This window comes from Sparus aurata, chromosome 5 (assembly GCF_900880675.1).
Source record: "Sparus aurata chromosome 5, fSpaAur1.1, whole genome shotgun sequence".
NCBI lineage: Eukaryota > Metazoa > Chordata > Actinopteri > Spariformes > Sparidae > Sparus > Sparus aurata.
The window spans coordinates 16,870,754-16,935,254 of NC_044191.1; the positions used below are offsets into that span (position 1 = coordinate 16,870,754).

The 64,501-nt window shown below is 40.8% G+C and overlaps 3 protein-coding genes, 1 long non-coding RNA gene and 1 other non-coding gene across 9 annotated transcripts; 3 read left to right on the plus strand and 2 right to left on the minus strand.

The window, feature by feature from the left end:
- The first annotated feature begins 3,619 nt into the window (after positions 1 to 3,619).
- Positions 3,620 to 9,704, plus strand: lox (lysyl oxidase). Its single transcript, XM_030415996.1, has 7 exons — positions 3,620 to 4,254; positions 5,944 to 6,052; positions 6,657 to 6,788; positions 6,870 to 7,026; positions 7,137 to 7,232; positions 7,379 to 7,494; positions 7,985 to 9,704. The coding sequence occupies exons 1-7, from the start codon at positions 3,732 to 3,734 to the stop codon at positions 7,989 to 7,991; spliced, it is 1,140 nt and encodes a 379-aa protein (XP_030271856.1). The 5' UTR covers positions 3,620 to 3,731; the 3' UTR covers positions 7,992 to 9,704.
- Positions 9,705 to 11,579: 1,875 nt separating this feature from the next.
- LOC115581749 (scavenger receptor cysteine-rich type 1 protein M160-like) lies at positions 11,580 to 38,215 on the plus strand. Its single transcript, XM_030417075.1, has 12 exons — positions 11,580 to 11,625; positions 12,937 to 12,969; positions 22,048 to 22,332; positions 22,757 to 23,071; positions 23,827 to 24,111; positions 25,848 to 26,162; positions 26,238 to 26,522; positions 29,149 to 29,463; positions 29,561 to 29,845; positions 36,744 to 37,067; positions 37,477 to 37,562; positions 37,691 to 38,215. Exons 1-12 carry the CDS (start codon positions 11,583 to 11,585, stop codon positions 37,856 to 37,858), a joined length of 2,739 nt encoding a protein of 912 aa, XP_030272935.1. The 5' UTR covers positions 11,580 to 11,582; the 3' UTR covers positions 37,859 to 38,215.
- On the minus strand, positions 15,113 to 17,344 carry LOC115581750 (uncharacterized). Of its 5 annotated transcripts, XR_003984061.1 has the most exons (7): positions 17,237 to 17,344; positions 16,400 to 16,468; positions 16,223 to 16,315; positions 16,027 to 16,122; positions 15,698 to 15,877; positions 15,450 to 15,538; positions 15,113 to 15,325 (listed from the first exon to the last, which is right to left on the minus strand). It is a non-coding gene; the product is annotated as an uncharacterized LOC115581750 (long non-coding RNA). The 5 variants fall into 5 exon arrangements; XR_003984062.1 differs by having other exon boundaries at positions 15,113 to 15,491; XR_003984060.1 differs by having other exon boundaries at positions 15,113 to 15,538.
- Positions 38,216 to 39,046: 831 nt separating the features above from the next.
- Positions 39,047 to 39,118, minus strand: trnaa-ugc (transfer RNA alanine (anticodon UGC)). Its single transcript has one exon. It is a non-coding gene; the product is annotated as a tRNA-Ala (tRNA).
- Positions 39,119 to 40,804: 1,686 nt separating this feature from the next.
- Positions 40,805 to 60,396, plus strand: sncaip (synuclein, alpha interacting protein). The gene is made up of 12 exons (XM_030417074.1): positions 40,805 to 40,933; positions 47,247 to 47,333; positions 48,114 to 48,186; positions 48,427 to 48,986; positions 49,330 to 49,498; positions 49,591 to 49,868; positions 50,052 to 50,231; positions 51,067 to 51,180; positions 51,866 to 51,991; positions 52,909 to 53,078; positions 53,258 to 53,347; positions 55,117 to 60,396. Exons 2-12 carry the CDS (start codon positions 47,277 to 47,279, stop codon positions 56,117 to 56,119), a joined length of 2,820 nt encoding a protein of 939 aa, XP_030272934.1. The 5' UTR covers positions 40,805 to 40,933; positions 47,247 to 47,276; the 3' UTR covers positions 56,120 to 60,396.
- Positions 60,397 to 64,501: the final 4,105 nt, after the last annotated feature.

The following is a 64,501-nucleotide window of genomic DNA, read 5'->3' on the forward strand; positions in this document are numbered from 1 at the left end:
TGCATCAAGTCTTTAACACCTTTTTATAGGCCGGCCTACGGAGGTTTTTTCTATGGTATACTCAACAAACACTTAACATACATTCATTCATACTGCCTACACATATGTAGTGGATGTATTGTGAAGTATGTGATCTGGTGACATTTTCACAAATCTCCTTCATCCTCCATTGTCATCTACACACACACACTAAAAGTGATGATGATGTTGGTGATGATGAAGGCCAGTAGTATTGTGTCTGGTGTTTCCATGGCTCTTTATGTGTCCTGTGTGTAGGAGGCCCCTCCAGGAGGCCAGCCCTAATTATGAAACGGCTCAGATCAGGCCGACACCTGCTTCTCATTGGAAACAGCAGCTGCCTTGTACTCCTGAAAGGGAAGTGCAGAGCGCTGCGATAAAGTCAGCTTGCCTTTGATCTTTACACAAATGTCATAAAAAAGGAGCTTTTGTTCAGCCTGATCACTTTTTCCTAACATCAAGCAATTGGTTCAACTACGTACATGTGTTGCTGCAAGCTAGCTGAGTGGCTACCTCCTGCCAACTTGAGGAAATAATGGAGCGTCACCTTTTCTGTTGCTACACAACCCAGGTACAACCAGGTGAAATACCAGACTACATTCAGCTCGAGTGGAAATTAGGATTTAAGAGTTAGTCTTACTCTCCCTATGGCAGCCACAAAACACACGAAAAACACAGACGGCCCTCTCCAGGTTTGGTTTGGGCTCCTGTGGAAAGATGGCAGACTCACTGGAAGAGGACCAGCTGTCTTTGTAAAGACAAAGGGCTTATTCTAAGTAAAAAAAAAAAAACACACAACAATTCTATGTTGCAAGTGATTATATTTTTATGAAATCATAATTGTGAATATTTCATTTCATTTCTGCCAATACATCCCTCAAAATCCTGCACACCACATACTGTAAGTGTACTATGTATTTACATTCCTAGTAATTTAGCTTTATTCATATAAGCCTAACCAACACAGTAATACATTTTAAAATTGAATTAAGTCTTGTGAGACACATTACGATACACCACTTCAGCCAATTAAGCATCTTAAACTGCAGTAATGACCACTAGATGTTACTATTGTTAATCTCTCATGTTGCTGAGTGAGAATATCTCCAAGTTCTCTGTACAAATACAGGTCAAAAGACATAACTGGTTGAAAGACTAATTTTGAGACATAAAAATATATTTTCGCTCCCTGACTTTGTTACAAACAGTGACGAATGAGCAGAGGAAATAACAGTCATCACAGTGGATGAAGCAGCTAAGAGTTAGCAGATGCTCTAGCTGTTCCTTCAGGGAACAGTGGACAGGTTCATTACAGAAGTGTGGAAACAACCATTGCCAAGGTATGCCTTCTGTACATTAGGCAACAGGACAACAAGGACAACAAACAGTAAACAAGCTCAGCAATTAAAAGAGGACTCACAATGTTCAACCTTACTGTGTTTAAGCCCTTTTAGTGCACTTTACAACATTTTGTTTTAGCCTGATAACTATAGACAGATCTTGATCCAGATCAGCACCATTGACACTCCAGCTTTTTTCAAGAAGCATGAATTTGAAATGTGATCAGCATCTCGAAGTCTTAACAACAGTCTATAGCCATGCGAGCCACTCTCAGGCTCAGGCAAACTGGTACTTGAGCTGACTGCTAACGTCAAGATGTTAACATCCTCATAATCACAATGTTAACATGCTGTCCACCATCTTCTTTCAGCATGGTAGCATGGTAACATTTAATAGATGATAGGCACAAAACCCAAAGTAGGCTACAGCTGAGGCTGATGGCAATGCCATTAGATTTGCAGGAAGTAAATCATGAACTCTAACTTAAATGCTGGCCTTAAAGGATCATCAAGTCACCAGGGTTCATTCTCTTGGGACCATGAACATCTCAACAAAAGTCATGGCAGCTCAGTTTGTGAAACACCCATATGCCATCTATAGAACCAATGTTGATGTTGCTCAATACTTATCTGTAAGAACTCTAAAGGAGTATAGATTGATTGATTGATTGATTGATTGATTGAATACTTTATTAATCCTTGACAGGAAATTAATTCATTGTATATTTAGAATTAGCATAGTATATTTAGAATTTCCTCTCATACTTTTAAAGGTGCTATTCGATTTTTGGAATGAGATTTAAAAATCGTTTCTTACAAATACCACCTACCACCATTTTAATTGCTGTGACTATTTTATAACGACATGTCATTTTTGGATGGTGAATGTTACATTTTGGTGGGTAAAACCATCGAAATCATTTTGAAGCTGTTATGCTTAGGTGAAAAAAAGTTGCGTAATGTTGTTTTTAAGGTAGTTTTTTTTTTTCTGGGTTAAAGTTAAACCAAATGAAAATATATAAAAGCTTTTCTTCCACTGATGAAGGACCCTGACTGACACCATTCTACCTGAAGTTCTGTTAACTCTTTGATTGAATGAAATCCATTTAAAGCGGCATATTGGCAGATTGTGAGGTAACTTTGAAATGGATCAGTTTAACAGGAAAGCATTGAAGCTGTGTTTGTGTGTGTGTGTGTTGTGCAGCATGTGGGTGGCAGGCTGTGTTTTTTTTTTTTTTTTTTTTACAGTATTCTGAGAGGAGGAACGCTCTCAGTTGGTAAGTGCTTCAATTTCAGCATTTTTAAAGCATCCTGAGTGCTCAGCAGGGGGAGAGAGCGTCAGTTCTTCCATAAAACCAAACAAAAACATCTTGCATGGATTCTGCAGTACTCTCAGATCATGTACAGTAGCTGCAGAGGCCTACATGTTATAAAACCATAAACCTGACAAAACCTCATGAAAACAATAGAATAATTAAAGCTAATAGAAACAATTTTAAGGGAAAGAGCTGGAAAAGAGTGCACAACAAGAGGTCTTTTTTAAACCAGTGTGGACCCTGTCAATGTACTTTTGACTTACAGTCGAGTGTCCTCTGTTCTCAGTGTGAAATCAGAGAAAAGCTGTGACCACAGAGATAATTAGCCTGAGACAAGTTTGAGGCCAAAGCATAATTACACGTCATTCTGTGGAGAGAACACAATGGGTCAGAACTTTTTAAAGATATTCAAAAGCTGCTCAAGCTGCACATTTTTACTTTAAGGGACCAAATCTCTGTACAAGGAATAAAACTTTCTTCAAAAATGCAATCCATCATAGTGAACACACTGAGTTTAGTTTCAGTGAAAGTTGCACCATCACTCTGTATTTGCAACACGTTCTCACTCCCTTAATAACAGCTGAAGTGCCAAATGTCATCCTTTTTACATTTGAAGTTTAAACTTCTCAGACAGTTGCCTCTTTGAGTCAAAGTGGCTAAATGCAGCTGTGATGGGGTGTTCCCAGGAAACTGTTTATGTGTGAGGCCTGAAAATAAAATAAGAAATCTCAAGATGGGACAGAAATCCCTCTGATTCACAAATTTTATTTTGATTCTGAAAGGGTCAAGGTCACATCAAACTGCAGATTAGGGATAACTCTCTCTCTCTCTCCTCTCTCTCTCTCCGTCTGTCTCTCCTTCTGTCTCCCCCCCTCCTCTCTCTCTCTCTCCCTCTCTCTCCCTCTCTCTCTCTCTCTCTCTCTCTCCACAGTGGTATCTGCTGAGCTTCATTACTTAAGAGAACCTCTTCAGATTGGCGGCAGTGTGTGCGGAAGGAGGGAGAACATAGTTTCTTTCTCGCAGATTATTTAAAACGTAATAATTTATTTTTCTAATCATGAAGGAACTCGCCTTCGACACCTTGTTGCTTTCTTTTGCACATTTATGTTTCCTGTGCGTTTTTGTGGAGCGGGCGCACACTCAGGAGGCTGCAGGTGATGCGCTCCGGCGGGGGTTGACATGGCAACATAACGGGCAGGTTTTTAGCATCCTGAGCCGCGGCTCTCAATACCGGCCGTCCGGCAGGAGGCAAGCCGCGTCACCAGACCGCGGTAACCCTGTGGTGGTCGTCAGCAGCGGTAACGACACGGCCCCCGCCGAGTCCCGGGGCTCCCCGCGGGTCCCCGCCGCCAGCAGCGCTGCGCAATTGCGCGCCATGACGCGCCAGCAGCAGCGTCCCGCCGGAGGCGACGGAGACTCTGCCCCGATCCGACGGGATGACATGATGGTCGGAGACGATCCTTATGACCCATACAAGGCCTCTAACTACAATCCCTATTACAACTACTACAACTCGTACTTCAGACCCAGACCCGGGGCTCAGCCCCGGCACGGATACGGCACCAGCTACCACCAGAACGGTACGAGACTAACTTTTGCTCCTTTCTGTTGTTTTTGCTTCAATTCATCTTCTAAAAATCTGTTTTATTGAATCAATCAAACTGTCTTTTATTCAACAACAGTTTATCCTCCATTGAACTGTAAAATGCCTTAAAGGTCTGGTGTTTATACTCCAGCTTTTATAGGTAATTATTCCTGTAGCTCAGTAATCTCTGCCATGTGGAAGACAGATGTTTTTACATGCCTGTCATTAAATTCAGGCTTCATCTTTAAAAGAATAAAATAATATTCATTCATTTTGATCGTTTTAAATGCCAAAGAAACCATCACTAAACAGCCTACAATGTTAACATCTACCATGAGATTGTTTTCGTTGAATCTGTACTTTCAAAACTAAAAACTTGCTATCTCAGGGTGTCTTAATGAGCACTGAGTGAGCCTGAGTAAAACCAGGGGCCACACTTAAGTGGGCCACACCCATTGGCCTGTGACGCCACAAGGATGGATAGATACATGGAGGGGAAGGATTTTCTCCATCGTGTCACAAACCTCCCATATCCGCCTGCCTGTAGTACACGTACCTGTCGGTCAAATCAACGTCACAAGCAGTGGATGGAAAATAATTGAGAAGGCTTGTTTGCAAACATAGCAAAAAAACAACAAACAGTGTCAGGTCTGCAGCGTTCGAAGACACAGGCCACTCAGCTCGTTTACAATTAAAAATCCTGCACTCAACTCATTTCTCAAGTAAAAGTGTATAATATCTGCAAAATGTACTAATAGTGTCAATAGCAAAAGTACTCATTGTGCACAAAAATGTTCCCTCTCAGTGTTTTCCTATTATATCTGATGTTTTTAGACCAACAACACTGCTTCATCACGTGTACACTGCATTTAACTGCTGCAGCTGTTTAAAGCTGAGCTCATTTTAATATAATATGGATAGTTTAATCTACAGTAATGCATCATATTCCATTAGATCATCATATGCTTTGTTAATGGCTTGTTAGAATCACAAATCTCAATAAGTCAACCTTAAGTTTCCGGCTTTGGGTCGATACATTTTCCAACTAAACCATGATGGTTTTAAATCGGTTATTTAGATTGAAAGTCACACTGGAGCTGAGAAGGTGGCCCAAAATGCAGGAGATGGCAGGCAGGAATATCAACGGATCACGATGGGAGTAGGCAAAGACTGAACTAAATACTGGACTTAAATAGAGACTAGACTAAAGAGCGGGTGAGGTGCTGGTGGAGTGAGGTGGACACAGGCCTGCAGTGCAGGTGTGGAGGGGAAATCAGGCTGGAGACGAGCATGAGCAAACAGGAGGGGAACAGATAAAACACAAATTAAAACAAAACTGAGTTGACACTAAGAAGAAGAGGAATTTTCTCAGCCCTTAAAGGAACGCAACAAACGTTGAGATACATGGTTTTCTGGACAGGAAGGGTCTAAAAACAGCACAGTGCTTTGTGTAAATGTATTTTCTTAAATGGTCAGACACATTTAGCCAAGATTTCTGTACAAAGTTGCCCCTCTCTAGACCAACAGGGGGCAGTATTCTCCTAATCCAACAAAGAAAATCAGATGACCCAACACACAAAATTGAGACACGTTGTTGTCTGCTCGCTTTGCTTGAACAGCCAATCAGAGACCAGAGATCTCAGATATGATCCTTAATTGCTGTGTATTCCTCACCTGTGTGCAGGTCTTCCTGATCTGGTTCCTGACCCGTACTACATCCAGATCGCCTCCTACATTCAGAGGTTACCCATGTACAACCTCCGCTGTGCTGCTGAGGAGAACTGCCTTGCCTCGTAAGATAACACTAACCTGCTCCCAGAACACTGTAAATGAGAAATCATTCTGTTTTTCAGGCAAAGATGGCAACACCGGATTATAGATGTTTATCACAGGCAATTGGATTTTAGTGGGAGAAAAGTGACGAGTGTGCCAAGTGTATAGGCCTAGTACCAACTGAGAAAAAATAAATCCTCAGTTTGCTACTTAAATGTCCCTGAATTTGTTATGTAGGTTTGTTTTTCTACTTTCCGGGTCATCGGTCTGATGTCAATGAAAGAGGCCTGAGTTTGATTCCCATCACAGATCCACAATTAACATGAAAGTTCTGGCTGCCTAATCTTAACCACACCATAACTACTGTCTCTCCCTAACTCGTACCATACTGTAGCTGCACAGGTATTGCAAAAAACCAAGAATTTTTTGTTTTACCTAAAGGATAAAACTTTAATATATTTATCAAACAGGCAGCATTAAACAGTGATGTCAAAAAACACTTAATTACTTTAAAATAAGCATAACTGAAAAAAATAATCTGTGTGTTATAATCAAACGCATAAATGTATTAATATGTTGTGTAATAACTATTCCACCTGTAAACTGTCACCTCTCCTGCTGCAGTTCCGCCACTTATTCCAATGATTATGACACCAGAGTCTTGTTGAGGTTTCCTCAGAGGGTGAAGAACCAGGGAACAGCTGACTTCCTGCCCAGTAAACCTCGATACGCCTGGGAGTGGCACAGCTGTCATAAGTAGGTATAACCAGTACGAGCTAGCGTTGGCGCCTTAACACTTGTATGATGGACGTTCTGTCTTTTTGTGGTGTTGTTCAGCCACTTCCACAGCATGGACGAGTTCAGCCTGTACGAGCTGCTCGACAGCCAGACTCAGAGGCAAGTGGCTGAGGGTCACAAGGCAAGCTTCTGTCTGGAGGACACTTCCTGTGACCCGGGATATTACCGCCGCTTCGCCTGCACCTCACACACGCAGGTACACACAGGTACAAACATCAATTAAATGTCATAAAAAAGTAAGGGAAAATGTAGATTTATATATTTGTGTGTGTGTGTGTGTGTGTGTGTGTGTGTGTGTGTGTACAGGGCTTGAGTCCAGGTTGTTATGACACCTACAACGCTGACATTGACTGTCAGTGGATCGACATCACTGACGTCTCTCCTGGAAGATACATCCTCAAGGTCAGGAAACTACAGGAGTCTCCTGGCTTTGATCAACTTTGTATTTGTAGAGATGAGTTGTGTTTCCCATGAGTATAAGCCTGGTTTTGTTCTATATATTCCTTATTACTTGCCAGAAGAACTCACATGTTGTGTATTGCTGTCAGGTGACAGTAAATCCCAGGCAGCAGGTTCCAGAGTCCAACTTTAACAACAACATTGTTCGTTGTGACGTCCAGTACACTGGCACCGCCGCTCACGTCTCTGGCTGCACCATGACAGGGTGAGACTCACTTTCTTCTTCTCCAGTTATTCATTTGAGCTCTTAAAGAGGGACCAATTCACATGCCACGTTTCACATCTTATGAAATAGGGGAAGAGCTGTTAGAACTGAATGACAATTCTTCAAAAGTAAACCAAATACAGGGACATCTTCACCAGAATTTTTGATTTTCAACCCTTTTCCCTCAAGCCTTCAAATTAAAATGTATAATCCGAGGAAGGTTTTTGACATCAAGTCAGAGATTCATTTACTGTCTATGATGTGTTACCACTTATGTAACAGCTTCAGGGGTCTGTCCCCCAAGAAACTGATGTTTATTTATTCATTAATTATCTGGGTGAACAGAGACAGAAGAATGTCTGCAACTTATTCATACCTTCTTGTTCCCCTTCAATGTCACATAGAGATTTTCAACCTGTACACAAGTCCCAGCAAATTCTTTCATTCTTGAAATAATTCTTGATTTTGTTTGTTCTTTTCTTTCTTGCAGCTACTGAGATGACCTTTGCCGTATAAGCTTGAAAAGAAGAGGATTGAACATTAAAGTTTCATGTGATTTAAATAATTTAGTGAAGTTTAGATTAAAACAGAAACGGATTATTGAAACTGTCATAAAACATCTGAACCGGGTTATTTCAAGTCAAAATGAAGCCTGTTGCCAGTGGAAGGATAAACTAATTAACAGAGCTGGTTCACTTATACATTTGTCAAATTACTGAGACAGGTGTTCTTGTTGGTAAGAATGCACTGGCAGCAAGTACATTTGCTCCATTTCTAGTATTTCAGATTTTTGGGATTGGGTTGCAGAAGCTGTTTGTAAATCCATTAGGCCTACTTAGTTGTGCTCTTCAAGATCTTAATAACTATGGACTAGTTTAAAATTAGTGATTCGGGCCATGAGGTTGCACTAGTAAAACAAAAAAATATGTAGTAACAACTTTGGTCATTTATTAATGACTTGATTCATGAGCAGTGTCCAACTGGAGGTCACCAGTACAAAGCGTAACATTACCAGCTGTAACTTAACTTCCAAAGACAACAGTTTTAGGGGACTAAACATAACATACCTGCCAATCTGTTGTAAGTACATGAAGTAGTTTGTGATAGCAAGCTATCATATCAGCTATAGGTTTTAATATATAGCAACAACTAAGTTAGAACTAGTAAGAACAACTAATCAGAGGCTTATGTGGTGCAATACATGTTGAATTTATTTCCGATTTTATAACATTTACTTTATAACTAAGCTAAGGCTAGGCAAAGTTTGAACTTACAAACAGGTTACGCAACCGGATCCTGGTGCTTTACTTGAGTATTTCTTCATCTCAGCCTCGGGAGATTTTCCACTTTTCCCCCACCTCACTGCAGAGACGTTCTACTTTTTACTTCTCAATTTATCTGACAGCAGAGTTGCTGGTTACTCGCTTTGTATTTACTTTTTTGAGAAAAAAGCGCAGTTTTGAGTTTTCATCAATTACACAATTGACAAAAAGTCAGAGAGGGCTAGGGTAAAGAATAAATTGTTAGTTATTAAGGTTCTAGCGTTTATATTATAGTAGTTATATAGTTTCATCTCTTTTTGCTACTTTTCTCATGGTAAGAGGGGGAGATTTTTTGTGATGATGCCATAACAAGCTTTTTTTCCTGGTAAAAATTACCTATTTTAATGACAAAACCATGTTCCCACGATGACAGGAAAATAATTTTGTGATCACAGTTATTCACATGCATGTTCTCTCTGGGCTTCTGTAGACTTCTTTTATACAATATGTGATATAACTGACTTTCTTCTTTTTTTATTTGAGAAATTGCACAATAACATTCCCTGGATATTTTCAGAGAAAACTGACTACCGCATTTTCTGCTTTCCTGCTGTTCATTATTGGTGCTGTTGAGAAGATCTTCGATTTTTGGTGCTAAAAGTGTTTTTTGCTCTGCGCCATTTTCATGTCTCCAAACTGAATTGAACCAAAAAAATACTCGGCGGAGGGACACAGAATGAGCTGCTGGTGGAAATCCTGCTGGAGGTGATTCTGTTGGCGAATGCTGTATAGGGAGTGTATACAGAGTACACAGTGTATGTACTTGAACTTGACAACCAGTTACCACGCATAGCTGCAGAGCTGTATATAAGCGAGCTCACATCTCATGTTATCAACCTGCATTACTGCTTCTTATCACTTTAATTAATAAAGTTTGCTTGAATGTGGGTAGTGTTGGTCTGTGTTGACTCATTGCAAGCCACAGTGTATCCCAGGTTTAACACAAACATAAAGGAAGTTCATCATGCGACTACAAAGATGTGACGAAGCAGAAATTGGATACGCCCAGGGGAGGGGCTTTTTGGTTTAAAAGAGGGCATCCCTGCTATGGTGGTTACAGAGAAGGTAACATAAAGACAGAGATTAAATGTATTGCTCAGCTTTTGTTTTGTTTCTTTGAAGTTATTGAATAACTTAAGAATTCAATCTTCACCTTATTTAGGTATAAGATACTGTACAGTTTGTGTGGTTTTTTTCACTTTTGTAAATATTTGCACTGCTGCATTCTGGAGGTTGGTGTAATCAAAAGGTATTTTTCGACTACGCCATCGTTTTGTTTTTTTCAGTTTTTGAGGAGTTTTTAGTAGCACCCCGCTACAAAACTTGTTATCTTTCATGAGATTTATTGGTAATAATAATAATAATAATAATGATGATGATAATAATAATAATAATAATAATAATAATAATAATAATAATAGTAATAATAGTAATAATAGTAATAATAATAATACGATTTTGGAATCCAACTGTATCCGTGTGTGATGGCAGACAGACAGGATGATGTTCAGGACAACAGGCTGCCTTTGACTCTGTGGCAGATGAGGACACATCTAGAAAAAAATGAAAGGATTCCAGACGGAAGGGGAGGATGGTGTGGCTGATGGTGTCGAAAGCTGTAGTGAGGGTGAGGATGATGAGGATACTGAGGTGACCATAGTCAGAGGAAAGGAGGAGGCCCTTGCTGACTTGAGGAGGACAGTTTCTGTGCTGTGAGTGGAATCCAAATTTAAAAGGTTTAAACAGGATGTGGGAAGTGGGCTCTGAGTTGAGAGGCGACAACACATTGCCAAAAGTGTTTGACAGCTTCTTATCAAACTTGATCAGTGTGATACTGTTTCACAGAAATGCAGTTCAGAGAAATTAACTCCAGGAGTGTGACATCATCTTAAACTTAAACTGAACTGAAAAACAAATGGTCGGCTACTTCCGTTATCAGCTTTTGAAAAAAAAGGTGTGTCTAATTGGGATTGTTGTTAAGAGTTCTTAAACAAGCCGAGTATATATATATATATATATACATATATATATATATATATATATATAATGTATATATATATATATATATTATTTACCCATTTAAAACATGCTAGTTTTGGTGTAAAAATGGTAAATGACTCCATCCACCTGTGGCAGCAGCTACAGCAGAGTGCATGGCAGGAGCTGAAGGCTGACAGACAGTTTTTTGACTCAGGCCACAGATCTAATCCCCTGCACCATAACTCACCCCACTATACAGGCAGCTTTGTTATCCCTCACTCACTGCATACACAAACACACACACGCACACACACACACACACCATACTGCACACTCTCACACAATTACACAGATCATCGTGGACACTTTTTAAATTTGCACTGATGTATTTTTATTCAACTTACTGTTGCTTATTAGATCTTGTATTTTTTTAATATCAAAACTTTATTCCTCGTGTTTCATTAAAAAACACTAAATCTTCAGAGTGGAAAACAAATGAAGAATTCATTTTAAATGGAAACTTGCTTTCATCTGTACATTATGTCTGGGTTTATTCACAAAACTATGAGAGTTATGATTAGTTGCATCATTCAGTAAGTGTGCATTGAACAACACCTTAGTTTAAGAGAAAAGCCTGACACATCATTTTAAAACTAAAGACGACAAGATAAGATGTTTTCCAGAGAAGCACCACCTCTTCCTGTACATAGACATACCGTGTGGACAGCAAATATGATAATCAGAGCAGAGAGCAGACAGACGGTCAGATAGATCATCCACCTGGCCATGGATGACCTGCTGGTGGTGCTGCTGTTACTGTGGAGCTCAGGTAGGACTCTGCTTCAATGACGATGTGTTATTATTCAGAAATTTGTATAACATTTTGAACACACTCCTCACACACATCACACCACAACATGTTCTTGAGTATTTGTTGCTGTTTAGCCTTTCAAAAAATGCTCACTGCGGTCACAAGCTGTTTGCTCTCTGGATTGTTGCACTCAAGGGTGGGACAAACATTCATTAACAAGGCGGACAAACAACAATCTAACTGCATGAATGCATGGACAAACAACAATCTAACTGCATGAATTATATTTGTTTAAAAAAATGTATTTGACAAAAAATAAGACAAACTCTTTTAATCTGACAGATCACCTACAGCGGTATATTGGAGAAGTTCACACATTCAGTGGTTTAGTTCAAGTTCTGAAATCGTTTTATAAAAGTCCATAATTCTTGGCCTAATTTTACAGTGTATCTGTCAACATTAAAACTGTTCGACGTGACCCCTTATGTATGATATTCTCATCAACATCTGTAAAGATCATCAGCGAGGATGTTTTTACATTCACATTGTTTTTAGGGGTAAAAAATATCAAATAAGTGCATTAAAGGTTGCACAATATTGTAGGGGTGGATGTTCTTACTCCAGAGCTGAATGCTCGACTTTTATCTTTCATTGATTTGCTGATTATTTCCACTTGGTTTTATTAATGACAGACTTGAAATGAAAATGCAAAAGAAAACAGATTTTTTTTCCCCTATTATTTTCTATGAGGCAAAATGAAAGCATGAATCTGAGAAAAAACAGCTCAACCTAGCAACGGAACCACTTCCTGTTATCTATTTTAAAAAAGAGAAGTTTATCAGTGTCCTTATCAACCAGAAGAGATGCAGATGATCAAAAAGCAATACAAATAGTCCACCATGAGACACGAACCGTATGAACTCCTAAAAATATATGTTCAATTATTGTACAATATATTATACAAGGACAGACAGGCTGAGGGTACTGGTTACACTGGGATAGAGGCTGAATGGACTGGTTAAACAAGGCCCCGACACTCCATTTATGATGTAAATTTATAAATGAAATGAAGTTGAATGAGCATACTTCTTAAAATGTTAAGACTATAACTTTAACCCTTTATGAACCAGTCTGCCGACTTGTGTGTTCAAATGTTCATCTCACCTGTAATGAACTGGTAAAATGACTCCAGAGGGCTTCCACTGAAATTTATCTGAGGCCCAAGAACATTTTTCACAAAACAACCTGAGAGTGTTGGTTCGGTCCACAGCTGTCCTCCAATCAAAAAGCTGCTTTATATTGATTTTCCTTTTCTGAATTTCTCCTCAGGACTCCAGACTGAAGGAAAACACACCTCAACAGGTAACTAGAGAAAGAAAAGATAAACAAATAACCACGAAAGTAGGATCAGCAGTCAGGTTTCAGTTTCATATTTTAGCTCCATTATTTTGGACGTGTGAAAACAAAAAGTTAAATTAGTTCAACAAATAAGCATAACAAGATGAAAAGCATGTTACAAAGCATATTCCATTAACAAGCATTGACATGCCCGAAAGGATTAGGAAGCAGCAGTATAAAAGTATTCAATCCTACCCCTTCTCCACAGCTCAGTAATTAACTATAATCAATTTACTTCCATTCACTATAAATACCATATACTCAGTGTTGGGAAGATTACTTTGGAAATGTAGTTGGTTACAATTACAAGTTACCCTGTTGAAAATGTAATAGTAGTGTAACTATTTCAATTACTTTCTCAAAGTAATGTAACTAATTACATTTGATTACATTATGATTACTTTTCTTAATTTTGAATGAAATCTCTCAACTGCTAACTATTTTCACATTTTAAGACCTATAGTGTGATAAACCTTTCAGTTCAAAGGTTTAACCATATATTATGAGTCTGACCTTAGGCCAGTACTGCGAAGGAGGCTCACTTCCTCATTAAATGGAGCGACAACGGGCTGATTTCAGCCAAGAGGAGCAGGTTGTTTTAATGGAGAGAGTATGAGCGATACAAAAAAGCTTGATCACAGCCTGAAGCAACAGTGTTGCTGCAAATATGACAAGAGGAGGCTGATTTTAATTTCTGACAGCTCTACATTGAGCTGCTTTTAAATATGAAGCTTTAGAGCAACAACAACTGTTGTTTTAAACTGTGTTTTATATTGTTTTCATATATTTCACTGATCGCAATTATAAAATGCCAGTGTGTGTTTTATTGAAAGCGAGGCTGGTGTGTGTATGAAAATAGGTTACAGTGGGTTTTTTAGGTGCTGTAGCTACAAGCAAATCTCATGTTGTCTCTGTACAAAGACCTTCTTAAATGTGAGAAAACACAGTAGCCCTACTCAAGATTTGCGTTTGGGCAACACATAACAGGCGAAACAATTAATTTATTCATGGCCACATTAAGTTAAATTAGTGTAAATTAGTAATCTGTCCTGCTGCGAGCGCACAACTTCTTTCAGTGGTGACTGACTGTATATATCTGCGCGATCTCTCCCTCCGTACAAATGCTCCATTCTGATCCAGCTTAACTGGACTTTCAAAGTAAAGGTGACGTCAGCTGTAAATGAGTTAAATAGTGAAACAGCGGCGCTTTTATAACCGATTTTATGATTAAACTCTGAACAGAACCTGGTCGGGACCAGGTCATGAGCTAAGTATAAGTTACCATGGTGATCTAGCCGGGTTAAAAGAGAGCCACCTTTGTAATACAGGGAAGCCTGGCTTCTGTCTGTAGGAAGCACTGCATGAAAAGTGGGATTTTCGGCCCCTTAAACGCCCGGAAATCTCCCTAATTTTCGGCAGTTAACGACAATTTACGAGAAGGATCTAGCTGCAGCCGCAGCCAAGCCAGAGCCGCTCCAAACCACGCCCATTACAAAACACGCCCCCTACAAAACACGCCCATACAACACTACGGTGGCTATGGAGGCCCTGAGCACTTAGAAAGCAAACACAAAGGAAACAAAGCAATAACCAGATCATTTTTAACAACTTTAACGGTTGATTCACAACATTAAATGCTTTTCAATGCAAACAATGTGCTTGAAACAATAAATATATACAAAAATAGAAAGTTAAGTAATAAAAAAAATAAAAGATTGGGATAAAAGATTAATCTGATAAAAGATTAGATAGGCCTGCTAAATCTGGTGCATGCATCTTTTCATTTTTTATATAAGTGACTAATGTATGTGCACAAGGTTATTTTAAACTCAATAAAATAAAATATTTACAGTAATAATAATAATAATTAGTAGTAGTCATTTCGAATAAAATAGGTTGTTTCCACCAGCCGTTTTTCTAAGAGCCACACTGTCACAGAGCTTGGCCTACTACATCAGATGCCATAATAATCACTCTAAGGTGATGATTTCTTATGGGTTAACAGAAAAGACTGCTGGACACAAATAAAATGTATTTATGCATTTATAAATATGACCATACACAGGTCTTTAAAATATGTACCTCAAAACACAAAAGTTGAGACAAATGAATTAGCCAGCAACAACTTTTATTGGCAATAAAATAAAACATTATCATTTCACAGACTATTTTTTAATTCATCCTACATACATACTAAAGCGTCTTCAAAAACTCCTCAGAGTCCAGAGCTCTTCTGAGTTTTTCAGCATATTTTTCTAGTTGCTGTAGAGCCTCCTTGCTCATGTTGTTTGTCATGTAATGAGCCAACAGCCGTTTTTCACTGATGAGACAAAATGGAAGAAAATAGCGATTAGTAAAAGGAAATTAACACGGAAAGGCTGTCATAAACAAGGTAAAAAACAATACTTATAGGTATTAGCACTCTCCTTATGTATGTAGCATACCTCAAGTCATACTGCAGTCAACATTTATACACTTCTGTGGCTCTGTCAATGGAAAATGCATGGACAGCTGAAAGGGCGTGGACTGTTGCCTGTGTCATGAGGTGAACAAAAGGACATCTTTCATTTAGACATTTAAGTTGTCTGTCATGTTGCAGTTAACAAGATATTAACCATAAGTTAAAGACTGACAATAATAACAATTATACAAAACATGTTAATATAATAAATAAAAAAGTTTCATAATTTACCTCTGGCAGAAGCACATCCATAACAAATGCCACGTGATTGTGACACCTGGTTGTCTGTGCTTCAACCAGGCTTGTCAAGAAGCCCAGCACTCTGTCCAGCTGCTCATCCTCCACAAAGAAAATGATCACCCTGCCCTTTGATGTTGCCCATGAGGATGTAACTTTTCATGTGATGACCGCCTGTAAATATATATATTTCTTAGGAGAATGCTCAAAATAAATGTACGAACACTAGGCTAACAGAAAATGTTTCACTTAAATCATTCATTTAACATATTTTGACCAAAATTAGTTACACTATGTGACTTAAATTCCATTTTCAAACTCACTTCAAGATGTTGCAGTAGACCGTTATCCTGAGTGATGAACGTTACATGAAGGTCACTAGTGACTTTTCTATGGTGTTCAGCTTGCTGAGCCCTTTCCTAAAATTTGATCAAACAGCATTCAGATGTTAAACGTAATTATTCTGGTTAAGTATATCAAATAAGATTTGTTGTTTGTTGATCCTTTGCATGTCCTCACCACAAGCCTGTCGAAAGATGCGTCTTCACTCAGGATCCCAACGTCTCTGGTTGTGGTGACCACATCATGTTAGTCCATGCTGTCATTATAGTCCTTAATCAAGACACACAAAGTCATGGCTTAGTGCACAACTGTGAACACTGGATATGTTGTTTTCTTGGGTTAATCTTCACTCACATTAACATGCTCTCTGGGTGGAGAGCTGTAAGGCCTCTTGCTGTACATGTGGTCGATGTCCTGTGGACTCTGAAGAAAGCAAACCATAATTGTGTCAGTTTGATTTATGGGGATCCAGGTAGGATTGACATTTGCACTTAAAATTATCGCACCCCCATTGCAAATTAGGTTTATTGACAAAATGTACAAACTTTCTGCTTTTTACAATAAACAGATCAAACATGAACAATTTAAATGGATTCAAGAATACATCTGTCATTTTTGCAATAAATGTATTTGTATGTCACTTTCTGACATGCACTTCAACGTCACCGTTAATAAATCTCTAGCCAGTACAGTTATTTGAAGTGATATAAAACATGACCCTATTTTTTAATGTTTTTGTGTGTCAAAATAACACATTGATATGTTGAGTTAAATGACAATATTCTGCGTCTACGTGCCGTGTTCCCTCAATACTTCTGTTATCATCCCTTGCTCAGTCATTAATCTGATTTTCATAACGTAAAAGACGACACAAAATGGGTTTGCTTACGCACATTTTCAGTGTATCGGTTTGACGAAATGTGTTGGGTTTTTTTTTACAAATAGTCCGGTGTCTTTGAAAAACAGTCATTAATGCTCTTTCTGCCTGGCAAAAGACGTCTCAAACATTAAATTAAACGTCAACATCTTCCCAATATGTAAACGACCTAACCTGAAACGGCATCTCCATCTTGTCTGCCTACAGGCGCTGCTGACAACTGCGGTTGGCAAACGTACGGTTAAAATGACATTAAGTGTTCAATGTTTACACCTCCTAACCGGGAACTTAAAAATAATATAAATGCGTCTCACCTGAACTGGCATTGCCGTCTTGTCTTGGCTGCTTTTGCCTTCTTCTTCTTCTTCTTTGACTGCTTGCATTTGCTGCTGTGAGTTTAATCGTCCTTCCCGGCCACCGTAGCAACAAGTAGGCGTGGTTTTATGGGGCGTGGTTTGTAGTGGCTTCGGGGGTCGCAGTGGCTGCAGTTGGGTATTATTGGGGCAATTTACCGGCTGTGAACGTGGCGTTTGTCTGTGCCGAAAATTGTCGGAAACGAACCATGACGTCAGCGGAGCTCCCGGAGGTGCGAACGCCTCCAATTTGCATATGAATAGCAGCGAAACCACGCCTGGCCAGAGAATGTGTGGGCTGGCCTGAATATCCTCACTCAGTATTGGATGAAACCACTACTCATAAACAAGCATAATCGCTCGTGATTGGTCACCCTGGGTCATTATAAATGTAAACCCCGGTGGGAATATATATATGTATTATGTTTATATATTTATATGATTTATTCATTCATTTATATTTATGATATCATCAATGACATGAATGAATTTACTGAGGAAAGGAACATTTGCCAGGAAGGAGTTGTTTATTCAAAGAAAGAGTTTTATTAGCACAAACACAGCATGTACAAAGCATAATCTGCCCACACAACAAACGGGAAGCTCACAAGAGGCCCAAAATCCTACAGCACCGAAGTGTCTGTTTTTGCAGACGTCTGTGGTGTGCTGCCCTGTACTTCGGAATCGCCTCTCATGTGACTGCAGTGTGGCACAGAGCTCGGTGAGCTCCCGGCTGCGAAAGGACGGAGGTCGCACAATTCATCCAGACACCCGCCATCTTGTGCCGTCTTCCTCCTCAGACATCAGGTCCATGGCAGCACTTCCAAAGGTCCACCTCATCCTCAGCTAGCACTCTGGCTCGCTTCCAGCAGCTGTAAAAATCATCAATGAAGACGATCAGTACTGCGCGATGCACTGCGTGTGGATACAACACATCTATTATTTAATAGAATAATAGTAGGGCTGCACGATTCTGGAAAAAATGTGAATCACGATTTTTTTGCTTAGAATTGAGATCACGATTTTCTGACACGATTTTTTTCACAAAATGTTTATTGCACTGATGAACTTGAACAAAACAAAAAAAAAATGATAGTATGGCAGATACTACACCTCTGCCAAAGCAATGTTTTTTGTTCATTTCAAGTTCTATCATTGGATGAGAAATTATTTTTACACAAATAAATAAAAAAAAAAATTTAGTCTCCCAAGATGAGAGGGCATCCTTTTATACCTCATGTTGTACAGTGTTTATTGGGGCCGTATCTTAAGCTAGGTGATATGTGATAGCTGCTGTGATCGACTTTCTAAAACGGAGGCATAATTTTCTTCCTTTTCCAAAAGCCGCCTCAGAGGTAGAGGTAAACATGTGACGTGATGTGAAGCCCGACGTTGGGCTGTGAGCAGTTGACAACAAATTTGTCTTCAAAATCAGAGTTTTACATTACACCCCATTGGAGTTTAGAGCTGAGTTCTTAGCGGGGGGGGGGGGCTTTTAATTTGAAAGTAGCGACCGTTCCTAGATTGTGGCTACAACAACAAGCTAACACAACCATACAGCTAGAGATCCAGGAGACGCTAACATCTCCCGGATCTCAGCGGCTGTCCAGTTGCTCATCTAGCAGGCGAGGCGGAAATAAGTGGACCCTCGGAGGCGGCAAATCGGCGGACCAGAACAGACCCCCAATTTGCCGCCCTCTGTCTAAAACCGTGGACCGAGCCGCCAAAAGGACGGGCAGATTGGCGGCTTGCTGCCCCGTCTAAAAACGGCTTCTCACTCACTCCTTCCAAACCCTTGACTGCAGGCGGGCTTCCTCCACTGAATCACGTGTTGTAAAGACGCTTTACCACAGGTTGAGGGCGGAGGCAGCGGCTGTGCTGCGTTTGGGGGCGCTTAAAAAAATCCGGGAGGAAAATAGGTGCATCTGTTTGTGATTCAGCTCGAGATATAAAATGCTTCAGAATCGCTGTGTGTGGAAATGAGATCGCGATTTTTTAACGATTTTTTGTGCAGCCCTAAATAATAGTCACATTGACCAAAAACGGATCTAATCTAATAAATCTTACCCTCTTTGTCCTCGATCGACTCCCGAGCTGAACTCCTCGCAGCTTCTGCCTGCGATGCAAGATCTGGTTGTTTGTTGTCATGCGTACTGTCTCGTAATGTCTTACAGGCAGCTGGAAAACAATTAAAAAGACTGGTATGAGTAAAGAAACGCAAGTCGCAGTAAAATTAAGCGAGGGAGAAAACAGTAACAGTTACTTACACACAATGGCGTCATTATCGGCATCGTGTAACTCTGGACTTGCAGACGTGGCTCCGAGCTAACAGGAGGTCGCGGCCTTTTTATGAGACGAGGTTAGTCTGTGAAAACAAAATGCTCGCAGCGATAAACCTCCGTGTCCCTCTGCGGCAGCGAAGCTCCGTCCGTCGGCGACATTCTTCGTGGCGACCCGGCAAAGCTTCTCCCGTCCGCGCAGACGTCCGCTCGACAATGGCCGGGCCGCTAGCCTAGCTCCTGCTAGCTAGCTTAGCCGAACTTGCTTCGTGTCCATTAAAACACAAACACTTCGACTGCGATGGAGAGTCTAACTCACACACTCACAGCACGTCGTCCGACAACAGTTCACAGTCTGTTAGTGATAAAACACGACACTGACGACACACACAGTCCACTGTCAGCTGCTCGACGCCATTAACTCTCCGCTCCTTCTTCCTCGTCACGCTCCGGTCAACCCGGAAGTGTAAAAACTCTTACAGGTCATGAACTCTCACACGCAATAAGAATTACTTTTCAACTGCTTTTAAAACATTCAGAACCCATGAAATTATAGAAATACTTTTTTTTATTTACATTTTAATATCTTGGTTATCTCAAAATATTTCATGCAAATTTTAACTTCTTAACAACTGGCCTTTTATCTTTAACTTGTTCCCAGGAGAGAGAGAGAGAGAGAGAGAGAGAGAGAGAGAAAATAATAAATAATCTTTTTTACATAACATTGGCCATTGCTAATGACATACACAGTAATTAATCTAGCATACTTTCATCAAATAAATCCATTCAAGCTCAAATATAAGGTCTATAATTAGGCTATACTGAGCCTGATCTATTTATACCAGAGATTTTCTTAAAATGAAGTTAACACCTTTTAGAAAAAGGTCACCTGGGGTAAAACTCCCCCTGCAACCCTGATTTGCATTTGTATAGCTCACAGCATTTTCATTTACATGTTAAAGCCTCCTCTAGAATCAGGGGGAGGGGGTCATTGGGGGACAACTGCCAAGCAAGGCCCACGTAAATTTCCGACAATTTACGTTAGTTTGCAGTGTTGTCTGCAAATTGCCGCGTGCAGCCGCAAACCTGAAATTCCACGTCAATCTACAGTGCCGCATACTGACGAAAATCCCACTTTTCATGCAGTGAAGTGTTTTTTGTATTTCCAGCCCAGGAACATCTTGTGTGCCGCCGACACTGTTGCTGCTGAGTCTGACTGCCGCCGTACGGTTTGTCGGTTGAGTCGAATGGCACATGACCAGAGAGAGCCAATCACAAGCGTCAGTTTTGGAAGGAGGATGTTGATATGAAAAAAAATAAAAACAAATATGAATCCAGGGGGGCGAAAAACTATTTGATAAATCCGAGCTTTTGCGGCGATTTTTCAAATGTAACTTAAGTTGTAATCATTGAAATTGCCAAAAGCAACTGTAATTTAATTACATATTTTCTCCCAGTAATGTAACGGATTACAATTACGTACATTTTGTAATTAAATTACGTAACGTCGTTACATGTAATTCGTTACTCCCCAACACTGCATATACTATATGTAAAATTAATGTATAAATTAGGGCTGTCAAACGATTAATATTTTTAATCGCGATTAATCGCATTTTGTCCCAGTTAACTTGCGATTAATCGCAAATTACTAGCAATTTTTTTGGCGCATTTTTTTCTGTTCTAAATGTACCTTGATGTATTTTTTTCATGTTCTTAATACTTTAAGCAACATAAGAAAGGGCAAATATGCTTGCTTTATGAAAATGTTTATTCAACACTTCAAATCATTCAGGAAAATAAAAGGCTCAAAAAATATCACCTCACCCTAGTGGGATCAAAACATGGTGATGTCTGCTTTTGGTGAGGGGCTGTGGGCTTTCTACATCTGCCATGTGTTTGGCTTGCAAATGATATTTGAGACTCGACGTACTCAATGGCAACTCATTTCATGTCGACAGTACGTGCAGATAACTTTTGTCCTATCGACTCAACCATCTGGCAGTGTTTTGAAAGTGAATTTGCCGTTCATAAGTCCTTTCTCCATTTCCTTTCGCTTTCGCTTTTCAGTCCACCGTGTTTCTCCCGAATGCCAACCCAGCTTCTTCTTCTTCTGATTCCCTTTCTTATTCTTCTGCCACCCTCTGGATCAAGACTACAGGTGCCATCGACTGCCATAAATCAAACGATGCGCATTTTGTTTTTGTTTTTTTAATACAGAGCGTTAATCGCGCATTAAAAAAATAAACGACGTTAAGAGGATGTTGCGTTAACGTGTTAACGTGTTAACTTTGACAGCTCTAGTATAAATATATACAATTTTTCCCTTCAATTTTAACCACCCTCTCTATCAAAAATACATTTCTAAATATTACCTGGTAGTGGTTTGTTTTCTGCTTTCTGCATTTTGATATTCAACCAGGTCAATGAACTTTAAAGCAGGGGAATGTAAAAGCACTGCAATTTACTGATGACTCCCTTGTCTATGTTCAGAACCTGTCAGGTTGGTTGGAGGAAACAGCCGCTGCGCAGGAACACTGGAGGTGAAAGATGGGGAAGAATGGAAACCAGTGGATGACTTTGAGTGGACCCTAAAGACAGCAGCTGTTGTCTGTAGAGAGCTGGACTGTGGCTCTGCTGTTTCTGTAAGACAGAGAGAGGAGTCCTCAAAAAGACCCATATGGTGGATCAGCTCTTTCTGTGTTCAACCTGAATTTTCCGTGAGGGCCTGTGAAAGATCAAGTTACTCTAAAAACGTCCTGACTCTCACCTGTTCAGGTAAGCCCATCGGTGAGATCACATATGACAAAGCTTAGTCTTTTATGTTTTGATAACTGCCATTTACATTTTCATATTGTTCTTTAAAAAAATATCACCAGTTTGACTTTATCACAATGGCTTTTTGCAGGTTAGGGTTGGGCAAGTTCAAGTAGTAGTCACCAAAAATAAATATTTCAGAAAAATACCTGTCTTGATTCAACAATAACCAACAAAAGATAGAAGTTCAGTTTGTTACAAAGTTCAGTGTCTGTAATCTGTCCAGCATTAACCCTCTTCCCAAGCAAATAAATAAAGGATTTTTGCAATGTTGGAATTGTTCTAAGTCTAGTCTGAATCACTGAATTGTTGTTTGATGACATCTTTTTATTTTGTGTCTGCTGTCTTTCATTTCTCTCTGCTTCATCTTCTGTTATCTCTGCAGACTCTGTCAGGCTGGTGAATGGAACTAGTCTGTGCTCAGGCAGACTGGAGGTGAAGTCTGACCAGTCTAACCAGTCGTGGTCCTCAGTGTGTGAAGCTGACTTTGACCAGCAGGATGCAGAGGTGGTCTGTAGGGAGCTCGGCTGTGGGGCTCCTTCCGTCCTCCAGGGGGCGCTCTATGGAGAAGCGGAGGCTCCAATGTGGACCAAAAGGTTCCAGTGTGGAGGCCGTGAGTCTGCTCTCCTGGACTGTAGGAGCTCAAGCTCAACTAGAAACACCTGCTCACCTGGAAAAGCTGTTGGACTCACCTGCTCAGGTAGAAGAGCTGCTTTGATTTAGTTCATTTCTGTTCTGCTGAAACTCACTTTATTAGGTCTTGACCTGCGAGGTCCCTATTGTTTTTCGAATTACCAATTTTTCGTCCCAAATGATTGCATTTTTCACTGCCTGAACATGCCCAAAACTCACCAAACTTGGAATATACGTTTCATAATCTATTGTTGTCCTCAATTTCCACCACTAGGTGGCGCTACAATCAAGGAAAGTGCGTTTTGGCTTATAACTCCCATATACTTTGTCACACATTCAAAAACCTTACATCCACGTGTTCAGTGAATTGTGCTGAATCTCGTGATATAGACCACGTCCATTTCTGCCTACCATTCTTTTCCCGCAAATTCGCCAAATGTCGCAAACCTACTTTTTCAAACTCCAAGGCCATGTCACCGATTTGCACGGAACTTTGCACACAGCATCTGTCGACTCTCCTGACAAAAATTATTAAAAGAATTTTGATATTCGAAACAATACTCAAGTTATTAAATAACAACTTCCTGTACATTTTGCTCAAAACACGAAGTGTTGCATATCTCCATATTGGTCTGTCTGAATGACATGAAACCCAGGTGACTACTTCCCCATGAGCCACTAAAGCTCTGTGAAAGAATTATAAACTTACTTTTTCCAACTCCTCCTAGGCCATTTGACTGATTTGCAAGTAGCATCTGTGCTGCTGCTTGCAGCTTTAATTTTCTTTAATTCTTTATTTATGCCTTTCTTGTTTGTGTTCAGAACCTGTCAGGTTGGTGGGAGGAGACAGTCGCTGTGCAGGAACACTGGAGGTGAAACATCAGGGCCAGTGGAGACCAGTAAGGCACTCTGACTGGAGCCTGAAGACAACAGCTGTTGTCTGTAGAGAGCTGGACTGTGGCTCTGCTGTTTCCGTAAGAGAGAGCATTAGGCCACCAGCCAGTCCTGTGTGGAAAATCAGGTCTTCCTGCTTTCAGTCTGGATATGCTCTGAGGGACTGTGTAAGTCCAGATGTCTCTATCTACTTGTTGGATCTCACCTGTTCAGGTAAGACCATCAGTGACATCCTCTACATTATTATACGCAGAAATATACCCAAGTTGGCATACAGTCACACACCTGTAGAATAACAGTCTCCAGCTGCCATATATTAGCTGTAGGTCAGTTGGAGAAGTTTTAGTTCACCTCCCCTTGAGCAAGGCACCAAACCCCTAACTGCTCTCAGCATCAACTATATAGGAGCTTCATCACTGTGACATTTCTCCACTGATGTATGTGTGTATTTGTGTAATGTTTAAATTCTTCTTCTTACCCTTTAGGTTTGTTTTAATTATCTTCTTACAGGAGTGTTTTGATTCTCCAAATCCATGTTTTGATTTAACTTTCGGTTTTAAGGTCACAACTTGAATCAGTCTTTTTTTTCTTTTTTGTTTTTATTCAGCACTGACAGCTATGCTATTGTCACGATTGACTTTTATGCCCTAACAACTGTCATTTACATTTTCAGATTGTTCTTTTAAAAAGACGTTTTACAACAACAGCTTGACTGTATCCTGGTGGCTTTTTTCAGGTTAGGGTTTGAAAAGTTTGAAAAATATATTTACCAAATATAAATATTCCAGAGTTGAACAAAAAAGGAAATGCCAGCCTTCAATGATTCAACAGTAAACAACAAAAGATAGAAATGTAGTTTGTTACAAATTTCAGTTTCTCTAATCTGTCCAGCATTAACACAGTTCAGTTTTTCCTCCACAATTGAACCCGCTTCTCAAATAAATCAATTCAGGATCTCTGAAACATCTCTGATGCTGTTGGATTTGCCACCGTACCAGCCAGTTGTTGTACACACTATATGTGTCTGAAAGTGCAGGAGGTTTTTTAAAAGAAAAAACAGTCTTTATTTATTTAGGGAGGGTTTATTAAGAGTGATGCTCCTTTTTTCAGGAATGCTCTGATCACATTCACACCCGGAAGCTTTCCGGTACAACAACAGTCTGATCTGTTTGCCACTGAGCAGCTCCTCTGGAGCAGTCAGGCTCGAGTGCACCTCACTGGCAGCAACCTTTAGGCCACTACTGTTGCAGGCTAATGATGAGCTAGCTTTGATGACTGAAGTGTCTATCTTGATCTCGATGAGAATTTAATTGCCAAAATGTAAGGCTCATCTTGAGAATTGTTACACCCCTATATTCTGAACAGATTTTTATTCTGGGTCTCAGAACTTTTCAGAAAGATAAGAGAGAATAAAACTTTGATTTGATTGTACACAGGATAAGTGTTTGGTAGTGCAGCTGTTTTTATTTTTTTAACCTTTATTTATTAAGGGAGGATTTCCCTTTTTAAAATTGTATTGTCATAATGTAAGACTCATATCAATCAATTTTCCATTCAAAATATATTTTCTGAACAGATTTTTATTCTGGGTCTCAGAACTTTTCAGAAAAATAAGAAAGAGTTAAACTTTTTGACTTGTTTGTGTGGAGAGCAAAGATTGTGGCGAACCTGAGAAGAAGGACCAGAACAGAGAAATCTGATGATGATGTTGTGTTATTGTTTGATATCCATTTATGAACACAATTTTAACAGTGAATTTCATGTAAATGTGATGTAACATTACTGTAGCTTGTGGTGTTATAAAGATGGTTTCTGTTATTAATGATTAACAGATGTTGGAATTGTTGTGAGTCCAGTTTGAATCCCTGAATTGTTGGTTGATGACATCTTTTTATTTTGTGTCTGCTGTCTTTCATTTCTCTCTGTTGTGTCTTCTGTTATCTCTGCAGACTCTGTCAGGCTGGTGAATGGAACTAGTCTGTGCTCAGGCAGACTGGAGGTGAAGTCTGACCAGTCTGACCAGTCGTGGTCCTCAGTGTGTGAAGCTGACTTTGACCAGCAGGATGCAGAGGTGGTCTGTAGGGAGCTCGGCTGTGGGGCTCCCTCTGTCCTCCAGGGGGCGCTCTATGGAGAAGTTGAGGCTCCAATGTGGACCAAAGAGTTCCAGTGTGGAGGCCATGAGTCTGCTCTCCTGGACTGTAGGAGCTCAGGCTCAACTAGAAACACCTGCTCACCTGGAAAAGCTGTTGGACTCACCTGCTCAGGTAGAAGAGCTGCAGCTTTGATTTAGTTCATTTCTGTTCTGCTGAAACTCACTTTATTCTCTTGTTTGTGTTCAGAACCTGTCAGGTTGGTGGGAGGAGACAGTCGCTGTGCAGGAACACTGGAGCTGAAACATCAAGGAGAGTGGAGAACAGTGAGTTACTCTGACTGGAGCCTGAAGACAGCAGCTGTTGTCTGTAGAGAGCTGGACTGTGGCTCTGCTGTTTCCGTAAGAGAGAGAAGGGAGTCCTCAGACAGATCTGTGTTGAGGATCAGGTCTAACTGTGTTCAGTCTGGATCTGCTGTGAGGGACTGTGTAACATTTGATTACTCTTCCAAAGTGTTGGATCTCACCTGTTCAGGTAAGACCATCAGTGACATCATCTATGACTTCATCTACACAATAACAACAGTAATCTACTAAGGTTGTCTCACACACACACACACACACACACACACACACACACACACACACACCTGTAGAATAACAGTCTCCAACTGCCATATATCACATTTAGGTCAGATGGAGAAGTTCCAGTTCACCTCCCCTTGAGCAAGACACCAAACCCATAACTGTTGTCAGCATCGACTATATAGGAACTTCATCACTTTCTTCTCCAAATTCAAGATTTGATTGACTTTTGGTGTTAAGGTCAAGATTTAATTTGATCATCCTATTAAAAAAATGAGCTATGAATCAATGAATGAATGAATGAATCCTTTATTTGTTCAGGGAAGGTCCATTGACAGCAAGCTCTCTTTTCCCGTGACGCCCTGAGTACAAAATACATGAAAACATATACACAATATGATCATAAATTACAATTACGAACTGACTGCAGAACATTGAACAATAGGCACTCGAAACTATCTAAAGAAATAAGATGATTTAGCTAAAGAGCACACTGTAAGTCATTCCTCTTCTGAGGGACATAGACCTGAAAAGCAGTCTTCCCCAATTCGGTCCTTACTTTGGGAATGTATAAAATCAAGGACTCTTGTGAACGAGTGTGCAAATTACAAGTTTTAAATGAGATGAAACTGGTGAGACAATCAGGTAAAACATGCAGCAGGGCCTTGCTGATACAAAACATGCAGTGTTGCTCCCTCTTTACAGATAAAGATGGCCATCCAACTTTGTTTTAAAGAACACAGTGATGAGTTCTAAACCCATCACCTGTAATAAAACGAAGTGCAGAATGATACGCTGCATCAAGAGACTTCAAAGTTGAGAGAGCAGCATGCATGTTGACATCAGCATAATCTAGAACAGGTAAAAAAGTGGCCTGAACAAGTTGTTTTCTACATTTTAAAGTAAAACAAGCTCTGTTACAATAAAAAAATGATAATTTACTCTTTAGTTTTTTAGTTAGTTCATAAATATGAATTTTAAAAGACAGTTTATCATCTATCCAGATGCCCAGATATTTGTAATTGGAAACCCTTTCAATAGGAGTCCCATTCAATGTAGAAGTACTGCTGTTTATAAGAGAGGAAGGTGACAATCTTGTGAATAACATGTATTTTGTCTTTTTAGGGTTAATTAGTAATTTGAGGTCAGTCAGAGCTTGCTCTATAATGTGAAAATCAGACTATAGGTTTTTAATAGCTAGATCAGCAGAGTGAGGGACTGAATAGATGATATTTCATTGGCATACAGATGAATTGTACTATTTGCAATTCCAATACTAATCCATTAATATATAGGGTAAATAAAATAGGGCCTAAAATGGATCCTTGAGGAACACCTTTTAATACACCTAAAAAGTCTGACTGATAACCATCAGCTAATACGGCTTGAAATCTGTCTTATAGTTGTCGAACCAGTTAAGGGATTTCCTATCAAAACCAATGGTTTCGAGGCACTTTAAAAGTAATGAGTGGTCCACTGTGTCAAATGCCTTAGAGAGGTCAACAAAAATAGCAGCATAGACTAGTTTATTATCTAAGGCCATGACAATATCATTGACAACTTTAGTTGTTGCTGTCAAAGTGTTGTATGCAGATCTGTAGCCAGACTGATGAAGATTTAAAATGTTAAAAGTAGATACAAACTTTGTCAAAGTTGACTGTTAAAAGTTCTGAGACTATTGTAACGCATAGACTTTAATGATCTGACAGTCTTGCAATTTTCATATTCTTCTTTAAAAAGATATTTTACAACAACAGCTTGACTTTATGCTGGTGTCTTTTTGCAGGTTAGGGTTAGAAAAGTTGAAATAATATTCAACAAAAATAAAGATTCCAGAATTCAACATAAAATATCAGCCTTCAGTGATTCAACGATAAAACAACAAAAGATAGAAATTCAGTTTGTTGCAAAGTTCAGTGTCTAATCTGTCCAGCTAAACCCTCTTCCCAAGCAAATCAATGAAGGATCTTTGGCAATGTTAACACTTTCGTTCACTTCAGTTTCTCCTCCACGAGTGAACCCTCTTCTCAAGACAATCAATTAAGGATCTCTGAAACATCTCCACCACTGTTGGACTTACCTTAGAGACCAGTCAGTTGAACAAGTGTCTGGTAGTGCAGCTGTTTTTATTTTCAACCTATATTTATTCAGGGAGGATTTCACTTTTTAAAATTGTACTGTTGTCATTTAAGACTCATATCACCCAATGTTCCATTCAAATTCGAAAATGTTGTTTTCTATTTTCTGAACAGATTTTTTTACTTGTTTGTGTGGAGAGCAAAGATTGTGGAGAACCTGAGAAGAAGGACCAGAACAGAGAAATCTGATGATGATGTTGTGTTATTGTTTGATATCCATTTATGAACACAATATTAACAGTGAATTTCATGTAAATGTGATGTAACATTACTGTAGCGTTTGGTGTTATAAAGATGGTTTCTGTTGTTAATGATGCACAGATGTTGGAATTGTTCTAAGTCTAGTCTGAATCACTAAATTGTTGTTTGATGACATCTTTTTATTTTGTGTCTGCTGTATTCTATTTCTCTCAGTTTTATCTTCTGTTATCTCTGCAGACTCTGTCAGGCTGGTGAATGGAACTAGTCTGTGCTCAGGCAGACTGGAGGTGAAGTCTGACCAGTCTAACCAGTCGTGGTCCTCAGTGTGTGAAGCTGACTTTGACCAGCAGGATGCAGAGGTGGTCTGTAGGGAGCTCGGCTGTGGGGCTCCTTCCGTCCTCCAGGGGGCGCTCTATGGAGAAGCAGAGGCTCCAATGTGGACCAAAGAGTTCCAGTGTGGAGGCCATGAGTCTGCTCTCCTGGACTGTAGGAGCTCAGGCTCAACTAGAAACACCTGCTCACCTGGAAAAGCTGTTGGACTCACCTGCTCAGGTAGAAGAGCTGCAGCTTTGATTTAGTTCATTTCTGTTCCTCTGAAACTCACTATACTCTTTATTCTTTTACTGATGTCTTTCTTGTTTGTGTTCAGAACCTGTCAGGTTGGTGGGAGGAGACAGTCGCTGTGCAGGAACACTGGAGCTGAAACATCAGGGCCAGTGGAAACCAGTGAGTTACTCTGACTGGAGCCTGAAGACAGCAGCTGTTGTCTGTAGAGAGCTGGACTGTGGCTCTGCTGTTTCCGTAAGAGAGAGAGAGGAGTCCTCAGACAGATCTGTGTGGTGGATCAGGTCTAACTGTGTTCAGTCTGGATCTGCTCTGAGGGACTGTGGAATGTCAGCTGACTTTCCCTTCATCCTGAATCTCACCTGTTTAGGTAAGACATCATCTTCGTAGTTAAAACAGTAATGTACCCAGGTTGGCGAACACACACACACACATTTCTTTTTTATGTATAGGCAAATAGTTGCATCCTGATAATTTTGCCAGGTCTTTTGGTGTATTGATGCCCAAATACTTGAAAGACTGTGTTTGCCATCCTAAGGAGTACCTGCTTGTAATTTCACCTGTAATTACAACGATTCTGTAGTTGTATGGAAGGAGTTGGGTTTTACTGATGTTGATCTTGTATCCTGATCGTTGACCATATTGTTCAAATCATTGCATCAATTTAGGTAGAAAGTGTGTTGGTTGTCCTAGGTAGATCAAGATGTCGTTTTCATAACATGCCAATTTGTGCTCTGTTCCATTAATAGTAATTCCACTGATATCTTCGTTTCAATAAGTTAGGGATATTGTGAGAGACTCAGTGGATTTCATACATACGGTGTTTGTTTCACTTCAGAGAGTTTTGGGATAGGGAGGCAATTGTATTGGGGTGATAGACACACCTCATTTTGTGTTTTCCACGTAATGGTCTCACTGTGTACAGTGTGCCTTACATATTGGGGCCAATACCAAAAAACTAAAAGACAACCCTTTTCAATGTGGCATCAATTTCAACATTCTGTGGGTATAAAAAGCTGGTATTGTCAGTAAGTCATTCCAAGTTCATCATTCAAACAGCCATGAACACACAACGTCACTTAACGGACGAGCAGCACCACCTGGCCATAGCGCGCCTTCGGGTCGGTGGCAGGCAGTCAGATGTTGCTCGTGAACTTGGTGTGTCTCAAAGTGTCATCAGCAGACTTGCATCAAGACACAGAACTACTGGCAGAGTTCGTGACAGACCCAGGAGTGGAGCCCCACGAGTGACAGATCGCAACGGTGACCAGTACCTAAGGACCTATGCACTCAGACATCGTTATGCAACTGCCACACAGCTGCAGGCCCAGTTATGAGATGTGAGGGGTACTAGGGTTTCCAGACAAACCAATCGAAACCGACTCCACCGCTTTGGCTTGAATTCCAGACGACCGTTGCAGGTGACTCCACTGACACCAAGACACCGCCGTGAACATTTGCAGTGGGCACAAGACCATGTGACCTGGACAATGCAGCAGTGGTCTACCGTCCTGTTCACTGATGAGTGTCGGGTCACCTTGCACAGAAATGATGGTCGTCAGCATTGCTGGAGAAGGCGAGGTGAGTGATACGCCGAGGTCAACATGGTCCCCAGGGTTCCCTTTGGTGGAGGAGGTGCAACAGTCTGGGCAGGCATCACCAGTCAGCACAAAACAGATTTGGTTGTTGTAGATGGCTTAGTCACTGCACGTTCTTACCTCAGAGACATCATAGAACCCATCATCATGCCCCAGTTCCGCCAGCACACCCCCAACTTTCTGTTCATGGATGATAATGCTCCACCACATCGTGCCAGAATTGTCACAGCTCGTCTTCAGGAAGTCGGAGTGCCTCATATGGTATGGCCAGCAATGTCCCCTGACCTGAACCCCATAGAGCACGTCTGGGACCAGCTGAAGCAGAGACTGGATGATCGTACCCCACCCCCACGTGACCTGGCAGAGATGCGTGTAGCACTTGTGGAGGAGTGGAACGCATTGCCTCAGAACAACATCATGAGGCTAGTGAGGAGCATGAGACGTCGCTGTCAAGCTGTCATTGCGGCAAATGGTGGAAACACCCGCTACTGACATTGTCAATGTTTGTTATTTGGGGCTATCCTTGTTATTGTTATATATATATATATATATATATATATATATATATATATATATATATAATCCTCAAATTTTCCCGTCAAGATCTCCCCTCTTGTTCGAGGAGTTTATTAGGAATTCTTTCTTTCTTTCTTTCTTTCGAGGAAGTCATACTTCCCAAGGGCGAAAACTCACCAAACTTTACAGAAATGTCCAGCCCCATGCCAGATTTACTTAATTCCAAGGACATGTCGATATTCCTCCTGGGGGTGGGGCCAGTCAAGTCAGAGTGAGGAAGTGGAGGAGAGAGACAGACGAGAGAGAGGCAAAAGACATGAGGGACCATTACTTCATCACACTGAGGGAACAGATTCCACAGAAACAGATATATCTGTTGAGGAGGACACTGGTCAGACGCAAGACTATTCAGATTCATAGTGCATTTGTTTGTTTGGCACTAATATAGTGAGGATGTGTTTGTGTGTGGGGATGGGGGGGTTGTGCCCCTGTAAAGCAGCAGGCCTAGCAATAAGCGTTTAAACTTTAAAAACTTTAAAAATACCTACAAAATCAACAGTACATGCTACAGTTTTGAAACTTTCACCAAACTGTAGCCCCAATACTGCTGAAACTTTAGTCCACTTAAACTCATTACAAATTATGAAGTCCATCACTCAGTTTTTTTCAAAACCTGTAAAACTTATAAAACTCCCACAATTTTTGCTCAATTGTCACCAAACTTGCTAGAGAGCATCTTCAGACCGTCCTCCACAAAACTTGTTTCTCTGATTTTTGATTTATCAAAAATTAAGCCTACAGTGCATCAAAATGTTTGACTGTAAACATGTACTCTCAAATTCTTGCATAATACATTCTCAATCTTCCTGAAAAAAAACCTCAAAAACTGTCATGTAGCTGTCAACCCGCTAGAACTTCACACTTTCAAAAACTGCATTTTTGAGAACATTTTGAATTCTGCTCTCATGGGAGCAACTGGAGTCAATGTAAGAGTGGCATTTTTAAACATCAGATTTTCTCTTATGAAGCAAAACACTTAGAGTTAAAAACAAATCACCAACATGTCCATGCTGTCAAGATGCAATTTATGTATTATCAGATTTTTGTTCAGGTAACAGAATTTCTGACATTTTGACCATTTTTTAAAACCTGCCTTGACAACAGCCGGACAGCCCAGACAGTGACTCCTTGAGTTGACAAATGAAGCTACACAGCTGGTCTCACTTCCAGCCAATTAGCTCAGTGAGTTAGGAGCTAGTTCTTGGTGTCAGGGGTTGTGGGTTTGAGACCCAGCAAGGGTGATGATGATGATGACAGATCAAAATGGCAGATGTCCTCAACATGAAACACAAGACAATTGTCCTGATGGTGGCATCACAGCAAACCTCTAAATTAAATAAAAACAAATAGCTTGTACCGGACCATGGGTGAAAGCTAACCAAATTTTGCATAAAGGTCCAGTCTCATGCCAGATTACCTCAGCTGTAAACCCAAGCCAATAGTCCTGATGGTGGCGCTACAGCAAGCATCTAAAGTTCAAAACATTGAAAATTCATAACAAATCAACCCGCTAGAACTTCACACTTTCATCAAACTGTAGCCCCAATACTATAGAAACTTTTGCACATTGAAACCTATTAAAAATTATGAAGTCCATCACTCTTCACTTTTTTTTAGACTGTAAAACTTATAAAAACCTATCTCCTCCCACAATTTTTGCCTACAGTGCATGAAAATGTTTGACTGTGAACACTACTGTAAACATATACCTGCAAATTGATAAATAAATCTTTAATGTTCATGAAAAATGTTTAGAGTCGTGTTTGACAAATATCAGAATTTTACCTAAAAAACTGAATTTTTGAGAACATTTTGAATTCTGCTCTCATTTGAATAATTGCAGTCAATGCAAGCAGCAATTTTAAACATCAGTTATACCCTTAAGGAGCAAATCAATCATTGTTAAAAACAAATGACCAACATCTCCATGCTGCAAAATTGTATTTTCAGATTTTTGTCTTGATAACTGAATTTTTTACAGTGGTTTCAAATCTGCCTGCACAACAGTGAGTGGCTTACTCAATTTGTGAAGCCACTGTTGTATTGCCACTTGCCAATTAGCTCAGAGCGATAGATGACCGTCTTTGGTTCCAGAAGTTGTGAGTGCAAGCCTCATGTTGTCCAAAATGAACATTGTTGTCAACTGTCTTGTCTTCCTATTTGTTGCTCAGAATTGCCTAAATTTGCCAAAAAATACCCCGGACCCGACCCATCGCTGCACAGCAGCTATAATTTTCTTGTTAGTTTATCACTTTTGTCATCTTGTTTAGCACCTGTTTCGCATTGTGAACGCAGGCTTCCATTTTCTCAATTTGTGTCTCTGTCCCTGCTATTTTTTTGATTAACATTGGTGAGCTCGGATTTAATTTCGTTCAGTTGTTGCATTGTGTCTTAGCGAAAAGTCCCGTATCTCCTCCAGAACTTTTGTTAAACTTGCAGAATCGTAGATTAGCGCTAGTGTTAGTGGTAGTTTCACCATATTGTACTTGCCCAGGTGAGTTGTTCTCTCCATTTGCACGCTCTCCAACGGTGTTTTCTTTGCTTTCATCCTTTTATCCCATTTTTGCCCTACTTGCCAGTTCAGGAGTTATCGCATTTTTTTTATTTGACGGTGTAACAGGGCAAAATTTCTTCAAGGAAGCTGTTAGTTTAGGCTGCCATTCAGTGTGGTGACGTCGCCGGAACCCAGGGGGTGTACAATTTGATTTGACTTTTGATTTTTAAAGTCACAGTTTGATGGAGAGGTTCTTCGTCTTCTTCTTCTTCTTCTTCTTCTTCGTCTTCTTCTTCTTCTTCTTCTTCTTCTTCTTCTTCTTCTTCTTCTTCTTCTTCTCATAAAGATTTGACTTTTTTTATAATTCGTATTTGATTTGAGTTTTCAGAGAGTGATAACACCAGTGGGCTTTCAAAACAAAATGCATATGTATGTATATCTATATCGGTCTAGGGCTGTCATTTGTTACAAAGTTCAGTTTCTCTAATCTGACCTGAGTAAATGCTCTTCCCAGGCAAATCAATAAAGGATATTTGGCAGTGTTATCAGTTTAATTCAGTTTAGTATTCCTCTACAAGTGAAGCCTCTTGTTGAAGAAGTTATTATTTTCAAATTAAGAAACTCTGATGCTTTAAGAGTTACCGTTGTACGGGTGCAATTTTCAACTTTGAAATTCCGACCCCCCTTTTTTCTGAACAGTTTTTGTTCTTGATATCACACCACCTAAGTGGACAGAGATCAGGCAGGTAGGAAAGAAAGCATGTTTTGCATCACTGTCTGGACCAAACGGCGTACCTGTCCAGGTAATATAAGAGCTGTCCCATGATGCTGAAGCCACTGTGGAAACCAACCAGAGTGTCCTGGGAAACCCAATCTATCCCATTGACTTGGAGCAGAGCCATAACCACCTTCATCCCAAAACGGGAAGGTTGCCAGGACATCACCCAGTTACAAGATATTGCCCTGCTTAATGTGGAAGGGAAGATTTTCTGTGGTGATGGTGAGACACAGGACCAACTACATTGACACCAGCGGACAGAATGCTATGGAGCGAGAACAGTAACAGTGAATTTTGCCCTTGAAAATATGGAATTGGCACTGAAACAAATATTTGGTCCTGAAAAAATATTATATTTTGATATTTTTAGTTTTTTATGGGTTTTTCAATAACAATCTTCTGTTTTATTTATTGCAACACTTTCTGTCACACCTAGCTAATAGCTTCCAGGATTTCACCTGAAACTTTCAAACCGCAGGTGCTGGATGTTAAATCTGTTTATCTCTTCTGTTGGGACCCGCAGATGAAGTTGTTTATTGTGGATTTCAAAATGGACTCTGAGCTGAACTCAGTTTCCCAGAATTCCCCAGTTTTCACACCTAGGTGCAAATTCAGCTTTGAGCTACTATTGGGCAGGACCCTCCTCTGACCAGATAGTCAAAACTCCAGCTCCATCCTTTGTTCTCTCTCTTCTCAACTTCTCTCCCCAGGGGGCTGCCTGCCCTCAGTATCTCTTCTTCTGAATGCTTCTGGGCCTAACAGCTGCTGAGAGCTGCAAGCTACATTTCCAGCATGCCTAAAGATCTTCTCCTCACTGCAGTGAAACAAGGTGCTGCTAGTGTGTCAGATCAGTTAGCACCAACAGCTTCGATGCAAAGCTTGAGTGACCAGTTTCCTCCGCCTGCTGTCTTTTATAAGACAACCACATTGTTCAGCATTCGAATTACAACCTTCTCCTGCTTGGCTCATCAACCAAGGAGACACCAGCATCTTTTGTTCGAAGACTGGAAACGTTGAACTTGGCCTAGATAGCACACAGCACAGCATAGCAAGGCTAAGCGCAGGACTTTCATCTCCTGTTGATGTAACGCAGTTGTGTTCAATCTATGTGTTTGTTCACTGTTTTGGTGTTATTGTGATCTCAGGTCAGGTTATTGGTAGTTTCCTTTCTAAATGGCTAATTTGGCGTTAGTTGAATTATGCTTCAAGACTCAGAGACTTGCATGCAACTAACCATCTTCTATAACCTGGCACCACGTCACACCCACATGTGATATCAGTGAGAACATGATGTGAGCACTACCATTGTTTCCACAAACTAATTAATTATTAGTCAATTACAAACTGATAGTTTAGTACCTTATTCTGAGACTGATTTGGTGAATTGGCTAGCTTTCCCCCTCTTCAAGGGTAATGCCCAGAGGTAATCTAATATAAATGGATCTTATTATTTAACATGTCCCACTGACCCCAGTACTCAGACATGGCTGCACTCGATGGCTTAAATTAGTTTGTTCGACCATGACATTAGTTATGATAGCTAACATTAGCTAATGTTCCAGCAGATTTCCCCCCCCCCCCCCCCCCCCCAGAGCAGGATTACATCAATTAAAAAATAAATTTGAATCCAGCACAGTTTTCTGTAATAAAACAACACCAAACACTCTTGAGACAGTATACCATAAATCATATTCAATCTCATTTCAGCAGCATCGATCATTTATTAGACTCAGTGGCTCAAATTATGACCAAATCTGTTTAGAGATGCATTTTGTTGAACAGAGGGAAAATGTGACCTGTCATCACATCTCTATGTTGACAGACCTGCTGATTCTGCCCCAAATCTCTGTTTCCTCCTCGATGGATTGGGTCTCTGACTCCCAGCAGCAGGTGTTCAGGGGCTCCACCTTCACCATCAGATGCTCCATCCAGCCGCAGTACCCCAGAGGCTCCTTCCAGCTTACCTTCACCTCCTCCAACACAGCACACAACTACACCAACCAATTGGCTGTCAATCACTCTGCCCACTTCCTGTTTTCGGCTGCAGAGCCTGCCCACCAAGGAAGCTACAGCTGCGTTTATCATGTCTATGTTTTTTCGTATAACTTTTCCTCCGAGAGCAGTCTGCTGTCTCTCACCGTCTTGGGTAAGCTGAAGCAGAGAAGCTGTTTACATGCAGCTTCAAAAGAGACGTTCAGCTGATAACAGTTTCCATAAATGTTGTTTTCTGAATGACCACTGCCATTGTATTACACTTCATATAGAAACAACCTTCATTTAAGCGTATAAATGTCAACAGCAAATAATAGAAACAGACCATGTTTGGTTTGCTCTCTGAGAACTGAGTGAGTTATTACTCTGATGTGACCAGTCACAAAAGCAGAAGAGCCAAAGTCTTCTCAGACAGGTCATTCCACTTGGCAGCCATCTTAGCAAAGCTGGGTGAATCAAACATCTCCACATTTGAGTGATTTCTGCAGATTTCAAGTCACTCTAATTTCTGCTTAGTGGGAGCTGTCTGACTCTTGATATTGTGTGTCCATGTGTTCGATCAGATCCATTAGTACTCATCATCAGAGTGGTCGTCCTCCTGTTAATGTCTGTGCTGTTGGTGATCACCGCCCTTCATTTGCACTGTAAGGTAATGACAAATCTGTTGTTCGGAGGACTGACTGAGAGCAGCACTCAGAAGCCCTCGGCCTGTGTTTACTGAAGTGAAGAGAGGACCGATGCACCAAGTCATATCTGTTTGCTGTCATGTCTGTTCAGGTCAGGAGAGGGTGGCAGCCAGGCAGACGGGAGAATATTGAGCTGGTTCAGTTTGACCCGTGTGTCTCTGCAGCGGAAGGAGGGCTGGATGAAGAGGAGGAGGCTCTGGAAGCCGAGTCGGACCTCCAAGGAGCTCGATCGGCTGATGCAAATGCAATGAATGATTAAAACATGTACCTGCCAAACAAAGTACAATATTAACTATCAGCTGTTTTCACGCCAAGATAATTTTCATAGGGACATTTGAACTTTGTGCCTTCAGTATTCCCTTCTTGTTGCCATGGATCATTGCTTGTTGTCAGCAAGATATCTTGAAAATGTCATATTTGTTCTTTACATGGTTCGGAAGCAGGACTACAATTAGCTGAAGTTTAGCTTAAAAATAACCAGAATAATATAAATGAGAACAAGCATTCTTACAACTTATTGTTTAATTAAGGATTTTGCTTATTTTTTATGAATTTATTGGATTTTGTGATAGAGAATTTTCATTATGTTTTGATTAAAAGCGACATTTAATGCTTATTTTCAGGTTAATCCTTATATTTTGTGGTAATACTAGAATAGGTTTACAGGCTTTAATGTAAAAGAAAAACATTAGACGGGGAACACTGTACAGAACGCCTCCTCAAACCTACTGCCTCATGCCCAAACACACTGATGGTCGCTTATAGCCAAAAGTCAAAATCTTGCCCTTTCCCCTCTCTACAGTCACCCCCTACACAGGAGATGATGATGATGGTTATGGAAGAACACCTGATGACCCAAAAACTTAGCTGCTGTTTTTAACTGTCTCAACAATCAAACCGAAACAGGGGAGATGAGAGTGCCTCAGACACCAAGACTAATACCAACTCAGAAATATTTCGTTTTTTCCATATCTGAATAAACAAGCTGTTCTCGGTGGAAAATAAGGTCCCCGGAACACAGTTTGAAGCTAGAAAGGTGGCAGGGTCTGCAAAATATAAGCAAAGTAAAACAGTATGAAATTGAATAGCTTGTTTATTCAGTCCTGAAAACTGAGTTTTTTTAGTTTGTTAAGGCATGAAAAAATCTGTCAATGTAGAGCTTTCTCTTTTTCCCAAAACTACATGGTGCACCTTTAATATGTGAATGAATTGAAATGAATGGAAATATACATGTTTTTAGAAACATAAAAGACAAAACAAAAAAAAAGCTTAAGTCCATGCATAGGCATAGAAAATGAGATCTTTTAATTAACCCTGGAAATGTAACAATTGTTATGGTTGAGACTTTCCTACATTTCTGTGTCCAGTCTGTTGTGTTTTTTAAGGACCAACTAATAAAGAGATCACTCGCTGCTAGAGGTACAGCGGTGCAATCGACATAAGAATATGGAGATGCCGGGGATTGAACCCGGGGCCTCATACATGCAAAGCATGCGCTCTACCACTGAGCTACATCCCCTGTCGGTGAATGGCGAGAATAACAGTTTCAGACAATATCAGCAAGTCAATAGACTCATCATGAAGTTATCAAACCCCTTTAAGTTCCTCATATCTGTCAGGGAAAAATGTCAGCCTATGAAGGAAACCCCGCATCGGTACAGTATTGAGGAGTATCATTACACTCGGTTCTCCAGAAACATGGGTTGTCTGCAGAGGAACCATGGACGTAAATCTCAGCACATGATTTACGTTGATGTCTACGCTGAGTTAACAATGGCAAAGTACACATGAGCACTGTGTTTTTCTCTCTTTGATTCAGACATGTGGATCATATCCCTTACATGCCCCTAAATGAAATTACATTATACATATTCTTGGTATATTCTTGGTTTCAATGAATGACCCGCCACATAATTAGACTAAATCTGACAATTTAAATTCGACTGTTGTTCCTAAATGGTCCTTGGTTGTGGTGGAGCAGGGTCAGTTTTTCAAAAATAGAAATCACAAAACATGCTTGCACCAGTTTTTCCCGATTAAATGTCCAGAGTTTGCCACTAGATGGCGCTGTTGACAGTGAGCTGCTCAACGTGAAACCACACTGAACTAAAGCGGACTACAGCAGGGGTAGAGAGGCTGTTATTATGGAAACGCAGAGGACATTTATAGACTCGTCTGTGGTGCAGCTTCTGTGTTTTTCTCCATGACTGACTATAAGTTATGTAACTGGATCTATGATGTCAAATGTTTTATTTTGGAGCCACGTGACACTCAATGTATTTATATATCATTTAGATAAATAACATACCGTTTACGTCACTCACAACAATTTTATTTTTAAAGGTAATAAGTCATAACTCTGTTGTGAGTTGCTAAAAGGCTCATCTATTACTCGGTCTGATGGAACTAATACACATAGTACAACTAATAACTCTGATCTTGCTTTGCAAAGAGTTATGAGCGCAGTTAAGTTTGACAACAACATATTAACACACTTTAAGAGATGAAAACAATTGTTTATTATCTTAATACGATTTCCACATTTCCCTTTCTCCCCAAGAAGCATAGGCAAACATAAAACACAATTTAATTCGACATGAATTATACTGATCTCATCTGTGGATTCATTTCACCATACGCACATGTTATAATGAGACACAAACCCTCCTAACGAGAGAAGTTTTATTGTAGGTTTTATTCTAAGGATAACGGACCGATGTAACGGCTCCACTTCCTCTGTCTGGGTCGCTGCGCTCTTCGAAGATCGTCTATTAAAGCGATGAATCGGAGGAAAGAAAAAAAATCAAAAAAAGAAAGAAAACAGACAATCAGACTGAGACAGAAACTGGAAAAAAAAAATGTGTTCAGTATGGGTGGCATAATGGGAAAATACTCAAGTTAAGTAGCTCAAAATTGTACATTGTACCGTGCATTACTTGAGTAAACTTAAGTCTATTCCACTGCTGCATCTGTCATCCAGTAATCTACCACACTCTCCATACACATACAACAAACACAAACCATAATGCTTAACCCACATAAAGCATATTTTCAGTTTTTTATATATAAAAAAAATAAAATAAAGAAAAAAGTGTGTGGTTGTTACCTTCGTTCGAACTACTTTGGTGCTCAGAAATGTGCTCGGAGTGAGCCCTCTTCACATTTCCTCCTCTCTGTGCTGCCCATATGTCAAAGTCTTTGTGCTTTTCAAGACACCGAGGCGACAGAAGGGAAAAAAACAGCTGGATCCAAGGATCGTTCCAGCTAGCGGCTCAGCTAGCTGTATCCTCTCCCCGAGACAGCTCTTTCTCCTCGGCTGCCTGACTTCCATAAGGTACCGTACCGTAAAACTGTCCGTTAACCAGAAGAAACAGCCCTGTCTCCCGGGCCGGGGTCGGTTTTACCTGGCCTTTCCATTTTGACCTAATTTTCCAACTGCCTGGCTAGTCAGTTAGCTAGCTTCCACATTAGCTTCCCTGGATGCTGATTAGCGAGCTAGCTTAACGTTAGCTAATTAGCCTCCTGCTGCTACACGAGCAGGTATCAGCGGATTAAATCAGCTGTCAGGGGGAAAGGGGAGGAAAAAAACATCTGAACTCATTCACATTCACTGTTTTTATGGGCAAAACAGAAATTACGCAGCCTTTTCAGCTGCTGTGAGGTTGTTTGCCTCTTATTCTTATCTATTATAATCTATTCTTTACTAGAATTATGCTCTATAATGATAGGAAAGTGACGCAACAATCACACATGTGTTAAATGTTATTTTACTCTACTTTCATTAGCTTGTTGGTGTTTTTCTGTCAGTGCGCATTCTCAAGTCCTAATTTTCCTATTTGTGTCATTACAACAGAATTTATAAGGGGATTTTCAGCCAAAAAAACACCTTGAGACACTGACTTGGAGGAAATAGGCTGATATGTAGGCTAATTTTATATATAAAATAAGCTGAAAGTGATTATTCAAAGTGTTCGCTCAGTAAGTCATCTTAAAGCAGTTTGTCTGAATACAAAGGCAGAGCGTGGTTATCTATTTGAAATCAGGAGGATTGTCACAGTACGTGTAAGAATATTTTTCCTGTATTGATGCAGAAAATTTACACCACTCAAAGTTAGTCAGGGATATGGGTGCATATATGCATCTGCATGGATATGCAATTAAAGTAGAATGAAATTTTGCGGACCGTAAATATTCTCCAAAAATGCTAATTCACATATGTGAAACACTAATATAGCCTTAGTGTATGTCCAGTCAGGTGTTGGGTTGCAACAGCATTAGATCTTCATGGTGCGAGAGCAAAATTTCACTAGGTGACAGTGCACAGTTTTACACTATAATAACATTATAATTGTTGATGTTACGAGTTTGAAATATTCAAATAAAATCAATTTTATTTATATCGCCCCAAATCACAATCACAATCACAGTGGCTCCGTGGCTTTTACAATCTGTACAGAGAACAACATCCTCTGTCCTTTAACCCTCGATTCCAACGTTACAAGTAAATATATGTAAAGTGTGTGGATCCAGGAGACGACTGAGCGGGCAGAGGAATCGCCAAGTGGTGCCCGAGCCACACAACCTCCTCTCCACTGTTGTGTCCTGGAAGAGGGCAGGCCACACACGATAATTAGCAGTAAAACAGAAAAGGTCAGAGTGAAGAGGCATCACAGATATACAGATAGAAGGAGATAGTACAACAGTAGGAAAGCAATGATCCAGCAGAGCCCAGGGTATGACCAAATCTGTCAATATGTGAGGCAGCAGGAGCCAGGAGAGGTTCCCAGGGAGCTGTGGTCTATCAGAAGGGACCCTGAATGAAAAGAGAGACATATTCCTTCTAATAACACAAATGTGGTACAATTCAATACAGCAGCAACCCTAATCAAGTGTTAAGTAATCAAGCTGATGTTCAACACACAGTTCGCCAAACATAAGGTCTATCCGTGCTGCTGCAAAAGAAACTTGGCATTTCCACTCAGTCCTTAATGCCAGATTTACTTGGAAATGTTAATTATTTTAAGGAATAGGCTACCAACTTGACAGGGAAATCAGCCAGTGAACCCACAGCACTGTGTAACCCCTGAGTGACCAGCACTAATGAGATTTACCCTCGCCACCGTCCAGTCTGCTGGTCTTAATGCCTGTAACCAGGTCTCCATGCAGTGCGAGTTGCAGTGTCTAACTGGCTACTGGTGAAAATTAGTTTATAGAGAAAGGTCAGAATATGAGTCAGAAAGTGTTAACATTTTCAAGTTTGATTCAGTACTTGATTCAGAGTATTTATCTCTCATGCATCAATTTGATGGTTACTATTAACTGTAACAGTGTGAACACACAGTCTTAAATCACAGCTTTATTGAGATCTGACTGTCTTAAACAGCATCACACTGTTATTAGTCTGGAGACGGCGAGCGCAATTTACTGTAATTCACTTAGAGGAAGCATCATTATTATAAAAAAAGAAAAAGAATGACAAGGCTGTTAACCTCTCACATGGGGTTGAGAATGCATGATAGGGCTAACCGTTGAATAAGGTGACCAGACGCATTTATATTGTTAGCAGATATTAGTCTGTGAGATTCTTGTCCTCCCCAGAGTGCAGTGGAGGTGAATGGAAAGTTTGTGCAGCTCACAGCTTTTTTAAAAAACAAAATATAAATCAACATCAACATCTCTTTTCCAGAAGCATTCCCTTTTACCCCAGATGATCCCCAGACTTGAAATGAGGCAAAGGATCAGTCCATATCGCATTCTGAAGCTTCACAGCAATACAGCATTGCAGCTTTCTACTTAACAACTACAGTAGATGGAGAATTGTTTGAAATTGTAAAACATAACATAAAATCACTTGATACAGCTTCTCTGGTGCAATCCAAGTCTCCAGAAACCCAGAGATTCCAGATTCATTTGAAAAGACGTTGTATACCCTGTTTTTTAAACTGAAATCTTCACTGTCACAGCAAAGCCCAAAGCACCACGTCTAAAGTGGGTACATGAACGTGACCTAGCTTCGAGGGTGTCTTCTCAAATCAACCTGGGATCTCAGGGCTTCAGGAGATGAGTAGCTGAGTATGAGTGGATGATAATGACTGACTTTTAATTTTTTCCTTTAAAGCAACTGATTATTTTGGAGATTAGGTTTGTTTTACACCCGACTCAGAAACTGATAACAAACCAATATGAGTTTTAATTTCTGTGTGTCCAGGGCGTGTCTGATTCACTGGTTTAATCTTGTTAGCTAACAGGCTAGTCAGTAGTCCATCCTGTCAGCTTGGGTCAGAGCTTAGACAACAACGAAAACAAAACCTGGGCTGTGTCTGAAATCAATCACTACTCCGTATATAGTGCACTACGTAGTGACTACACCATTTTGTAGTGGTGTCCGAATGTCTAGTGGGAAATATTATACCCTATATAGTGCACTCAAAGTATCCCACAATGCATCAAGAAAAAGTAGTGTACAACCGATGGTCACTAACCAAGCAATATTTACCATCATGCATTGCGCTGCGTGCGAACGCATGGAGGTTTCAATTTACGTTTCAACTGCGCGACACTAGTGACGTCGTTAACGGCGCTGGAGTAGTGTCTGAAAGTCCGTTTTTCTTTCTGCCGTTGAGCTCCCTATATAGTCCACTATGTTGGACTCACTATGTAGTGACTAGGGAGTGGGGAATGAGTGGGTGATTTCGGACACAGCCCTGGTAACCCCAGTGTGAGTTCAGGAGTTATGACATGTTGGTACAGTTACTACAACCAGCTGTTGTTGGCCAACACATAGCTCCCGAAAGCTACAACCACAATAATTCCTTTTTAGGGTTGTAGTTGTACTGTTGATACAACACATGAGTCAGACAGGCCGAGAGTTGTCGATACGTGGATTTTTGGTTTTGTTGACGGGGCTCGACCAGCAGTTTCTCTGAGGGAAACGTGAAGAAACATGTATCCACTTTGACCGTGTAGAAAGAGTAATTGAATCTCCTTCAGATTCCTTCTGAATAAACTCCCGTCCCTGTTTCTTGACTTTGCTCCAAAACAACTTTTCATCTCTCTTCATTGTTTTTGTGTCTCGCTGCCTGGAAGGATTTGGGCTCGTCAGCTGTTCACATAAACAGAGAAAGCAGACGACGTCCTCCTTCTTTTTTTGATTCTGTCTTATTTTTGATGTACGGTTTCAGGCCTAAACTGTTGTTATCAAGGATGTTAGGCTTAACTGTTTCTCAAAGCTGCAATCAGAGGTTTTATTTTGACCAGTTTAGTTCTGCGGTCACTCCCACACGGTCTGAAAACAACTCAGCTCGTACATGAAAGCTCCACAAGTTTGCTGCTTTCTGAACATCTTCTGACCTTGAATGGAAGTTTATTTATTTGAAACCATAAAGAAACCCCAGTGAATGTATTTAATGTACAGGAGGTGTTGGAAAACAAAAGAAACATCCTACAGTACAGTCTGAAAAACAACCACCTACACTTCTGGCCAAAACCAAGTGATATTTTAATCACTCCTTGACACTGTTTAAATAACATGATCGTTTTTGATTGATTATTCATGGGAACATTTGTGCTTTCAGCAAGGACCTTCAATAACATAGCAGTATTGCTCTGCACCTAGTGCAACAGAGAAGAGAATTTTACTGTAGGTAGTAATGGAGGATTAAAAAAATGTTAGTTGAGCACATTACATGACAAGTACACACACACATAGTAACTGTTCATAAACCTGAGAAGATAGAAAACCTTGCTTTTGCATGTGGATTTGATTGTGACAGATCTCAGGTCAACATGCAGTGTGTTCCAGAGAACAGGACCAGAGTAACTAAAAAAAAAGCACCCTCAGCACATCTGGATCTTGTTGTAGGTACGCCACCTGATGACGTGAGCGGTCTGACCGGACTGTAGTCAGCAGCGGTTGCAGTTAGAGCAGGTTCTTGTGATCCTCGTAGGGCTGCACAATTTTCAGAACTCAACATGACGTCTTCAAATCATTTGTTTTGTCTGGCTAATCCTTCAAAACCCAAAGATGACCTGTTTATAATTGCATCCAAGAAAAGTAGCAAAACCTTACATGTGAGAATAATTTTTGCTTGATTAAAACAACTTAAGCAATTATGTTAAATTGTTGCAGATTAAATGAACATTCTCCCAAAATGAAAAATAAAAATACATATGTTTCCTCTTACCTGTTGTGTTATTTATTAATATAGATTTTTTTTTATGGTGTGAGTTGCAGAGATTGGGAGACATTATCTGCAGAGATCTCTCGTATATGATGGAACTAGATGACAGCTAGCTTGTGATGCTCAAAGTGCCAAAAAATACATTAGGAAAACTCAGTGTTTCTTTCCAGAAATCATGACTCACTCCCTCAAGATAATCCAGAAAGAGGCTAGCAATCTAAAATAGCTAAGAGATCAGCCCAGCAGGAGACCATTCATTTTAGCATCTGGTGCTGACATGAAGCCTCTCGTGCATGAGTAAATGCACTATTCCTTCTGCATTGTGATGCGATTGGTAGGATTTGACAGAAATGAAATAGTTACCACTGCTCACAACAAGGTCTGTGGGTTATCTTGAGTAACCTGGTCATGCCTCTGAGTTTTTGCATTGCAGTGATGCATTTATTTGGCACCTTGAGCACCACAAGCCAAGTGCCATCATTTTCCATTATATTCAAGAGAAGGCATACGGCTTCATGGTCAACATCTCCAAAACTTGCATGCAACTCGCAAAAATATCTAGATGGTTCCTTTAATAGATCCTTTGTCCTCTTAAACTCAATAGTAATTCCAGCCTGGCTGATACTGGATAAGTGAGGCTGATTCTGCTAAGGTTAAATGAGATTTTTAAAAACATATCTTTTTTTTTTAAAGAATTGGGATTTTTTTTTCTTGTTGCAATTCCGCTGAAAAACTATAAACCCACTACTCTCAGTTATTCCCTCAGTGTTATGTGACATATTATTTTTCAGAGTTAAGTGTCCTTCAGCAGGGTTGGTTGTTGCTCTCTTGCTGTGGGTTTGAAATCTTTGTGCACACTGCAAGTCATGCTGCTTTCTGATTAGTCCCGATTATCCTGCTGTTTGTTGCCTTTGATCACAACAGCTCAGGCAGTTGGTGCGGTTGACGGTTTGGGCTTAAAACCATTTTTAAACCACAGTATTACTGGGCAGAAAAGGATTTGAATTTCTTCAAACGACACTCCTCACATTCGGCCTTTGTTAGTTGGTAAGAGCGCAAATCCTCCTTAAAATAGAATTTAGATTTGTTATTTCCGTAGTATCCGCTTTATTCACTGAGCAGCAGTTTGTCATCTCACTTAGAAAATGAAAGAAAACACAGAAGTTTTCAACAGGACTGTTCTCGGTTTCCTGCAGACATTTCCTGTCTTTTATTCCTGCTGATCATATCACTGCAACATTTAAAACCAAAAGTGTTTTTCTTTATCATATTTATGGATACGATGCTGCCACATAGAACCTGCGAACAAAGAGTGGAATTGTGTGATTTAATTATAGTGATTCATTCGTCACCAAAGGATCTATGCTGACTGATTTTCTCCTGGGTTCAACAGTTATTCGTCCCACAGCTTTAAAAAGTGCTACATGATGTTTGATTCTATTGTATGGCATGTGTTTCTGTCTGTAGCTGGTTGGTGGCTGATGATGTGGTGTGAAAATGGAGGCTCCTGAATACCTGGACCTGGACGAGATCGACTTCTCTGATGATTCAGTGGTCAGTATAATTAAAACGAGCCAGCAACTGTTTACTGCTCCACAACAGCTAACTGCACCTCCCGAACTGGTAATAGAGTCCTGGATGAATGAGTGGGGCGTATCTTAAATCCTTAATTTACTTGCAACAGCTTCACCTCCACCTACAGCCACTGTCTTTTTATGATAGAAATCTATCATTAAAAAGGGCCTGCAACAACCTAAATCTATATAAAACAATCAGAATGGGGTGCATCATCCCTGGTGCCACATCAACGCAGATTTCACGCATATATGTTCTGTGTCCAGTTTATAAAGTAGGCCCTTTAAAACTTGTACAGTACAATTGTTCTGCAATAAACCCCTTCTGCATGACGGTGATAAAGGTTACAAATCTAATAATTATTCGAAATCTATCTTAAATCAACAAGGACAGACTATGTGTGAGGAAAACTTCTCTGTGTAACACAATATGATTCAGCCTCCAAAAGAGCCATATTGATCGACAGCTTTCTAAAACAGATTGAACATACATTTCACATTACAACCACCTTCATGTAGTATTCACAGAGACTGCAATAGTTTGAGCTCCGTGTATACAACTGGCAACTGTTTGAGTGTTAAATTGCACAGCTGTGAGCTACAGTTAGCGAACTACTTCATGTGACAATCTGTCTGTATTTACAACAACATAACTGCTGCTGCAATTAACTAATATCTAAATATAACTGCTTTGCACAGCTGCTGAACTGCTGTGTACACTTCTCATTCTTTCCTTATGTCTTTGTTTCTTATCCTGCAGTATTCCGTGACGTCTCTGAAGAGTATACCAGAGTTGTCCAGGAGGAGTGATGGCCAGGCAGAAGAGAGACCAGGTAACTAAGTGTTATAGACATATAGATGAGTAGGAATTCTTACTCTCTTCGTAACTAAAACTGTGTAACAGAGACGCGTCTACTGAGTCTACTCTCGGTGCAAATTTGTTTGGTTGGTATGCAAAGTTATACCAGGCCTTCACAAAACAGAATTTGATGTCCTTCTCTGCTTTTTATATATGTAAACTTCATTTACCAAATAACTCAACTGATGTCTCATTGTGTCTCCTCCTCCTGCAGCTCCAGCCATCAACTGGAGTCGTGGCGTTTCCTCCCACAGTGGCGGTGGAATCAAACCAACGGGGCTCGCTGAGGTCCACAGTAAATTCCGTCCGGTGAAGAGAGTCTCCCCTCTAAAACACCAACCAGAGACCACCGACTCCGACTCTGATGGTAAAGTCCAGGGTCAGGGGCTGGGGCTGGGGGAGCAGGGGGAGGGCAGTAAGGATGACCCCAGCACTGAAAAACCGACTCAGCCCTCTACATCCTCTGACGGGTCAGGAGGGAAGGGCAAGGGCCTGGGTGGCGGTGTTGGTGTCGTTGGAGGAAACAACCCCCAGGTTCTGTTCGGGGAGCTGGAGCACTACGATCTGGACATGGACGAGATTCTGGACGTGCCTTATATCAAGTCCAGTCAGCAGATGTCCACGCTGCCCCGTGTCCCGCATGACAAGCGCTCAGTGACAGGAAGTAACCTGGGTGGAGGCACCCTGGAGAGGAACCGGGGAGGAGGACTGAAGAGCTCCGCTCTATCCCACAACGAGTCTCTGAACCTGGGCAGCAGCAGCTCACAGACTCCGGTACACACTGATCAACTTCATAAACAATTGTTCAGTAATATTTTTCAAAGATATTTGTGCATCTATCGGTGACCTAGTAGAATTATGAGGTGGAAATCATCCCGTGTAAATTGTTTTACCTATAGTTTAAAGTGTAAAGATCATATTTTAGCAAAACTTTAGATATTGTATAAAATGTCTTTTTTCATCATTTAATCATATTTATTCATCACACTAATGAAATCAAGCACACATTTAACAAGTTAATGTGTTTAACAGTAATAGATATAAGCTGTATTAATGATAGAATAATCAAACATAATGTTGTTGAATTGGTTTGTTGTAATTCATGTGTCTCCTGCAGTATTGTGTCCTGTCTCCGGTGAAGTGGTCAGACCTGAGGAAGTCCAAGTCCATGGATCCAGACCTCCACCACCTCCACCGCTCCCCAGCTGGAGGAGGCTACCAGTCGGAGTTGCTCTCCTCTGGACTCCTCAGCTGCTCCTCCTCTCTCTCCTCTTTCTCTGATGCAGGTACCCCTACATATATTGTCAATTTTCCTCCTAAATGTTGACCTTTTCTTGGCTGACTATACAACTGTCATTGTTGGAATGATGAATTCTAGACAAGCTGCTGTCTGCGCGGGTCTACCCAGACTCCCAGACTCAGAGGCCAGGCGTGGAGCCTCCAGGTGGCCCGGTGCTGATGTTCCCCATGCCAGGCTGTAGCGTAAGCAGGCAGGATGCCTCCAAGTCCTGGGCTCCTGGATCAGGAGGAGGAGGTGGTGGCAGCAGTGCGTCAAGGGGATTTGGAGGTGGAGGAGCAGGAGGAGAGGTGGACGAGGAGACCAAGAAAAACCAGAACATCATCAACATTGTCAGAGAGGGACAGATCTCTTTGCTGGTGAGTGGGAGAAATCCTGACCATTCAGAGACATTTGCAAACCACATTTGTTGTTATATCCACCTCTTCTTTCGCCTCCTCTTAATGCTTATTCTTTTCCCCTTTCTCCTTTGTATCTTGCTTCTCCTCACCTCCTTCCTCTGCTCCTTGACTCTTCCCCTCTTTATCTACCTCCTCCTGCAGCCTCACCTGGCAGCAGATAACCTGGAGCTGATCAGAGATGAGGATGGGAACAACCTGCTGCACATCTCGGCCTGTCAGGGTCATGCCGACTGTCTGCAACATCTCACCTCTCTGATGGGAGAAGACAGTCTCAATGAACGCAACAACCAACAGCTCACCCCTGCTGGTCTGGGAGTCAAGGTGTGTGTGTGTGTTTGTGTGTGTGTGTGTTAGATTGATTGTATGACTGACTTCTTATTTACAGTTTATGTGCTTCCCGAAACTTTGTGGAAAGCTGTCAATTTGGACTAAAAACATTTTATTATTGGAATAATCTATTGTGAAATTATGAATACTATATTTTTTAAAATATGAAACATAAATAGAAGAAACATCAAGCAGCCATGGTCTCCCTTTTTTAATGGGCAAATACAAGACTTTTTGTAGAAAATACTTGCTGCCCTACTTCTCAGCTTCAGTGATCATCTATGCACTTTTCCTGTGTTATAGCACAGCTTAAAATCTTTTAAAAATCTGCTTCATTTCCTCCATTTTGCCTCTGCAGCTGTAAATATTTGTCCTCAGGAAAAAAAATAAATCTGTTATCTGTACCAAGGACCATCAGACATCTGATTGGCTGTTGGCGGCTGGTCAGTGAGGTCATAAAGTATTCAGATTGAAACTTTTGATAAAATGATGTAAAATTTTGCATCAGCTCTGTTGGCAGAAGCAGGGTGTTCAAAATGAGCCCCAGGAATGAAGCTGGGGAAAGTGAACACCATACATACTGAGTAGCTTTTGTTTTGTCTGCCCTGCAGTGGAAACCAGGCTCTTGGTTGTCCGCCAGACAGGAAGCGTGTTATCTAGAGACAAGCTGGGCAGCTGAGTCCTGACTGGCTTTGTATCAACAGGCGTCTGATTTACTTACTCAGATTAATGGGATGACAGCTTTCCAACCACCTGGTTCTTACTGAAAAATGTTAACTGTGTGTGTGTCTGTGTGTGTCTGTGTGTGTCTGTGTGTGTTTTGTCACAGAACGGTCATCTGGAGTGTGTGAGGTGGATGGTGAGTGAGACGGAGGCCATCGCTGAGCTGAGCTGCACCAGAGAACATCCCAGTCTGATCCATTACGCTGCCCGTTATGGACAGGTAACACACACATATTAGACCTAAAATGACAGCATATGAAATGTGGTATTATTCCATTATTTAGCGTCAGTTTTTATCAACTTCATGTGTCAAATCAGGGCGTCAAACAGTAAAAACATCTCTTCCCATCGCTATTCTCAATCATCTGATATCGACCCTTGTTAGACCAGAAGATGATGGAAGGATGTTTCCTTTCCTCTTTACCCCTCCGGGCAATGAGGGATCATTTTCTCCCATCAGGCCAGAAAAGAATTAACTCAACCATGGATGTTCGAGCACACTGAGTGGTCTTACACAGACACCAGACTTACCAGGGTGTAAGTCTTTAATTCAAGACACAACAAAGAAGCATCCTCAGCACAACCTTTAACTGTATTTTGCGCATTTCTACAGTTTTATCATTTAGAAACTTAATTGTGTGTAAGGTAATATGTGAAGGTAAAGTTCAAACAGGTAAAACTGCCAATACTGTATTATAATTATGTTAATGTGAAGGGAATGATTTGTTTTAAATGGTATGCTGTTTTCTTGAGACTGTCTGCAGTTTAAAGAAGCTCATCTGTTAGTGATAAAGACTTTTATTATTTTAAATGTTCTCATGTTATGTTTTCATAGTGTCTAATATGTAAGGGGTGTGTGCGGTTGGTTTGGTAATACATCTCCCTCCCTCTGTCTGTCTCTCCAGGAGAAGGTCTTGTTGTGGCTGCTTCAGTTCATGCAGGAACAGGCAATCTCTTTGGACGAAGTCGACCAGAATGGAAACACTGCTGTCCACGTAGCAGCTCAGTATGGACACCTGACCTGTATACAGGTGTGTACTGCTGGAAAGTAGCTATTCTTTTGTTGTCCCTCAGCCGTCTGTGGTTGGTATTGTGGTCTGTTTCATTTGACATCCCCTCCGTCTCCTCCCTTCAACATTTGCTGATACTTCGGTAGCACTGATTGTCAGCAGATCGGAAGCAGGGCCTCATGGGAAAATGAAGCACATTTATGCTTGAGCAGTCTTGTAATTTTAAATCACAGTCGATTATAAGTACTCAAAAAGGTGAAGAATAAAAGTTACTTTAAGAAATTTGTTCTGAACACCAACCCCTTGAGTTTTTAAACTATTTCAGCACTAATAGAGCCCCGCAAATGATGTTGTAGCTGTGATACAGAAAATGATTTAAAGCCAGGCATAATATTGTTATTATTTTTGTTATTTAAAAATGTAAAAGTCAACATTAAAGCCTAGTTTTTGGTATTCTAAAACAATGTATTTCTCCAGGCTGGTGTGACAATCCAGACTTCTGTTTTTCAGGAACATCCTGTTTCTGTTACACTGCTCCTACTTAGCATGAAAAAAAACACTGATTTGTTATAACATATGTTTTACAGTATGAACCTCAGTTTCCTACTGTGGAGGCTAAGTGTTTTTTTTATCCCTGGAAGGTGGCACACCCTGCTCAAGGAGAGGTGGATGTTATCAATCTTGTCTGCTTCCTGTTGGCGAGCCAGGCTGACAATCAAAATACTGATTAAGTTAATGATCTGTTTTAGATATAATGGCTGCTTTTTCTCAGCTGGTAAAGGTTGATCCTTACAGCGGGGAGAGTATTTTACTAGACCGAAGCACTGATAATATGTCTACTACTGGAAATAATCATGTTCTGATTTAAATCCTGACATCAGCATATCTGGAAAAAAAGAGCAGTAATGGTTTAAGTCTCTGTGTCTCTCTCTCCCTAGACTCTGGTGGAGTACGGCTCTAATGTGACCGTCCAGAACCAGCAGGGGGAGCGGCCGTCCCAGAGTGCAGAGCGACAGGGACACACAACCTGCGCTCGATACCTGGTTGTCGTGGAAACCTGCATGTCGTTGGCCTCACAGGTTGTAAAACTCACCAAACAGCTCAATGAGTAAGTTACAATATTTTAACTTAAAATGTTGAAGTTTGATAGCTTTTTGAGTTCAAAGTTATCCAACAGCTCACTGGCAACAGTTAGAGGCTGTTTACACTGAACATGACATGGAGCATACAGGTTGAGGGGTCTCAGTGTTAATCATTTTGCGTGTGTGTGTGTTATTTGTTGAGCAGACAAGCTGCAGAGAGGATCACTCTACAGCAGCAACTGCAGAGAATGATGGACCCCAACAAAGCTGAGGGGACACCTTCCAGATCCCCCAGGTAGCACACACGCACTAAGGGTGTCACGATTTCGAATTTAAAATCGAAATCGACCGAAATTAAGTCACAATTTCGAACTTTGAATTAAAAAATCGAATCGTCGATGCTGCCCCCATGTCACGTCCGGTCGGCTTGCCAAGCGAAAAAAAACACAAAAGTGCTGCGAGCCAACCTCCTCTTACTTAGCTATAGCCAGTCAAACAATAGCATTGCAACTGCAGATGCAGGAGACCCATCGACAGAACTTGAACCCCCTCCTCTTTCACTGAAGTTGCCGGTGTAGAAGTATTTTGGATTTCCAGTGAGTTATGTTGACAATGCTCGTGTTGTTGACAAAAAAGCCAAAGTTTGCAAGCTCTGCTATGTGCGTTTACCATATTCTTCCACTGGCAGCACGACTAACATGGCAGAGCATCTCCGCAGGCACCACAAAAAAATTGATTTATCTGTTAAACCAACACCTGTAGCACAAACTACTCTTCCATGTAACTCAACTCGTGCAAATGCAATTACAAGCGCCTTAGGAGTATTCATAGTCGCAGATATGCGACCTTATTCGGTGGTGGAAAAGTCCGGTTTTAGGCATTAAATTAGCGTGCTAGAACCACACAATGAAATCCCATGTAGAACGCATCTCACAGCAACGGTGATACCCTCCATGTACAATAATGTAAAGGAGAAAGTTATTGAAGGCCTGAGCAGTGCACATTTAGTGGTATAAATTACAGATGGCTGAACTTCCAGAGCAACACAGAGCTTCATGACTGTCACAGCACATTACATTAATGATGACTGGGAAATTCAAAATCCAGTCCTTCAAACTCGCCCCATATACTGTATGAAGCTCACAGAAGTGAGCAGGTTAAGTTTCCAATTGACTGAAGATATAAGTTACTGTTACATTATGTTGTTAATAAATGTTTTAAATTTGACAATGTAGTGTGGTACATTGCGAACAAAGGTCAGATATTATATTGCATAAAAGTCTAAAAATGGCATAGCAACCTGTGCTTTAATAGAAATAAAAGTAATTATCGAGAATCGAATCGAACCGTGACCTTAGATTTGAAAATGTAATCAAATCGAGGATTTGGAGAATTGTGACACCCCTAACACACACACAGACACACACACACACACACACCGTGATGAACTACAACTTTGGGTCCTATGAGTCGTGTTATTTTATAATGTTGGCAATACTAATATTTCTGTATGCAAATAAGTATCTTCTCATTCTTTGCAACTGCTACAAGACCACAGAATAAGGCAAGCATATCAGCTGATAGACAGAAGTCAAGATGATGTAGCCAAGATGTGTGAGTCAACGCAGTGAGTCTAAAAAAGTACTGTTCTCCCAGAATGTCAGCTCAGGTAAACAACACAGTGACCGCAGCGATACTTGTCACCACCCAGGAATACTCTTTACAGAGTTAGTTGAATGATGATGGTACTCCACTGCTCAGAGCATCGGATATGAGCAGATTTCAGGAGAGCAGCGTAAAAGAGACAACTTGAATACAGCACCTGAACCAGCTGTCAGGTTGTGCTCCATTGTGGCAGGTGTATCAGGTGGAAAACAAGCGGGCCAAGAAGTATGGTGGGATTATTTTGTTGTAGTAATACATTATTATTCAATAATAATTTCTTTGGAACAGTTTGAACTGTAGATAAGGTCAGTATTACCAATTTCCTGTAGTAGTAGGAGTAGCATCTGTGAGGGTGTTGGTGTCTTGTTGAAGAATACATTTTGTCTCTCTGGACTCCAGCTCCCATCAGCCTTCAGTGGAGGCATGGCCTGAGATGATGCTGACAGCCGAGGGGACTCCAGGTGATGGTCAATGGCTAGTTCGCCAGGGAGGGGTGGGACCAGACTCTGTGCTGCGGCAGCTGCTGGGGAAGGACATGTCGGACACCCTGTGTCCCAGGGAGAGGCTGCCTCCGGCAGGTAGCCTAAGCAGGGAGGGCGCCTGTGGTGCAGGAGCCTCTGGGGCCCGCAGGGCGGGACTGATGGAAAGGAGAGAGCTCAAACTAGCGAGACTCAAACAGATCATGCAGCGCTCTCTGAGTGAATCGGATTCAGATGGTTATCCACCAGAGGAAGGTAAAAATCAAGTACCCTCGACCTCAAACACACTTCGGCCTGAGAGGCCGTCCCACCTGCCAATCACAGAGGAGGAGCCGGTGTCAAACCACCTTAATGTGATAATGAGGAAGCACCTCCCCTCCTCCTCCTCTTCCTCCACCATTGAGAGGAAGCTGGCATTTTCTCTCAGCGGGTCAAAGTCGGTGGACAGCATCGGTTACAACCCCTCCCCCACCTCCAGCGACCCTGATGCCGTAGACGGTAAAACACCAGATGCTTCCACCGACTCCAATGATGCCGCTAACGGCCAGAAAGTTGCCACCAGTCCCAAGAGTGCTCTGAAGTCACCCTCGTCTCGCAGGAAGACATCTCAGAACCTCAAACTGAGGGTCACCTTCGATGAGCAGGTCCACAAGAGCACCAATCAGGAGGCAGAGCAGACCAAGGGGCATCATGGGAAGGAGAGGACTCCAACAGGAAGCTCTGAAAGCAAGAGGCCATTCGGGGCATTCCGCTCCATCATGGAGACACTGAGTGGAAACACAAACCACAACAACAACAGTGGTGGTCAGTCGGGCTCTGCTGTTAAACTGTCCAACTGTCAGAACTCAACTGGCAAGAAGTCCGAAAGTAAAGGCAGCCCAGGAGGAGGAGCCAGAGGCAAGGGCAAAACCAGTAACGTTTAACCAACCAGTGCCTACTGAAGGGCAGAGAGCACATAATGAACAGACCACTACAAAGAGCAAACAGCAAGAGGCAGAGAACATGAGAAATTTACAGCCACTGATCTGAGTAACATGTTTTATGGAACAGTTTTTTCTTTTTTATTGGACAGGGTCTTTATGACCAGCTATCCTGCCAGTTTGCCCCCTTTTATTACAAGAGACTTTGTTTGTGTGTTTAAAGGTAAAATAATGACTGCACAGAGACAGAAGTTATAACATTTGACTCTTTTACTGATAATCCATACAGCAGATTACCACCACAAACATACCTGTTTATATGCTAAATTGGTCGGTAAAATACACGTCCCAGTGTCTATAGTACACTATTGTGTCTATTGGTCCATCTATAAGGTTTTTCTTGGCTTTTGAACAGTAATTCATTGTTTTCATTCATTCATCAGTGGATGGAGTTTGCTTCTTTGTCATCGAGTATGTCATTTAAAAGTAAACTTTAGAGTTAGCTTTGATTATTTTGTCAAAAGTATAACTTTCGCACTCAAAAAAGAGATTCTTGTTTATACAGTAAGTGGACCAATTCCAATGTTAATGACAGTATTTTATCACACATCTATTCTTAGTGAGTCATGCTAAATGTTTTATACTTACTAGGATAATGATTCTCATGTTCTTTGCCTCAAATGTTTGACTTTTGATGGTTTTATACAGTTAAGGGACTGAAAGACAAAAGCAGAACCTGTCTCATCTCTGTGTCTGTCTGTTTAAATGTATTTGATGCTGTTATTCAGACAGAATCACTACAAAGTGAATGAGAAGATCCTGTGTTTGATGAAACTGAAGCAAATGTTTTTACTGACCGACCCAAAGGAAGTTTGTTTGTGTAGCAATTGGCATCCTGCAGGGACCTCACATCACCATAATACCACTTTTCATATATTTTTAGTTTTGTCACATTTGGTTTGATTTTGTTTTACAGATCCGTCCCAGAGTTCATTGGTCTGCTAAACGAATCAAAACAAACAAGTGTCAAAACTTCATCTTTCTAACTGGAGATTGAGATTTATGTTCCTTTGCCACTCTGTTACTGTACCCTGAACTACACTAAAGATGATTATTAGTATTTATGTTTATGCACACAGTTATATGATTTAAAACGTTTTAAATGTGGTTAAAATCATGCACGTGGTTAACGTGCACCAGCACAAATAGTTTTAAAACCACTGTATATATAGTAGTATTTAATTTTTGTTTTCATCATATTCCACACATTTTTGTTTTTATTTCCAAGGTTATTATCTATGCAGTATTTTTTTGGCATGAAGTAGACTTTTAGTTGTGTGATGTGCTCGAGACGAGGAGGTTAGAGGATGCACCTTCTACAGCGGCTGATGAGCAGGCCGATCATATGAACTTTTAAGAAGATGAAGTTGAAACAGCAGTTGAAACTTTTCATTCCAGAGATTTTATACAGCTTCAACACACTGTCTCAAAGCTTGAAACTAGAAGATCAAGGCTGCTTTCTGGTGCTCTTATACAATAGTCAAATTTCAGTGTGGCAATAAGTAGTCGTCTGAATTAACGTAACAATTGAAATACAGCAAAATCAACAGCAAAAACAATTTCTTTATGTCTGTTTGCTGTGCCTCATGGTATTTATTACAGATGAACTCCCCTAAGACACGTTATTAATCTGTCTCCGCCTCCTACTTTTAACATGGTAAAACTGTAGCACATTGTTGTGGCATGGAAACGTCTCAAACATGCACAGGAGTGGGGCCACCAGGACCAGACCTGAAAAACACTTCACGTCATTTTCCATTTTGGTTCTAGAAATTCTGCTTTATAGATTTTGTTCAATCAACTGATCAGTTTCAACAGTTGCTTGATTCTTTCTCCCCTGCAATTCAAAGCCTGTTGGCATCAGTAATTTCATGGATCTTTGGTGGCGAGTACAGACATTAAAGGCTCACTAGCACCCCCTAGTGGCTACATTGTTCATGACACCTCACAATTTACCAGGGTTAGAAATCCTAGTTAGAAACATACATCGTATTATCTATTTTTCCCCCAGTATTGATAATGAAAATGTAATATTTTGTCCTGAGGGTGGTGCTAGAGAGAAGGTCAAGGGGTTTACCAAATTTACTACGAATCATCTGTCCTAAATATTCACATATAATTTCGTGGAAATCTGGCCAGAGGTTGTCACCGTGTGTCCACATTGTTAGATTGGCTGACTGTTATCCTAAAAAAAAAGACTTGCAACCCTTTGCTAAAGTGGCTGTCTTGTAAAGTTTACATTTGTATATCTTTGGTCAGTTCTCACCTCGGTGACAAGTTTAAAGGTGCAATAAGTGTTTCTTGAGAAAGATGGTTGATTTTGTTGTCTCACTAACCAGGTCGTCAAATACTGACACTTAGAGTCAGGCCAGTCGCAAACCCTAAGCGTTGGCATTTGATAACCTAGGAATGAGACAAAATAATCCAACTATTTTACACAATCAACCTTGAACCTAGACTAGAGGTAAATAAGACAAAATGTCCTCGTATTCCTTTTAACGTTGCGACTAACAAAGCAAACATCCCTCTGCTTGCCGTGTGTTGGCAGTGTCCAACACCGTTTCCAGCCTTGGCTCTCTAATTTGCAGTTTAGGGTGAAACTGGATCACATCTGTCATGTTTTTGATGCATGTCCACATTAATACAGATGCTGTGTTTAGTTCTGATGCAGACTTTTCTAATCCAAACTGATCATTGTTGCACATTAGTCTGTTGACATTCCTGTAGTTTGGATGAGTGAGATTGAGATTGTACAGTTCACTTTTTGGTTTACAAAGACCTTCTTTTTTGCAGTTTACCTTTTTTAGGTTTACACACTCCTCGGCTGTTGTGGGTCTTGAGTCTGTCTGGCATCTGAGTTGTTAAAGTTACAGGCAAAAGTTTTGATGTCTTCAACAAATTGGTCAGATGAGAAGGTGATTAACAGTTTCATCTCTTTGCATCCAGTCTACGCTATTTGATAAATGTATTCATGTTGGTGATAAAGGTCTGACTCACAGTCAGTGATCCAGTTTGATCAGATGGGTTTCTGGCATAATTTATAGCTGATTCCTAAACATGGCTGCTGTCAACAGATCTGTTATCAAGGTTAATGAGCTTTTTTGGATATTATTAGTATAATAGTATTTCATTATTGTGGCTACAGAGGTCTTCAGTCTGTGTTCTGGTGGTAATAAAACTGGACTTTGCAGTAAAGATGATGATCTTCAACCATTCCATATCTCTGTCCTTCTTGCTTATTCTTCAAAGTAGAATGGCACAAAGTCATTCTTCCTTCTTATTTTCAACATTTTGGGGGACAGGTCTGTCTTGTTGATATAAAACTACTGGAATTGCTGATGAACACGATTGTGTTTGCTGATAGAGTTGTCCAGATATGTTTGTCCATACATGTCTCTTAATTGGATGCACAGAGATGAATCTGATATAATTCCTTGAACTGTTCGTTTAACCACTGATACTTTTCAATAATTCAAAGTGAAAAGAAAACATAGTGGCACGGTTGTTTTGTCTTCCGTCTGTTCGGCACACCCAGCTAATGTAGGAGGTTGGTATCACCTGGTATCAAGTCGAATCCCAGCTGTCCAAGTAGGCACTTTGGAAAATGTGTTATTTCACTGTGTGGGAGCAGCAAACAAGTTGCCAAAGTTGGCCTTACTTTATTTTACAGGACTGTTGACTTCTCATTATCCCTCATCGAAAGTTTCCTGGAAATAACTATATAATTTGTTCCTAATTTAGGGGAAACTACAGACTCGTAAAATAAAGTAACCAAGAGGTTTAGAGTTTTTCCAACTCTTGTTTGCTGGAGTTACCGGTCTCCATTGCCTCAAACTGTCGCTCGCTGCCAAAACAGTGTTTGAAATGCAGTTTATTTTATTTGAAGCGTCTTCATCATACCTGCTCCTTCAGGACGAGGCGAAGGAGCTTCGCGTTGTTAACGTGGCGTCATTTTACGGACGAGACGAACTGAACTGAACCTGTTTGACCTGTTTGTTGTATTTTTGATAGTGTTGCTGCGTTGACTTCAATGTTTACTCTCAATGCAAAATCAAAAATCAAAGGAGACGCAATATTTGTGAATGTTGGAGCAGATGCCTGATCTGAATTCTTTTTTTTTTTACACTAACCAGCGTGTACAGAGACAGATGGCTGCTCCTCTGTCCTGTTATTGAAGCTGTTGTGAAAACAAACTGAAATAAAATGTTATCTTGAGCAAACGTTGTCTTTCTGTGTTTTTTAACTGAAGCTTTTGAATAATTCAAATAATAAGCCTTTCAATCAAGATTTTTAATTACACACACTTGTCTACTTTACCTTTGTTGTTTAAATTAAATTTAAACAACAAGTGCTGTGGCTCTTAAACCTTCTATGCCATTGTTAAACCATCTAGTCCTGTCTGCTGACTCACTGCACAATAGTTTCAAAGGATTGAACCTTTCATAAAGTACCGTGTGTACCGGCAGCCTGTAAGAAGTGCCTGTAGGCATGAAAAAGTCATGGTACACCCAAGATTAAAATGTAAAAGTTCCTATTTAGCATACAACTCAAATACCAGCTCACTTAAAGTATGGAAACAGACAGAAATGCCATATATCCACCATGTTTTCTCACCATTGCAGGTTTGACTACATTGTCCCGTTGTGTCATCTTCTTCTGCAGTGATATAACAGAACCTCGAGCATTATGGCCACCTGGTGTTTATCTCCGTGAACTGTGCATGGAAAAGTGCCTGAATTCACTTTGCCTACACAGTTTTTCTTAAAATCTGGGCTACTTTTTGATGGAAGTGAGCTGAGTTGGGCACTTAACTTTAAGAATTTCTGTGTGCTGCTTGTAAAAAACTAAACCTGACATCACTGACTGAGAGTGATGCTATATTGTAGCCAACTGAGCAGTATCAGGCAAGACAAACAGATGAGAAAGCAAAACCTAAAAGTGTTGGAACATAAAAAAACAGGTGATTTCAGTGTTGGTTTATGTTCTCCTCAGATCGAAGTTAAATTCTAGAAATGATCCATCAAGTAAAAAAAACATCAGATATGAGATACTTGATTAATGACTAAGTTAAAAGCCAAGTTTTTCAAACTTCAGCCTCTTTCAGCAATGACTGAAGTTGTCTTTACTTTCACTGAGACCTCCTGCAACACTGAGGCCCTCTGCAGGTCCCTGGACCCCACTTTTGACCACCTCTGATCGAGATGGATGTCGTGTGTGAATTGTGCTCACTGGTAATTTAATGGACAATACATAACGGGGCGTATATTTATTTCCGTGCGCCTCAGCGGCATCAAAAACAGTCACTTAACGGGGCAGGATTTATGGTGTTTGGGAAGCAAATTGGCCTTTGATGGTTCCCACGCAGAGTCGGCTGCTTCCCCACGGAGCCTAATGGGGTTTGCTCTAATAGTGTCCCTCAATCATGGCCGCGAATATGAAACATGAGCTTGCTGGCTCACAATTAGCAAAACAACACAGGGAGATACGAGGACATGAAATCTGAGCAACACAGGATTTATCAGGATTTTCCAAACTCTCCTCACCAGTTCATGTAACGAAAAACAGGAACTATTTGTTTTCTTTCCCCCCTCTCTCTTCCTCTTTCAGTCTTCTCTTTCAGAGGGGTGGGGGTGGGGGGGTGAAGTTAAACTGATAAATTAGACCTCATTTATTGGACAACAGTTTGAGTCGATACCCAGGGGCCTCTGCTCTGCAGCGTGGACGAGGCTCCAGAGCCGCTAATTGGTTCGCTCTGTGTGGATGCAGGGGGTGTTTGGTGTGTGTGTGTGTGTTGGGGGGGGGGGGGGTTGAAAGGGGCTGGTGAGGCGAGCGGGGCAGGTGGGACGAGCGGTGCGTTTGCCCGGTGCTGATGCACACACACACACGCATACTCACACCAACGGTTGTCTTGCGGCGGACGTCCGCGGCACACGCCATGAAAACGGACGAGACAAGCGCTTGATTTGACAGCCAGGGTGGAGGGGTGGTGGTGGGGATGGAGGAGTCATGTATAGATTTTTGTGTCTGTTGTTTTGGCTTATTTGTGTGCTTCTTTTACTCAGTCAATCAAATTTAATTGACACCGCTGGGCTGGGGCCGGGGGCCCCGCGGCATGCTGGGATGACAGGCCTTTAATGCCAAGGAGAGGAGAGGAGGTTCTTCTGCCTGTGAAGGATGGAGGGGGGGCGAGGAGGTGAGGGTGGGGCGGAGGGGGATGAGGGTGACAATTCCTCAGCCCGTCAACAGCATTAATTGATGTAACAACAGCGATGATGGATACTAATAAATACAACCTTTAAGAAAAAAAAGTAATTAGACGGCGTCCTGGTCAACTAGAGCGGCTGATAAACACCATTCGTCTTCCACGGAGGCCTTCAGACCGACACGAGGCATCATTTACATGCAGATCAAACTCGGCATTTGCATTTTGGCCTCCGCGAGACGACAACAGCTCGCTCACGCTTTGAGAAACAAGTCTTTCGGCTTGTTTTCCTACAGAGAGCCAAACTCGCCCTCCGATGTTCTTCATCACGACCCAAAACTTCAAACACCCAAACATCTCCTCAGCATCCTTCATTCATCAACTGTCTCCTCTCTGCCAAAGATGCAAACCTGTTGGCATCACACAGTGTGAGTCCTACTGACCTTTCATAAAACACTGTAAGGTCACGGATCAACAGCGGAGTTCCGCATGAGCCAAAAGCTTCAAAAGATTGAAGTGCAGTCTGTGCACATATCTTTAAAACTCGTTCCTGCCGAAATCAACTGGTAGAGCCAAAATTTGAAAGTCCAGATGGAATACGTTTGCTTTTTTTAAATCCTGTACTGACCGATACCTTGAGGCTTGAATTATCCTCCTGAGAAGATCCACATTGAAGACTTCACATGTCCATACAGAGAAGGGTCTTCTGGGTAATGATAGGTGAGAGGAGCTGAGTCACACAACTATTCAATCTCGGCGTGTCGTGTAAACCTTAGCTTCAGATTATAGCCAACTGAACACCTCCTCCTCTCCTCTCATTGTACATTTACTTGTGAAGCAACGCACACACCGGTGCAGACAAGAAGCAGAGACATTACATCTGAAAATAATCCATTCTAAATCGGACCAGAGACTGAAGTTTCAGCGCGGACCTGAATATGACGATGCATGAACGGCCCTAGAGCTATGCGAAAGCATTGGTATTTGACGACCTGAAAACCAGACTCGACATGAACTATCCTTTTCCGGGATGTTGCTTGAAAGGATAATTCCCATTTATTAAACCTTTTTGGTTATATTTGGATCACACGTCTTTAAAAGTATGTTCACTTTTATATTTAGTGGCTTTTTACTGTGTTTGTGTTTCCTATTTCAGAAACCACCTCAACTGATGATTGTGTGAAGAAAGTGACAACACAACTAAGTGACAGGTTTCGTCCAGTTCTAATCTGACAGTTCGGCCTGTTAGTAGAGTTCAGTGTTTACGTAATGAAAACACTATTTATAATTCATCTGTGATATTGGCAGCTGAACAGATAACGTCAATACGCAGAGGACTCAGAGCTGAAAACTAACATCTGTTAGTCATTTGATCACTCTGACGCTTAGAGCTGATGGAGCTCTGTGAACTCGCAGAGAGAGAAAAAAAAAAACTCTTCATCATCAACATGACAGTCAACCCATCCTCTGCGTTTCTACTTGTGCCACTCTTTAGTTTAATCACCAGCACATATAATTAAGATTTAAAAGCATTTCTCATGAAACTTCACTGCATACAAGTGTTCAGAAAGTTTTGAAATCAAGTTTGATTTATTTGTTGGTTACAGTACCTCGTTAAAATGTTAATAAATGTTGCTACTTCGTACATCGGGAGCACACACACCGCCAACAACGTGTCAGCTGGGGAAAGGAGCTCTTGTGAAAGATTCAGATGGCCACCAAAGACAAGCTGAGAACATAAGATAGAAACCCATCTCTGTCATTGCTTTCTCTGTTCAACAGTGTGCTTCCTGGAACAATTGTAACTAATTTGACTGTAAAATCAATACATTCTTGGTTAAATATATATATGCCTAGTGTGCAGTGTTGGGAAGATTACTTTGGAAATGTAGTTGGTTACAATTACAAGTTACCCTGTTGAAAATGTAATCGTAGTGTAACTATTTCAATTACTTTCTCAAAGTATTGTAACTAATTACATTTGATTACATTTTGATTACTTTTCTTAATTTTGAATGAAATCTCTCAACTGCTAACCATTTTCACATTTTAAGACCTATAGTGTGATAGACCTTTCAGTTCAAAGGTTTAACCATATATTATGAGTCTGACCTTAGGCCTGT

Excerpts from the sequence above, each read along its gene's own strand:
- lox (XM_030415996.1), top strand. The coding sequence starts at position 3,732 with ATGAAGGAACTCGCCTTCGACACCTTGTTGCTTTCTTTTGCACATTTA. Across the intron at positions 4,255-5,943 it reads CACCAGCTACCACCAGAACG|GTCTTCCTGATCTGGTTCCT; the intron begins GTACGAGACTAA and ends ACCTGTGTGCAG. Across the intron at positions 7,233-7,378 it reads CTGGAAGATACATCCTCAAG|GTGACAGTAAATCCCAGGCA; the intron begins GTCAGGAAACTA and ends TATTGCTGTCAG.
- LOC115581749 (XM_030417075.1), top strand. The coding sequence starts at position 11,583 with ATGGATGACCTGCTGGTGGTGCTGCTGTTACTGTGGAGCTCAG. Across the intron at positions 12,970-22,047 it reads AGGAAAACACACCTCAACAG|AACCTGTCAGGTTGGTTGGA; the intron begins GTAACTAGAGAA and ends GTCTATGTTCAG. Across the intron at positions 29,464-29,560 it reads TGTTGGACTCACCTGCTCAG|AACCTGTCAGGTTGGTGGGA; the intron begins GTAGAAGAGCTG and ends GTTTGTGTTCAG.
- sncaip (XM_030417074.1), top strand. The coding sequence starts at position 47,277 with ATGGAGGCTCCTGAATACCTGGACCTGGACGAGATCGACTTCTCTGAT. Across the intron at positions 48,187-48,426 it reads CCAGGCAGAAGAGAGACCAG|CTCCAGCCATCAACTGGAGT; the intron begins GTAACTAAGTGT and ends CTCCTCCTGCAG. Across the intron at positions 48,987-49,329 it reads GCAGCAGCTCACAGACTCCG|TATTGTGTCCTGTCTCCGGT; the intron begins GTACACACTGAT and ends TGTCTCCTGCAG.